The sequence below is a fragment of the Bos javanicus genome, chromosome X, assembly GCF_032452875.1.
Source record: "Bos javanicus breed banteng chromosome X, ARS-OSU_banteng_1.0, whole genome shotgun sequence".
NCBI lineage: Eukaryota > Metazoa > Chordata > Mammalia > Artiodactyla > Bovidae > Bos > Bos javanicus.
Genome location: NC_083897.1, coordinates 39,487,691 through 39,558,486, shown reverse-complemented (window position 1 = coordinate 39,558,486; position 70,796 = coordinate 39,487,691). Strand labels below are relative to the sequence as shown.

The window sequence follows — 70,796 nt, the reverse complement described above, 5'->3', positions numbered from 1 at the left end:
AACCCAGTGGTTGCTAGTTATTACACTGTTGCCCAGATCTCTACAGTGTGCTTCAGTTTAGTTCACTCAGTCGTGTCCAACTTTTTGGACCCTATGGACTGCAGCATGCCAGGCCTCCCTATCCATCACCAACTCCCAGACCTTGCTCAAATCCTTGTCCATCAAGTCGGTGATGCCATCCAACCATCTCATCCTCTGTCCTCTCCTTCTTTCCTGCCTTCAATCTTTCTCAGACTCAGGGTCTTTTCCAGTGAGTCAGTTCTTCACATCAGGTGGCCAAAGTTTTGGAGTTTCAGCTTCAAAATCAGTCCTTCCAATGAATATTCAGCATGCCAGGCCTCCCTATCCATCACCAACTCCCAGACCTTGCTCAAATCCTTGTCCATCAAGTCGGTGATGCTATCCAACCATCTCATCCTCTGTCCTCTCCTTCTTTTCCTGCCTTCAATCTTTCTCAGACTCAGGGTCTTTTCCAATGAGTCAGTTCTTCACATCAGGTGGCCAAAGTTTTGGAGTTTCAGCTTCAAAATCAGTCCTTCCAATGAATATTCAGGACTGACTTCCTTTACGATGGCTGGTTGGATCTCCTTGCAGTCCAAGGGACTCTCAAGAGTTTTCTCCAACACCACACTTCTAAAGCATCCATTCTCTGGCGCTCAGCTTTCTTTATGGTTAAACTCTCAGATCCATACATGACTAGTGGAAAAACCAACGTTTTGACTAGATGGACCTTTGTGAGAAAAGTAATGCATCTGCTTTTTAATACGCTATCTAGGCTGGTCATTTTTCATTTTTCTAGGTTGGTCACTTTTCTTCCAAGAAGCAAGTGTCTTTTAATTCCATGGCTGCGGTCACCATCTGCAGTGATTATGGAGCCCAAGAAAATAAAGTCTGTCACTGTTTCCATTGTTTCCCAATATATTTGCCATGAAGTCATGGGACCAGATGCCATGATCTTCATTTTTTGAATGTTGAGTTTTAAGCCAGCTTTTTCACTGTCCACTTTCACTTTGATCAAGAGGCTCTTCAGTTCCTCTTCATTCTCTGCCATAAGGGTGGTGTCATCTGTGTATCTGAAGTGATTGATATTTCTCCTGGCAATATTGATTCCAGCTTGTGCTTCATCCAGCCTGGCATTTCATATGATGTACTCTGCATCTAAGTTAAATAAGCAGGGCGACAGTATACAGCCTTGACATACTCCTTTCCCAATTTGGAACCAGTCCATTGTTCCATGTTCAGTTCTTACTGTTGCTTCTTGATTGACCTGCATACAGATTTCTCAGAAGGCAGGTAAAGTGGTCTGGTATTCCCATCTCTTGAAGAATTTTCCACTCTTTTTTGTGATTCACACAGTCAAAGGCTTTGGCATCGTCAATAAAACAGAAGTAAATGTTTTTCTGGAACTCTTGCTTTTTCTGTGATCCAACAGGTGTTGGCAATTTGATCTATGGTTCTATAAAAATGTCCAAATTAGTGATTAGCAGGAGTTTAGCTCTTCCCTGGAATGTTGCCCACACATCAGCCCTCCCTTCTCTGTCTGTCTCTCTGTTTTTTGCATTCTGACTTCAAGTGTCTGAAATGTAAAATTCTACAAGGCAACCCATTACACTTTTATCCATGTGAGTCAGGATTCTCTTAGCACTGCTCCTCCAAAACAAATAAAGGGACAAATTAAGTGTTGAGTCTCACTAAATCCAGAACCATCTGTGTGCATTAAAACAGCTTTATTCTTGTTTATTTGTAGAGCAGAAAATGTTGGTATTCCCTATGCCATATGATTACTGGGAGTGTCAGATGAAACAGTGAGGGTGAAATGTGTAGGCACAAATTACATGCAGAAAAAATGTTAGTTGCTAGTGACCCATTGCCTCATTAATCTTCTGAACACCATGGACACAAAACTATGAGACTGTCATCCAGCTATGTGGATAAAATATGTGGTACCCAACCAATTTGGGTTAATTTTCCCACCACTTTTCTTGTTATGTAAAGGTTGATTTCATGACCTTGGCCTCCTATGGACCTACTTTTTTTTTAATTTTTGTTTTATTGAAGGATAATTGCTTTACAGAATTTTTGTTTTCTGTCAAACCTCAGCATGAATCAGCCATAGGTATACATATATCCCATCCCCCTCCCCATCGCACCCCTCTAGGTTGATAGAGAGCCCCTGTTTGAGTTTCCTGAGCCATATAGCAAATTCCCTTTGGCTATTTTGCATATGGTAATGTAAGTTTCATGCTACTATTTCTATACATCTCACCTCTCCTCCACCCTCCCCATGTCCATAAGTCTATTCTCTATGTTTGTTTCTCCATTGTTTCCCTGTAAATAAATTCTTCAATACCATTTTTCTAGATTCTGTATATATGCATTAAAGTACAATATTTATCTTTCTCTTTCTGACTTACTTCACTCTGTATAATAGGTTCTAGGTTCATCCACCTCATTAGAACTGACTCATATGTGTTCCTTTTTATGGCAGAGTAATATTCCATTGTGTATATGTACCACGACTTCTTTATCCATTCATCTGTTGATGGATATCTAGGTTGCTTCCATGTTCTAGCTACTGTAAAAAGTGCTGCAATGAACAATGGGATACATGTGTCTTTTTCAATCTTTGTTTCCTCAGGGTATATGCCTAGGAGTGGGATTGTTGGGTCATATGGTGGTTTTACTCCTAATTTTTTAAGGAATCTCCATACTGTCTTCCATAGTGGCTGTATCAACTTACATTCCCACCAACAGTGCAAGAGCGTTCCCTTTTCTCCACATCCTCTCCAGCATTTATTCTTTGTAGACGTTTTGATAATGGCCATTCTGCCCAGTGTGAAGTGACATCTCATTGTAGTTTTGATTTGCATTTCTCTAATAATGAGCGATGTCGCACATCTTTTCATGTGTTTGTTAGCCATCTGCATGTCTTCTTTGGAGAAATGTCTGTTTATGTCTGTTTCCCACTTTTTGATTGGGTTGTTTGTTTTTCTGGTATTGAGTTGCATGAGCTGTTTGTGTATTTTGGAAATTACTCCTTTGGCAGTTGTTTCCTTTGTTATTATTTTCTGCCACTCTGAGGGTTGTCATTTCACCTTGTTTAGTGTTTCCTTTGCTGTGGAAAAGCTTTTAAGTTTAATCAGGCCCCACTTGTTTACTTTTGTTTTTATTTCCATTACTCTAAGTGGTAAGTGGTCGGTCATAGAGGATCTTGCTTTGATCTGTTTAGTTGTAATTTCTGTTGTAATCTCTCCTTTTTCACTTCTAATTTTGTTGATTTGATTCTTCTCTCTTTTTTTCTTGATGAGTCTGGCTAAAGGTTTTACAATTTTGTTTATCTTCTCAAAAAACAAGCTTTTAGTTGTATTAATTTTTATTATTGTTACTTTCATTTATTTTTCATTTATTTCCACTCAGATCTTTATGATTTCTTTGCTTCTACTAATTTTGGGGGTTTTGTTCTTCTTTTTCCAATTGTTTTAGGTGTAAAGTTAGGTTGTCTGTTCAATATTTTTCTTGTTTCTTGAGGTAGGATTGTATTGCTATAAACTTCCTCTTAGAACTGCTTTTCCTACATCCCATAGGTTTTGAGTTGTCATGTTTTCATTGTCATTTGTTTCTGGAAATTTTTTTATTTCTTCAGTAACCTGCTGGTTATTTAGAAACGTGTTGTTTAATTTCCATGTGTTTGTGTTGCTTACCGTTGGTTTTTTTGATATCTCGTCTCATAGCGTTGTAGTCAGAGAAGATGCTTGACACGATTTCAATTTTCTTCAATTTACTGAGGCTTGATTTGTGACCCAAGATGTTTTCTCTTCCTGGACAATGTTCCATGGCACTTGAGAAGAAGGTGTATTCCTCTGCATTTGGATGGAATGTCCTGAAGATATCAATGAGATCCATCTCACCTAAAGTATCACTTAAGACTTACGTTTCCTTATTAATTTTATATTTTGATGACCTGTCCATTGGTGTGAGTGGGGTGTTAAAGTCTTCAACTATTATTGAGTTATTGTCAACTTCTCCTTTTATCTCTGTTAGTGTTTGTCTTATGTATTGAGGTGCTCCTATGTTGATGCATAGATATTTACAATTGTTATGTCTTCCTCTTGGGTTGATCCCTTGATCATTATGTAGTTTCCTTCCTTATCTCTTGTCATCTTCTTTATTTTAAGGTCTATTTGTCTGATATGAAGATTGCTACTCCAGCTTTCTTTTGCTTCCCATTTGCATAGAATATATTTTTCCATCCTCTCACTTTCAGCCTATATGTGTCTTTAGGTCTGAAGTGGGTTTCTTGTAGACAGCATATATATGGGTCTTGTGTTTGTATCACTTCAGCCAGTCTGTGTCTTTTGGTTGGAGAATTTAATCCATTAACATTTAAAGTAATTATAGATATATATGTTCCTATTGCCATTTTCTTAATTGTTTGGGGTTGATTTTGTAGATCTTTTTTCTTCTCTTGTATTTCTTGACTATATAAGCCCCTTTAACATTTGTTGTAAAGCTGGTTTGGTGGTACTGAATTCTCTTAACTTTTGCTTGTCTGGAAACCTTTTTATTTCCCCACCAATTTTGAATGAGATCCTTGCTGTGTACAGTAATCTTGGTTGTAGATTTTTCCCTTTCAGTACTTTAAATATGTTCTGCCATCCCCTTCTGGCCTGCAGTTTCTGCTGAAAGATCAGATGTTAAGCATATGGGGTTTCCCTTGTATGTTACTTGTTGTTTCTCCCTTGCTGCTTTTAATATTCTTTCTTTGTGTTTAGTGTTTTTTAGTTTGATTAGTATGTGTCTTGGTGTGTTTCTCTTTGGGTTTATCCTGTATGGGACTGTTTGTGCCTCTAGGACTTGACTGACTATTTCCTTTTCCATGTTGGGGAAATTTTAACTGCAAGGAGAAAAGAGCTGTAGGAAAGGCACACAAAGGACTAAATGTAGAAAAATAAAATAGGTTTAAAAATTAAAAATATGAAAAAGAGTAGAGTAAAGAATGGAAGAAAGAACAAAGAAAAACAAAAAGGAAAGCTCCACAGAACTTCAAAAGCCCAACATAGAGGCAAAGTTTTATAACAACAATAAAAAGTATGACTGAATATACACATATACATATACACCCGTAAGTAGAATCAAAACAGTCCAACAAAAATAAAGTACTAACCCAGTACTTTAATAGACTGACCCAACAAACAAAGGAAACCAAGAATTATATCCTCCAGAACAAAACTAACTAAAGCACAAACTGGGAAACAAAACTAAAGCAAGGTGTCAATTTTGGAATTAAGCAATGAAAATGAAACAAATATGATGAGAAGAAAGGAGAGAAAGAAAGCAAAGAATAGATATCAAAATTAGATAGAGGTAAATAAAGAAGATTTATATACATTAAAGATTAACTGCAAGGGGAAAGAACATTAGGAAAAGCAAGCAAAAGAATAAATGTATAAAAAAAAATAATAGGTTTTTAAAAAGAAAAGAAAAAAAGGAAAACCCCACAGAACTGCAAAAGCCCAATGTAGAGGCAGAGATTTATAACAACTATAAAAAATGTGACTGAGGAAAACAACAAAGCTCAAAAGTTTCATTGGATTTCATAGTGCCAACAAAATCAACAACTACAACAGATGGGGAACAAAGAGAAAAAAAAAGAATCTACAGAACAAGTAAAAAATTAAGATTAAAAAATGTTTTTCTTGAGTGTCTGCTGTCAGAGTCCTTTCCCTTGCTGGGAGTCACAGTCCACTTTACCTACCTAGGATAACTGCCAACATTCTGCTGACCTCTGGACCTGCTGTAGGGGAAGCTCATATTCTAATCTGGTCCTCCTCTTGTGTGTTCTTGCCTCCAGTGTCCACAACTATCAGAACTAGTGTGTTTTCTCTTGTGGGAGCTCTCAATGACCTTTTATATATTCCATAGACCTAGAGTCTGCCTAGTTGATCATGCGGATTTAATCTGCCACTTGTACAGCTGGTGGCAAGATTTAGAGTCTTCTTCCTTAGCCACACTGCCCCTGGGTTTCAATTGTGGTTTTATTTCCACCTCTACATGTGGGTCATCCACTGGGTTTGCTCCTGAGGCTGCCCGGAAGACTTCAGTTTGCTCCTGTGAGGGCCAAGTGTGGAGGTGGTGGAGCTCTTTGGGTCGCAGCAGTTCTGATAGCACCAGGTACTCAGGGGAGTTGGTGGCTAGGGCAGCAGGAAATATAGTGCTCTAGATGGGTATGACAACCAGTATGGTCCAATACCCTCTAATATTCTTGCCTGGCAAACCCCCTCTCCCTGAAAGAGAAGCCTGGAAGGCCACAGTCTACAGGGTTGCAAAGAATCAGACATAACTGAAATGACCTTGCCTGCATAGATGCTAGGTTTTTTTTTGCCTGTGGCAGCTCTGCCCCAATAAGAGTTGAGCGTGACAGTAACGCAGCTCCCTGGCTTGAGGAGACCCTGGCAGCACCAAGTGTGCAGAGACACGGATTGCCTCCAGTGCAGAAGTTATGGCCCTAACTAGACACTTTTTTCGAGCCTCTGGTAGCTGGCGATCAGAAGGCCTCTCTAGCCAGTCTTTCTCCAAAGCTCCACCCGTTCAGGCACTTAGAGGGCTCCCTTGCCTGAGGTCCTTCTCTGTTGTTCAGTATATCAGGCACATGGGGCGGGGCTCCCTTGACTGTGGTCCTACTCTGTGGATCAGTACATAAGGCACTTAAAGGGGCACCCTGGGTGGGGTCCTACTCTGTAGATCAGCACATCAGGCACACAGAGGGAACCCCCTGGCTGGGGTCCTACTCTGTAGATTGGTGTGTCAGTCACTTAAAGGAGTGCCCTGGGTGTGGTCCTACACTGCAGTCCAGTGCATTAGGTGTTTGATGGGCCAGCCTCTCTTTTATTCAGCTGCTGATGCTGGTGTGTGGGGAGAGAGCAGATGTGGTGATGGCCCCACCCCCTATGCGTGACTCAGCAGTATCACCTTGTTTCCATGGCTGCCCGGTTTTTCTCCACCAGCATATCCCAACACCATCTCCTCCCTCACATGCCCTCAATCTGTCTCTCCACAGTAAACAGCAGGTCTTACCCTGAGATTGCTCCACAATCCCTAAACTCCAGCTCCCAGCTGCTGTGCCTTCCAAGGCACCAGTGTCCCTGTCTGAAGTATGTATGGCTACAGCAAGGACTGTCTGATTCTCATCCCATTTAGGCTGCCACAGATCAGCTGTTTCACTCTCAGCCTTAAATGTTTCTCCTCTAACTCAGACAGTTGCCCCAATGTGGGAATCGGACCCCTGCTTCAGTTCCCCCACCTGCCGAGGGCAGGTCCAGTCCTACTGACACTTCTGTTTTTCCCCCTAGTTCCTTTGTCCTACAGAGTTTTTCCTGGTTCTATACGCTCTTTTCCACTGGTCAGGTACTCCTGTCTACTCTCAGCTTGTGTTCTGCCTGCACTTCTGTGTCTGAAGGTACATTCCTGATGTATCCACAGAGAGAGATGTACTCCACATCCACCTACTCCTCTGCCATCTTGTCCCCATGAACCCACTTTTATCAACATACTGAGTTCACCAACCAACCAACAAACCAAGCAGAAAACAAAAATACTTCTCATTGTGAGGATCTTAACCTTATAGAAATTTATAGAAATGCAAAGTAGCAACTTTTCTTTCCCAATGCTGAGAAACATGTTTCAAATATAAACTATTATAATGGACATATTTGTTTTAAAATTTACTCTATGAGATACATTTTGGCCTGTAAAAGTTGAACTAGTGTATTGAACTTTGTGTTAGGGAAACTGGGTTAGCCTCTTTTATATGGTAAGATGTTCAGGCATAGGGGAAAGTGCTATAGCACAGTATAGACAGTAACAACATTATAAAACAAAGAAAAATGGCCAAGAGATGGAACTGACATTAAATACAGTGCAAGAATTTTTGAAGAAGGTAACCAGGACACTGTTTTTCTGCTGAATGTTTTTCAAGTGCCCATAGTAAATATACATACTCAGATTTACCATTTAGGCCCACATTTCGGCTGGATCATGGAAAAAGCAAGAGAGTCCAGAAAAACATCTATTTCTGCTTTATTGACTATGCCAAAGCCTTTGACTGTGTGGATCACAATAAACTGTGGGAAATTCTGAAAGAGATGGGAATACCAGACCACCTGACCTGCCTCTTGAGAAATTTGTATGCAGGTCAGGAAGCAACAGTTAGAACTGGACATGGAACAACAGACTGGTTCCAAATAGGAAAAGGAGTTCGTCAAGGCTGTATTTTGTCACCCTGTTTATTTAACTTATATGCAGAGTACATCATGAGAAACGCTGGGCTGGAAGAAGCACAAGCTGGAATCAAGATTGCCAGAAGAACTATCAATAACCTCAGATATGCAGACGACACCACCCTTATGGCAGAAAGTGAAGAGGAACTAAAAAGCCTCTTGATGAAAGTGAAAGTGGAGAGTGAAAAAGTTGGCTTAAAACTCAACATTCAGAAAACAAAGATCATGACATCCTGTCCCATCACTTCATGGGAAATAGATGGGGAAACAGTGGAAACAGTGTCAGACTTTATTTTTCTGGGCTCCAAAATCACTACAGATGGTGACTGCAGCCATGAAATTAAAAGACGCTTACTCCTTGGAAGGAAAGTTATGACCAACCTAGATAGCATATTTAAAAGCAGTGACATTACTTTGCCAACAAAGGTTCGTCTAGTCAAGGCTATGGTTTTTCCTGCAGTCATGTATGGATGTGAGAGTTGGACTGTGAAGAAGGCTGAGCACCAAAGAATTGATGCTTTTGAACTGTGATGTTGAAGAAGACTCTTGAGAGTCCCTTGGACTGCAAGGAGATCCAACCAGTCCATTCTGAAGGACATCAGCCCTGGGATTTCTTTGGAAGGAATGATGCTAAAGCTGAAACTCCAGTACTTTGGCCACCTCATGCGAAGAGTTGACTCATTGGAAAAGACTCTGATGCTGCGAGGGATTGGGGGCAGGAGGAGAAGGGGATGACAGAGGATGAGATGGCTAGATGGCATCACTGACTCGATGTACATGAGTCTCAGTGAACTCCAGGAGTTAGTGATGGACAGGGAGGCCTGGCGTGCTGCGATTCATGGGGTTGCAAAGAGTCAGACACGACTGAGTGACTGATCTGATCTGATCTGTTGCCCCTAAAAAGGCAGATATCACAAAAATGGTCACTGAAGCTACCTGAATTTCAGTTACAACAATTCTAAGATGGAAGAGTAAACAAAATAATAGAAATGAGGTTTGTACATAAAATTGCTAAACTTGGAGGACAGTTGATCCGGTGTTAAGCACCAAAATTGTAGAAATATCAGCAGGCTTGGCTTAATTTTTTTTTTAAACTTTGTTCTTGTTCCTTCATAGCTAAGTCATGTCTCAGTCTTTAGCTATATTTCCTGATGGGACATGGATGCAAACGGAAGTACAAAGTAACATCTATGATGTATTCTCACCGAAATGTCAAACCTGAGTCTGTTGAATCTCATAAGTTTACAGTAAATAACTGTGGCTAGAAGAACAGGTAAAGGAACACAAGAGGGATGCAACCAGCCAAACCCAGGATTTCTGAAATTTTAGGACACAAGGACTTCATTTCCTCAACAAATAAAATGCAAGGAAAAGCAAGAGGAGACATACTGATAGTAGATTTAAGAGACTAACAAGCATGACAGAGGCAGGGTGCAGACATTGGTTGAATCCTGACTTGAATAAGCTGAGAATTAAAAGACATTTATAGAATAATCTGGGAAATTTAAACACTGACCAGATATTAGATAATGTTAGGAATTATTGACAGTTCATCAAGCCTGTTGTTTTAAGAAATGGATATATGTATGCAAGGGCTGTGAATAAAAGGCTATCTAGGATTTGCTTTAAAATGGCTGAATGGGGGTGGGGTAGTGACAGAGCTCGAACAGCATATATGTGAAACAGAATGAGGTATAATTTAATGGATGAAGCTGGGTGGTGTATAGGTGGGGATCATTAGTGTTCTTTCTACCTTTATGCATGTTTGACAACTTTCAAAAAGCACGGCCAATTGCCACAGAAAACCTCTCAGTGCTTCTTGGCTCTTTTTGGCCATGTGGTGTGTGAATGGGGAATGTGTGGGCTTTGGACACAGATAAATGTAGACTCAACACTAGGTGATGTGGAGCACACGACTCAACTCTGTCTGTCCTCAGTGTCCCATTCTGTAAAATGAGATAACCCCCGTTGACCTTGCAGAATTGGTGTAAAGATCAGATATACAAACCACTTGTTCATGACAGTCATTATTAGCCTTTGTTTGGCTCCCAACCTAGTGTCTGGATCATGGTACGTGCTGAATAAATCTTAGTTTAGGGGTTAAATGAGTTCATTATGAATGAACTGTTAGCATATTTTACATTGACTTCACCCTTTATTGCCTTTAGTTTTATCTGCAATGGATTATGGCCAAATTTCTCAGTGTAGATGAAACTCAAGATTATCCATCAGTTTATGAATCCAGCACCTTCTCTTACTACTCTCCAAAAAGAATCTTCAACCCTATTCCCCCTCTTACTGTCTAAACTCATCCTCATCCTCACTTCCCTGTCTGCCTACCTTCCCAAAGGCCCTTAGAACCTGTTGATCCCCATACACAACAGAGAGTGTAGAAGAAAGTTGTCATAAAAAGTACCCAGTCAAAAGTGAAATGAAAGTTGCTCAGTCATGTCCGACTCATCACAACCCCATGGACTGTAGCCCTCCGGGCTTCTCTGTCCATGGAATTTTCCAAGCAAGAATACCAGAGTGGGTTGCCATTCCCTTCTCCAGGGGATCTTCCTGACCCAGGGATTGAACCTGGGTCTCCTGCATTGCAGGCACATTCTTTACATCTGAGCTACCAAAGAACCCAGTCAAAAAGAAGGTAGGAAAAGAGGAGGGAAGAACAGAGAACAGAAGAGACCATTAGAAAACAAAAACATCCCTTCCTTAAGGACTGGCTGATATGCTTCTTCCTTCATCCGAGATTCCCTTAGGGAGAAATGGAAGAACACCAAATGACAACCTGTCTCCAGTCATGATTTTCCATTCTCCAACTGTTTATACTGAGAATATGCTTTCTTGAAATGTTTACTTTTCACAGTTAATGCAGCCTGTGCAAATATAGAAGCTTTGTTTTGTACCACACATGCTCATTAGATCACTGGCCTCTCAAGCATGCAAATAGAAAAAGTACACAAGGATGGTGTTCATGAATTTGTAACAATGCTCTGTTTTGATGGTATAGTTCTTAAGAGTCAAATGGCTGTCTTGGGCCTCTGGAAGGACAACAAGGTGAGCATAGAAGGGCATTGGTGTGGAGGAACAAAGGCTCCAAGGGAAAGGATGGGGGCTAAGGAGTGGGTGTGTGTCCGGTCAGGACAAGGAAGGAGTCTTGCAGGGGAGGGGAGGATTCATTGGGAAAGAGGATGAAGAGCTTGGATGGGGTCATCTCACTATGAAAGTGCCTGTGCACCTGGGTTGACGGGGGAAGGGCTTTCTTTTCTTCCTCCCTTTGTTGCTTGGGGTCAGTTTTTCAGTCACTGTGGTTTCTGGGTCACCATGGCCATAGTCTCCTAGTGGCCTATCCCAGGCTCATGGCTTCCTTCACTGAAACTTACTGGGGTCCAGCCCCGGTTGGATCCAGGGATTCTCTCGGGAGGACAGCGCTGGCGAAGGGATAGATAAAAGGAGAAAGAGACAGAGGCTTGAACTAACTGGTTTACACAGAAAGAAAGCCAATAAAACCTGTGATATCAGGTTTTCACTGACCACGGAGGCCACAGGCACCCTCTCAAATCGCGGAAAGTGCCCCACCTTAGGCACCTTTTCGAGTGGGTCTTAGAAGCCCAGGCAAATAAGTGGTCTCAGAGGGCCCCCGCGCTCCAAATTAGTTATCCTGAAGGAAGAACAGAAAAGAAAAGGAGAGAAAAGGAAGCAAGAAAGAACGACATGGGGAGACCAAGCTTGATGAGCATGGCCCACAACGTTATTTTCCAAAGTAGCTTTTATACCTTGAGTTGTGTATAGAGGATAATAGGGGGTGTAGAGCCATGCAAGGTCAGCAGTCCTTGGCCCTTATCGAAGCCAGGCTTTCTTTCTGCAAACTTATCATATGCAAAGGCTTTAGGTGATTTACATCATCTTCTGGCCAGGAGGCCTGTTAACATTTTATGACCCTTTCTTCAGAAAACTTATTTTTCTCTAAAGGTGATTATTCTAAAGTCAGGTGCCACCCTCTGAAAGCATTAGATAAAGTTGCATTCCTATAGGGCAAAAGTGTGGTGGGTTATAACAAGAAAAGAATTAACTCAAGGGTCCAAGGTTACAAACATTAAAGATACTACTTACATTTCTATATACCAACTATATTAATCAATACACTCCCAGGGACACAGTAGGTAACGGATATGGAAACTTGGCAGCAAGCATTAGCTCAACAAAGAAATCCTCTACTAGTTCAATTCTAACAATTTTAACGCTCTGAGAAGCTCTGCATTGTTAGAATATCTTAAGCTTCCCATGCCTCTCGTGGTTGGGAGGCTGTGAACAATCACATGCGTAGCTGCAGGAGTCCGAACAAACCTGCCATGCAAGCTAGAAAGTCATCAGAGGGGTTTGAATTCAAACACTCCTATTATGCCCATGAGACTTATTAACTAGAGCTCTAAGTTGATTTTCTTCAGAGAAAGGTGGTCGGGGATAGACCCCCATTAATGTCAAAAGAGTTGGTGAAAGTCGTGAAATAGTAAAACAGACAGATTTTGGTTTGGGGGTAGATGCTCGGGCAGGTCCAGGGGGCCTCTCAAGTTCTGATTCGCCTTTGCATGTCAGATCCTCTCTTCATGACCTTTGTCATGGATGGGAACTCCCATGCTGGCTCCCGGCAGAAACTCTCCCCAGGGCAACAAGCATCCACACCTTTGGGCATTGATTGGTCATCAAGGCACCCTTCCAGCCAATGGTAGCCCTGGGTAGGTGCTTAAATGTCACCAAGTGTTAGTCGCTCAGTTGTGTCTGACTCTTTGCAACCCCATGCACTCTAGTCCACCAAGCTTCCCTGTCCATGGGATTCTCCAGGCAAGAATACTTGATTGGGTAACCATTCCCTCCTCCAAGGGATCTTCCCAACACAGGAACTGAACCCTTATGTCCAGCATTGCAGCAAGATTCTTTGCTGTCTGTGCCACAAGAGAAGCTCACACATCACCAAGCAATATTATTTACAGTATGAGGTGGGGGGCAGATGTTGGGTTTGCCACAATGCTCTGGTTCCAGAACACTGACATTTGTTAGCACTTCTAAGGGGTCCACCAAGCTTTGAGGCTTACTAGTACATTCATTGGGAAACAAGTGAGTATATAACTGCCCAGAGGTCATCTCAGGCTTGGTTAATGAGGTCAGAAGTCCTTGTGCCAGGCAGCACCAGGATGGCTGTGTTTCATTCCCAGGGTGCAAAGCACCTGACTGTTGGTACATCTGACAGCTATGGCTTCTGGCCTAGGGTGACAGCCTGAAGGTTGCTTGGATTGCAGGGACAGAGACAATCACTCCACACTGATAGGGGTGGATATAAGATTGGGGAATTGATCTTGAAAGCCCTTCCAGGGAAAAGGGGAGGCTCAGGATGGTTACAGTCCTGGGTCAGTGAACTTGGCAGATCATCGAGGGCATGGTGAGAGGCTCTGGGTGGGCTTGGGACTGAGGCATGATGCCTCAGTGTGCCTGAGGCACTGAGAGCCCTCCATGACTTGCAAGAGTCTCAGGGTGTACGTGGAATTAGTGAGGACGTGGAGGTGATGAAGAGTTGCAGAGAGTAGCTTACCTCCAGGTCAGACTGGGTCCCACTCTACTGGGGCAGAAGGGCAGGGGAGTGGGGTGTAGATTGAAAGCAGGCAAAGGATGAGGAGGTGTTGGACTGGATTGCACAGAATCTCAGGTCAACCTTGGGGCCCCAGATAGTAACTTTCTATTTGGAGCATGTGGCCCCTGGCTTCCCCAAGGCTGGGATGTGATGAATTGGCCTCAAAGGTTCCAGTCGTTGTCAGATTTGAACATGGATATAGAGACCTTAAATGCTGTCCATGCCTTCTCCATGCACCTTTGCCAACCAAATATTAGGGATAGAGCCTGATGTTCAGTCATCTGACTTGAGACCAGAGGAGAGGAGGCCTCCCTAATCCACTAGGTTAGGGTGGGTGAAAGGTCGGGCTTTCCCATAAGGTACATACACCCCTGATGGAGAACCAGCTTAGGGCAGACTTAGAGCTGCCTTAGCAAAGGTTTAGGTTGGAAAGGCTGAGTATACCCAACTAGCTACAAATCCAGTTCTACACACCACATGTTTAAGTCAAAAAGAAGAAATGTCTAAGGATGGGGCAGAGGTTGGCAGTAGATATGCCTTTTGTGAAAGCAGAAAGTGAAAGTCACTCAGTCGTGTCTGACACTTTGTGACCCTTTGGACAATACAGTCCATGGAATTCTCCAAGCTAGAATACTTGAGTGGGTAGCCTTTCCCTTGTCCAGGGGATCTTCCCAACCCAAGGATCAAACCCAGGTCTCCCGCATTGCATGCAGATTCCTTACCAGCTGAGCCACAAGGGATGTGAAAGCAGAAGGCTTAGCCAAAGAGAAGTGATGAGCAATAAAGCAAAGAAGTATAAAGGCCATGCATCCATGTGCCTATGGCGTAGGCACATGGCAGATACATGGGGAGAAATTGTCAATATTCCAGAGGCGTTTTATAAGCCCTTCAAACCCAATGCCTTGCCTTATTTGTTACTACTGTGCATTAAAGGGCAACCATGTGGGGAGGGAGTCTCATGACCAGGATTTCATTTGTGTCACTTGATAGCCTGTGCCTTCTGTACTCCTGCAGCTGATCCCAGGGCAACTCTTCACTTTTTCTTTGCTATGGAGCCAGTGCCCCCACTGCCTGTGCACCCAGGGGAGCCAGAGGTGATCACCAGCATACAGATATACTGGGTGTCAGGGCATTGCTTTGTTAAAGAGCATGAGCTTGAAATCCAGAGGTGCATAGAGAACTGATTCCAGATGAAATGTTTAGGAGAAGGGAAAAGGCTTACCCTGGGAGTGTGGATTGTGGCAGGTGTGGTTCTGGAGCTGGATCTGTCAATTCCCAGACTCGAACTGCATGTCTGGCAGACCCTTCACCCTGCTCAGTGCTTCTGAAGTGCACAGAGTTCTCTCAGGGGTCAAACAGCATCAGCTGTACAGACCCAGGACATGAGCACCTCCAAAGTGGATCTAGAAAATGCAAGAGAAGATAGGAAATTAAGCCACTGAACCAGGGATTAGTTTGTCATACTCCCTTCCCCAAGTCTGGAATGCATGCCACTCTAAAACAGAAAAGTTAGTTAAATCTCACTTATAATGTGGGGCTCATGTTTACTTCTCCCTTCTGTTGCATTTTGAAATAGTTCCATGGTAAGCTACTGACTTTCTGCTACTCCCTCCTGTCTCAGAGGAGTAGGGATGACCAGCTCCATGAGAGCCTTCATCTGCCATGCACACATATGTTTAGTAGGAGCAGCCACAAAAGACCCCAAATCGCCAAAGCAGCCTTGAGAAAGACGGATATAGCCTCAGGAATCAGGCTCCCTGATTTCAGATGACACTAGAAAGCTATGGTCATCAAACAGGTATGGTACTTGCATGAAAACAGACACACACACTAGTAGAAAAGAAGAGAGAGCCCAAAATATAGCCTGGGGCACTGTCAGGCCCCAGGCTATAGATGAATGGTCATAGATGAATGGTCAATTCATCTATGCCATAAAAGTCAATGGTATATGACAGGGAAAAGACAGCCTTTTCAACAGTGCTGTTGGAGAAACTGGAGAGCTACATGCAAAGAGATCAAACTGGACTCCTTTATCACCCCAAAATGGATTAAATGTAAGGCTTGAAACCATTAAACTCCTAGAATGAAACATCGGCCATAAGCACTTTGTCATTGGGATTGGAAGAGATGTCTCTGGATTGAGGCCAAAAGAACAAGCAATGAATCAAAAGTCCAAAGGATGTAATGTTAGGATAGGGAATACAGTCAATCATATTGTAATAACTCTGTATGGTGGCAGGAGGTAACTAGACTTGTCATGGGGATCATGGAGTAATGTATAAAAACACAGAATCACTAAATAGTGTACCTGAAAAAAATATAATACTGTGTGTCAGCTATAATTCAATAAAAGAGATTTAATAGAAGCAGCAGTGTGTGTGTGTACCAAACACAGGACCCATAATGTTTGTATGTTTCCTTGTGCTTCTGAACTAACCAAGTGGGATTTCACAGAGTCTGAAACGTGCAGAGAGATATATACAGGAGACCAGATGCTGTAGATGCTCACTCTCAATATGGTGGTATATGGGGTTCCCACACAGTTCCCCTGCATCCATATACACACACCTGCACATGTTAGCTGGGGCTACCTTTCTTCCCTCAAGAGCACACTTGATCACTGTTTCCTGTGAATGCCTACTTTTCATGCCATTTTGCCAACTCTCTTTACAACTCTGTTTATGGATGCTCTGATATTCAAAATTCTTGCTTACATAAATTTCAACTATTTAGCTGCGTGCAATGCAGAAGATGCAGTTGTTGTCTCAGTCCTTCTCTTCACATGCAGAAATACAGTTAGTAGGTCCTTCTTCTCTGTGCACATTGTACAAACATGTATTAACGTTCATCAGTAGCAAATGTTGTGTTCATGACAGGAGCTATCATTTCCCTAATAGAGCCACGTGTGTACAACTTTGTTCACACATAATACTCTTAGATCTAATATGAAGTAGATGATGGACACACAGATATACTTTGGGCATCACCAGCACAAACTTATTCCTGGTCAAGGTTTCAGGTCTTGTGCTCCAGGGAACTCTGTGTTCTGGCTCTCAGAGCACAGGTGTCATGTCATGACACAGAGCAAAAGGGAAAAGGAGAAACAGGTGACTAAGCCGCTGCAGTCTCCCTGCATCAGGACCTCACAGCTCATCACACAAACTCAGGGATGGCTGAGTCACCTCAGCCCCAACCAGTGAGCTCTCCATACCACAAGGCACACGTACATGCACCTGATGCTTGCAAAGAATGAAGACAAAAGGAGAAGAGGGTGGAAGAGAATGAGATGCTTAGATAGCACCATGACTCAAGGGGCATGAATGTGAGCAGCCTAAAGGACTTTGCAAAGGATAGAGAAGACTTGAAGGCTGCAGTCCACAGGGTCAGAAAGAGTCAAACACGACTTAGCAACTGAAGAACAGCAACAAAAATAGACAGGATAGATGGCCTCAAACCAAGGGCCTCATTGCCCTGAGGCCCCAGGAGGAGGCTATGGACATTACATTACATTACATCAGGGTTTGTGTCCCTCCTTTTCCTCCATGCTAAGAAGCAAATCCATGCTTCCCTGGTTGGGGAACTAAGATCCCACATGCTGAGCGGCAAGGCCAAACATTAAAAAAAATAATAAATAAAAATAAATTTAAAAAGTAAAAAGGACAAACAGAGAAATGGAGACAAGAGTGGCCCTCACCCAGTTTCCCCACTTACTAATATCTTACATTAATATGATACATTTATTACTGAGGAATTACTGAGGAAGTATTAATGAGGAAGTATTTATTATCAACTAAAGCCCATACTTTACTCAGATTTCTATAGGTTTTACCCACTCCAGGATCCTGGCCAGGAAACCAGCCTAACATTTAGTTGTAATGTCTCCTAGGCTTCCCCACAGCTTTAACATTTCTTTGTTTTGGATGATATTGACAGTTTTGAGGAGTACTCAGTAGATGTTTTGTACAATGTTCCTTGATTGGAATTTGTCTGATATTTTTTTTTCTAATTTTATTTTATTTTTAAACTTTACATAATTGTATTAGTTTTGCCAAATATCAAAATGAATCCACCACAGGTATACATGTGTTCCCCATCCCGAACCCTCCTCCCTCCTCCCTCCCCATACCATCCCTCTGGGTCGTCCCAGTGCACCAGCCCCAAGCATCCAGCATCGTGCATCGAACCTGGACTGGCAACTCGTTTCCTACATGATATTTTACATGTTTCATTGCCATTCTCCCAAATCTTCCCACCCTGTCCCTCTCCCACAGAGTCCATAAGACTGTTCTATACATCAGTGTCTCTTTTGCTGTCTCGTACACAGGGTTATTGTTAACATCTTTCTAAATTCCATATATATGCGTTAGTATACTGTATTTATGTTTTTCCTTCTGGCTTACTTCACTCTGTATAATAGGCTCCAGTTTCATCCACCTCATTAGAACTGATTCAAATGTATTCTTTTTAATGGCTGAGTAATACTCCATTGTGTATATGTACCACAGCTTTCTTATCCATTCATCTGCTGATGGGCATTTAGGTTGCTTCCATGTCCTGGCTATTATAAACAGTGCTGCGATGAACATTGGGGTACACATGTCTCTTTCCCTTCTGGTTTCCTCAGTGTGTATGTCCAGCAGTGGGATTGCTGGATCATAAGGCAGTTCTATTTCCAGTTTTTTAAGGAATCTCCACACTGTTCTCCATAGTGGCTGTACTAGTTTGCATTCCCACCAACAGTGTAAGAGGGTTCCCTTTTCTCCACACCCTCTCCAGCATTTATTATTTGTAGACTTTTGGATCCCAGCCATTCTGACTGGTGTGAAATGGTACCTCATAGTGGTTTTGATTTGCATTTCTCTGATAATGAGTGATGTTGAGCATCTTTTCATGTGTTTGTTAGCCATCTGTATGTCTTCTTTGGAGAAATGTCTATTTAGTTCTTTGGCCCATTTTTTGATTGGGTCGTTTATTTTTCTGGAGTTGAGCTGTAGGAGTTGCTTGTATATTTTTGAGATTAGTTGTTTGTCAGTTGCTTCATTTGCTATTATTTTCTCCCATTCTGAAGGCTGTCTTTTCACCTTGGTAATAGTTTCCTTTGATGTGCAGAAGCTTTTAAGGTTAATTAGGTCCCATTTGTTTATTTTTACTTTTATTTCCAATATTCTGGGAGGTGGGTCATAGAGGATCCTGCTGTGATGTATGTCGGAGAGTGTTTTGCCTATGTTCTCCTCTAGGAGTTTTATAGTTTCTGGTCTTACGTTTAGATCTTTCATCCATTTTGAGTTTATTTTTGTGTATGGTGTTAGAAAGTGGTCCAGTTTCATTCTTTTACAAGTGGTTGACCAGATTTCCCAGCACCACTTGTTAAAGAGATTGTCTTTAATCCATTGTATATTCTTGCCTCCTTTGTCAAAGATAAGGTGTCCATATGTGCGTGGATTTATCTCTGGGCTTTCTATTTTATTCCATTGATCAATATTTCTGTCTTTGTGCCAGTACCATACTGTCTTGATAACTGTGGCTTTGTAGTAGAGCCTGAAGTCAGGTAGGTTGATTCCTCCAGTTCCATTCTTCTTTCTCAAGATCGCTTTGGCTATTCGAGGTTTTTTGTATTTCCATACAAATTGTGAAATTATTTGTTCTAGCTCTGTGAAGAATACTGTTGGTAGCTTGATAGGGATTGCATTGAATCTATAAATTGCTTTGGGTAGTATACTCATTTTCACTATATTGATTCTTCCAATCCATGAACATGGTATATTTCTCCATCTATTAGTGTCCTCTTTGATTTCTTTCACCAGTGTTTTATAGTTTTCTATATATAGGTCTTTAGTTTCTTTAGGTAGATATATTCCTAAGTATTTTATTCTTTCCATTGCAATGGTGAATGGAATTGTTTCCTTAATTTCTCTTTCTGTTTTCTCATTATTAGTGTATAGGAATGCAAGGGATTTCTGTGTGTTGATTTTATATCCTGCAACTTTACTATAGTCATTGATTATTTCTAGTAATTTTCTGGTGGAATCTTTAGGGTTTTCTATGTAGAGGATCATGTCATCTGCAAATAGTGAGAGTTTTACTTCTTCTTTTCCAATTTGGATTCCTTTTATTTCTTTTTCTGCTCTGATTGCTGTGGCCAAAACTTCCAAAAGTATGTTGAATAGGAATGGTGAAAGTGGGCACCCTTGTCTTGTTCCTGACTTTAGAGGAAATGCTTTCAATTTTTCACCATTGAGGATAATGTTTGCTGTGGGTTTGTCATATATAGCTTTTATTATGTTGAGGTATGTTCCTTCTATTCCTGCTTTCTGGAGAGTTTTTATCATAAATGGATGTTGAATTCTGTCAAAGGCTTTCTCTGCATCTATTGAGATAATCATATGGTTTTTATTTTTCAATTTGTTAATGTGGTGTATTACATTGATTGATTTGCGGATATTGAAGAATCCTTGCATCCCTGGGATAAAGCCCACTTGATCATGGTGTATGATCTTTTTAATGTGTTGTTGGATTCTGATTGCTAGAATTTTGTTAAGGATTTTTGCATCTATGTTCATCAGTGATATTGGCCTGTAGTTTTCTTTTTTTGTGGCATCTTTGTCAGGTTTTGGTATTAGGGTGATGGTGGCCTCATAGAATGAGTTTGGAAGTTTACCTTCCTCTGCAATTTTCTGGAAGAGTTTGAGCAGGATAGGTGTTAGCTCTTCTCTAAATTTTTGGTAGAATTCAGCTGTGAAGCCGTCTGGACCGGGGCTTTTGTTTGCTGGAAGATTTTTGATTACAGTTTCAATTTCCATGCTTGTGATGGGTCTGTTAAGATTTTCTATTTCTTCCTGGTCCAGTTTTGGAAAGTTGTACTTTTCTAAGAATTTGTCCATTTCTTCCACGTTGTCCATTTTATTGGCATATAATTGTTGATAGTAGTCTCTTCTGATCCTTTGTATTTCTGTGTTGTCTGTTGTGATCTCTCCATTTTTGTTTCTAATTTTGTTGATTTGATTTTTCTCCCTTTGTTTCTTGATGAGTCTGGCTAATGGTTTGTCAATTTTATTTATCCTTTCAAAGAACCAGCTTTTGGTTTTGTTGATTTTTGCTATGGTCTCTTTTGTTTCTTTTGCATTTATTTCTGCTCTAATTTTTAAGATTTCTTTCCTTCTACTAACCCTGGGGTTCTTCATTTCTTCCTTTTCTAGTTGCTTTAGGTGTAGAGTTAGGTTATTTATTTGACTTTTTTCTTGTTTCTTGAGGTGTGCCTGTATTGCTATGAACTTTCCCCTTAGGACTGCTTTTACCGTGTCCCACAGGTTTTGGGTTGTTGTGTTTTCATTTTCATTCGTTTCTATGCAAATTTTGATTTCTTTTTTGATTTCTTCTGTGATTTGTTGGTTATTCAGCAGTGTGTTGTTCAGCCTCCATATGTTGGAATTTTTATTAGTTTTTCTCCTGTAATTGAGATCTAATCTTACTGCATTGTGGTCAGAAAAAATGCTTGGAATGATTTCTATTTTTTTGAATTTACCAAGGCTAGCTTTATGGCCCAGGATGTGATCTATCCTGGAGAAGGTTCCATGTGCACTTGAGAAAAAGGTGAAATTCATTGTTTTGGGATGAAATGTCCTATAGATACCAATTAGGTCTAACTGGTCTATTGTATCGTTTAAAGTTTGTGTTTCCTTGTTAATTTTCTGTTTAGTTGATCTATCCATAGGTGTAAGTGGGGTATTAAAGTCTCCCACTATTATTGTGTTATTGTTAATTTCTCCTTTCATACTTGTTAGCATTTGTCTTATGTACTGTGGTGTTCCCGTGTTGGGTGCATATATATTTATAATTGTTATATCTTCTTCTTGGATTGATCCTTTGATCATTATGTAGTGACCTTCTTTGTCTCTCTTCACTGCCTTTGTTTTAAAGTCTATTTTATCTGATATGAGTATTGCTACTCCTGCTTTCTTTTGGTCCCTATTTGCATGGAAAATCTTTTTCCAGCCCTTCACTTTCAGTCTGTATGTGTCCCCTGTTTTGAGGTGGGTCTCTTGTAGACAACATATGTAGGGGTCTTGTTTTTGTATCCATTCAGCCAGTCTTTGTCTTTTGGTTGGGGCATTCAACCCATTTACGTTTAAGGTAATTACTGATAAGTATGATCCCGTTGCCATTTACTTTATTGTTTTGCGTTCGAGTTTATACACCATTTTTGTGTTTCCTGTCTAGAGAATATCCTTTAGTATTTGTTGGAGAGCTGGTTTGGTGGTGCAGAATTCTCTCAGCTTTTGCTTGTCTGAAAAGCTTTTGATTTCTCCTTCATACTTGAATGAGATCCTTGCTGGGTACAATAATCTGGGCTGTAGGTTATTTTCTTTCATCATTTTAAGTATGTCTTGCCATTCCCTCCTGGCTTGAAGAGTTTCTATTGAAAGATCAGCTGTTATCCTTATGGGAATTCCCTTGTGTGTTATTTGTTGTTTTTCCCTTGCTGCTTTTAATATTTGTTCTTTGTGTTTGATCTTTGTTAATTTGATTAATATGTGTCTTGGGGTGTTTCTCCTTGGGTTTATCCTGTTTGGGACTCTCTGGGTTTCTTGTACTTGGGTGATTATTTCCTTCCCCATTTTAGGGAAGTTTTCCACTATTATCTCCTCAAGTATTTTCTCATGGTCTTTCTTTTTGTCTTCTTCTTCTGGAACCCCTATGATTCGAATGTTGTAGCGTTTAATATTGTCCTGGAGGTCTCTGAGATTGTCCTCATTTCTTTTAATTCGTTTTTCTTTTATCCTCACTGATTCATTTATTTCTACCATTCTATCTTCTAATTCACTAATCCTGTCTTCTGCCTCTGTTATTCTACTATTTGTTACCTCCAAAGTGTTTTTAATTTCACTTATTGCATTATCCATTATATATTGACTCTTTTTTATTTCTTCTAGGTCCTTGTTAAACCTTTCTTGCATCTTCTCAATCCTTGTCTCCAGGCTATTTATCTGTGATTCCATTTTAGTTTCAAGATTTTGGATCAATTTCACTATCATTATTCGGAATTCTTTATCAGGTAGATTCCCTATCTCTTCCTCTTTTGTTTGGTTTGGTGGGCATTTATCCTGTTCCTTTATCTGCTGAGTATTCCTCTGTCTCTTCATCTTGTTTAAATTGCTGAGTTTGGGGTGTCCTTTCTGTATTCTGGCAGTTTGTGGCATTCTCTTTATTGTGGCGTTTCCTCACTGTGTGTGGGTTTGTACAGGTGGCTTGTCAAGGTTTCCTGGTTAGGGAAGCTTGTGTCGGTGTTCTGGTGGGTGGAGCTGTATTTCTTCTCTCTCCTTTCGAAGAGTTGGGTTGCTTTTCTGGGTGCCTGATGTCCTCTGCCGGCATTCAGAAGTTGTTTTGTGGAATTTACTCGACGTTTAAATGCTCTTTTGATGAATTTGTGGGGGAGAAAGTGTTCTCCCCGTCCTACTCCTCCGCCATCTTGGCTCCTCCTGATTTGTCTGATATTTTACCCATACCTAGTCTTGGAGTACGGAGAAGGCAATGGCACCCCACTCCAGTACTCTTGCCTGGAAAATCCCATGGGCGGAGAAGCCTGGTAGGCTGCAGTCCATGGGGTCACTAAGAGTTGGGCACGACTGAGCGACTTCACTTTCACTTTTCACTTTCATGCATTGGAGAAGGAAATGGCAACCCACTCCAGTGTTCTTGCCTGGAGAATCCCAGGGACAGAGGAGCCTGGTGGGCTGCCGTCTATGGGGTCGCACAGAGTCAGACACGACTGAAGCGACAGCAGCAGCAACAGCAGCAGTCTTGGACTACGAGTTTGTGGGAGGAATATTACTGATAAAAATCCCATTCTCATCACATCATATCAAGTGTATATTCTATTAGCACAATTGATCACTGATGATGCTCTCATTGACCATCTGGCTGAGGTAGTGCTTGTCAGGGGTCTATGTGATAAAGTGATTGTTTTATGCCCCATTTCCATCCTGTCCTGTTTGGAAGAAAGTCATGATGGACGGTCCATGCTTCAGGGGTAGGGAGTTATGCCCCACTTTCTAGAAGTGGGAGTGTCTGCATAAACTGGAATTTTTCTTTGTGGGAGATTTGCCTATCCTTGTTTGTGTAATTAAGAAATCATTAATTTTTCTCAGTATGGACTCATGGTATTTATATTACACTTTGGGTTAAACTCCAATAAAAATTTATATATTTTCATTTTCAAATTGTTCTCAGATTGGCCATTGGGAGCTCTTCCTATATGGGCTTTAGTTAATAATAAATAATACATCAATACTTCCTCATTAATACTTCCTCAGTAATTTCTCAGTAATAAATGTGTCATATTAATGTAAGATATTAGTAATCAGGGAAACTTGGTGAGGGCATATGAGAAGTCCACGATTTTCACAAATATTGTTCAAATCTGAAAGGGTTACAATGGAACTATTGACAGTTTCAAAATAAAAAAAAAAAAAGACAAGGAAACTTTGGGGAAAAGATGCTGAGTAAGTTTAAAACGGAAATAGAAAGGAAACCAAACACAAGCACACAGAACCTGTAAATGTGAAACAACCCTTCCCAAATAATCTTAAGCTTTTCCTCTCCCTTAACCTCCAACCCCATATAATAAGTCTTTTTAATCAATAGGTTTCCCCTGCATCATCTTTTTTTCTTTGTTTTGCAAACAAACAAAAACAAAGAAAAGTGTTTGTTGTGAAAAAGAGCAAGTTTTGTATTTTTCAAGTTTTCCATAATATAGAATATGTTGAATGAAACAGTTTGATGTTATTTAACACGTTTCGCCCTTCAACAGTTCTTTAAATTGCTAGTTACAGGTAGAAGCTTGATTAACTTGCTTATTTACAAGACTGCTACCTAGGTGATGCCATGTACTTCCATTAAGAACATAATGTTTTCTTCTCCTTTGTGCTGAGTTGGCAGTCATTGATGATCCTCACCTTCATTTACCCATTGGGGGTTGCAGAGGGGTAATTTTCATTTTTTTTAATTTAAATTTATTTATTTTAATTGGAGGTTAATTACTTTACAGTATTGTATTGGTTTTGCCATACATCAACATGAATCTGCCACAGGTGTACACGTGCTCCCCATCTTGAACCCCCCTCCCACCTCCCTCCCCGTACCATCCCTCTGGGTCATCCTAGTGCACCAGCCCCAAGCATCCTGTATCCTGCATCAAACCTGGACTGGCGATTCATTTCTTATATGATATTATACATATTTCAATGCCTTTCTCCCAAATCATCCCACCCTCTCCCTCTCCCAAGAGTCCAAAAGACTGTTCTATACATCTGTGTCTCTTTTGCTGTCTTGCATACAGGGTTATCGTTCAGTTCAGTTCAGTTCAGTTCAATTCAGTCGCTCAGCCATGTCTGACTCTTTGTGACCCCATGAATCGCAGCACGCCAGCCCTCCCTGTCCATCACCAACTCCTGGAGTTCACTCACACTCACGTCCATCAAGTCAGTGATGCCATCCAGCCATCTCATCCTCTGTCATCCCCTTCTCCTCCTGCCCCCAATCCCTCCCAGCATCAGAGTCTTTTCCAATGAGCCAACTCTTCGCATGAGGTGGCCAAAGTACTGGAGTTTCAGCTATAGCATCATTCTTTCCAAAGAAATCCCAGGGCTGATCTTCAGAATGGACTGGTTGGATCTCCTTGCAGTCCAAGGGACTCTCAAGAGTCTTCTCCAACACCACAGTTCAAAAGCATCAATTCTTTGGCGCTCAGCCTTCTTCACAGTCCAACTCTCACATCCATACATGACCACAGGAAAAACCATAGCCTTGACTAGACAGACCTTCTAAATTCCATATGTATGCATTAGTATACTGTATTGGTGTTTTTCGTTCTGGCTTACTTCACTCTGTGTAATAGGCTCCAGTTTCATCCACCTCATTAGAACTTATTCAAATCAGTTCTAATGGCTGAGTAATACTGCATTGTGTATACATACCACAGCTTTCTTATCCACTCATCTGCTGATGGACATCTAGGTTGCTTCCATGTCCTGGCTATTATAAACAGTGCTATGATGAACATTGGGGTACACGTGTCTCTTTCAATTCTGGTTTCCTCAGTGTGTATGTCCAGCAGTGGGATTTCTGGGTCATAAGGGAGTTCTATTTCCAGGTTTTAAGGAATCTCCACACTGTTCTCCATAGTGGCTGTACTAGTTTGCATTCCCACCAACAGTGTAAGAGGGTTCCCTTTTCTCCACACCCTCTCCAGCATTTTTTGCTTGTAGACTTTTGGATCGCAGCTATTCTGACTGGTGTGAAATGGCACCTCATTGTGGTTTTGATTTGCACTTAATTTTCAAATCCTCTCATTCAGTTTTAGTTTATTACCTAAGGTACTTTCATATGGAGAAACGTTTCCTTGTCCACCATTTGCTTATCTTGAGGGAATCATATAACATATTTGCTGTGTTTTTACATCATTTAAATATGTTTGGCATCTATAGTTTATGCAGTTTTAATTTATATTGTTTACGTGTTATATTTTTTTCTTTAGTATCTGGTCATATTTTCAAAAAAAGCCTCTTTCATAAATATTTTCAAGTAATTGGCATTTGTTTTTTGGCCTTACTGCTTTCTAAGTCATTATTTCTACACTTATCTTCATTATTTCTTACCTTCTATTACTTAAGGTTTCCTATGATGTTCATTACCTAGCTTCTTGAATTCCTTGGGGGATTTAAATAGCTCTTCTTTTCTAACACATCTATTTCAGGATATATATTTCCCTTTGAGTACCATTTTGGCTCTTTCGCACAAGCCATGCTATTTAACTCTATGTATATTGCTTGAATTATTTTTATATGTTGACTAAATCACTCTGTTACTTATGCTATTAGAAATTTTCAATATATGCCCCCAAAACAGCGAGTGTAAAATGTAGTTTTGAGAAGGCTGTGAAGATGATGATGAAAGATGCATTATTTGTGGAAAGTTTCAGAGCCCAGGGGTATTTTGTTTTATTATTGTTTTTATTAATTACAGAAGAGACAAACATATTTAACTGCTGGTGACAGAGCTGGGTTTATGCCAGGAATGCAAAGGAGTTTACTAGAAGATCAGTCACTATAATTGGCTGCATGTAACAGTCAAGGATTGTCCAGGAAAATAAAAATAACTGTAAATACTTAACATGGAGAGAACATAATGCAAGGGGTTGGTTACAAAAGTGGTAGGAAGCCAAGCAGGAAAGAATTGGGGAACCCAATTAATAGCAACACGAGGAAATCACTCACCTCTAGGATGGAAGGACAAAGAAAGGAGACAGTGTTACTGGAACCTGGGTGTTGGATTCAACAGGATCCAGAGCCATGATGGGCCAATCTCATGGTTGAATGGCTGGAGCCATGAAGAATATGGAACCACTGAAGGACAAGCCACCTAATGCAGAGGAAGGAGAAAAATCTTTGACTGCTCTGGCTTCCAGGATTCTAATTTCTTGCTGGTGTTTCTGGTGAGCTGAACCAAAATGGCAGCCAACTGTCGGCTAGTTTGATTGCAGCCTGCTGGAGTCGGCCCCTGTATAATCTAGAACAGAGCAAGGAAGAATGAGGGATGGGTCTGGGAATGCATAAGCCCAGGATTGCCTCATTAAAATAACAGATTGAGTGAGAAAAATCAGACCTACATTGATACAGAAAAGTATTAATAAAAATCAACATCCAGTCGTCATAAAAAGAAGGGTTAGTCCAAAGTATTCAACTGGGGTAATGAGTTTTGGGGAGGAAGACCAGACAGACAAAGTGCCATTCTTATGACATCATGTCAAGGGTACATACTATCAGCATGATTTATCACCATTGATATTTACCTTGATCACCTAGCTGAAGTAGTATTTGTTATGTTTTCTCCTCGCTTGAGCTCAGGTGCAGAAATAAGGAAGAGAGGAAGATAGCACTTGGATCATGTCCTAAACAACCAGCCAGAAATCACTGCTATCTGTGGCTAACTTGTCACACAGATTCAGTTCAGTTCAGTCGCTCAAGTCATGTCCGACTCTTTGCGACCCCATGAATTGCAGCATGTCAGGCCTCTCTGTCCATCACCAGCTCCCGGAGTTCACCCAAACTCATGTGCATCGAGTCGGTGATGCCATCCAGCTATCTCATCCTCTGTGATCCCCTTCTCCTCCTGCCCCCAATCCCTCCCAGTGTCAGAGTCTTTTCCAATGAGTCAAGTCTTCACATGAGGTGGCCAAAGTATTGGAGTTTCAGCTTCAGCATCAGTCCTTCCAACGAACACCCAGGACTGATCTCCTTCTGGATGGACTTGTTGGACCTCCTTGCAGTCCAAGGGACTCTCAAGAGTCTTCTCCAACACCAAAGTTCAAAAGCATCAATTCTTCGGCGCTCAGCCTTCTTCACAGTCCAACTCTCACATCCATACATGACCACTGGAAAAACCATAGCCTTGACTAGACGGACCTTTGTTGGCAAAGTAATGTCTCTGCTTTTCAATATGCTATCTAGGTTGGTCATAACTTTTCTTCCAAGGAGTAAACGTCTTTCAATTTCATGGCCGCAGTCACCATCTGCAGTGATTTGGAAGCCCCCAAAAATAAAGTCTGACACTGTTGCCACTGTTTCCCCATCTATTTCCCATGAAGTGATGGGACCAGATGCCATGATCTTCGTTTTCTGAATGTTGAGTTTTAAGCCAACTTTTTCACTCGCCTCTTTCACCTTCATCAAGAGGCTTTTTAGTTCCTCTTCACGTTCTGCCATAAGGGTGGTGTCTTCTGCATATCTGAGGTTATTGATATTTGTCCCAGCAATCTTGATTCCCCTTGTGCTTCTTCCAGCCCAGCGTTTCTCATGATGTATTCTGCATGTAAGTTGAATAAGCAGGGTGACAATATACAGCCTTGATGTACTCCTTTTCCTATTTGGCACCAGTCTGTTGTTCCATGTCCAGTTCTAACTGTTGTTTCCTGACCTGCATACAAATTTCTCAAGAGGCAGGTCAGGTGGTCTGGTATTCCCATCTCTTTCAGGATTTTCCACAAGTCTATTGTGATCGACACAGTCAAAGGCTTTGGCATAGTCAATGAAGCAGAAATAGATGTTTTTTTCTGGAACTCTCTTGCTTTTTTGATGAGACAGCGGATGTTGCCCATTTGGTCTCTGGTTTCTCTGCCTTTTCTAAAACCAGCTTGAACATCTGGAAGTTCACGGTTCACGTCTTGCTGAAGCCTGGCTTGGAGAATTTTGAGCATTACTTTCCTAGCATGTGAAATGAGTGCAATTGTGTGGTAGTTTGAGCATTCTTTGGCATTGCATTTCTTTGGGATTGGAATGAAAACTGACCTTTTCCAGTCCTGTGGCCACTGCTGAGTTTTCCAAATTTGCTGGCATATTGAGTGCAGCACTTTCACAGCATCATCTTTCAGGATTTGAAATAGCTCCACTGGAATTCCATCACCTCCACTAGCTTTGTTCATAGAGATGCTTTCTAAGGCCCACTGGACTTCACATTCCAGGATGTCTGGCTCTAGGTGAGTGATCACATCATCGTGATTATCTGGGTCGTGAAGATCTTTTTTGTACAGTTCTTCTCTGTATTCTTGCCACCTCTTCTTAATATCTTCTGCTTCTGTTAGGTCCATACCATTTCTGTCCTTTATCGAGCCGATCTTTGCATGAAATGTTCCCTTGGTATTTCTAATTTTCTTGAAGAGATCTCTAGTCTTTCCCATTCTGTTGTTTTCCTCTATTTCTTTGCACTGATCGCTGAGGAAGGCTTTCTTATCTCTCCTTGCTATTCTTTGGAACTCCACATTCAGATGCTTATATCTTTCCTTTTCTCCTTTGCTTTTCGCTTCTCTTCTTTTCACAGCTATTTGTAAGGCCTCCCCAGACAGCCATTTTGCTTTTTGGCATTTCTTTTCCATGGGGATGGTCTTGATCCCTGTCTCCTGTACAATGTCACAAACCTCAGTCCATAGTTCATCAGGCACTCTATCTATCAGATCTAGTCCCTTAAATCTATTTTTCACTTCCACTGTATAATCATAAGGAATTTGATTTACGTCATACCTGAATGGCCTAGTGGTTTCCCCTACTTTCTTCATTTTCAGTCTGAATTTGGCAATAAGGAGTTCATGATCTGAGCCACAGTCAGCTCCTGGTCTTGTTTTTGTTGACTGTATAGAGCTTCTCCATCTTTGGCCGCAAAGAATATAATCAATCTGATTTCGGTGTTGACCATCTGGTGATGTCCATGTGTAGAGTCTTCTCTTGTGTTGTTGGAAGAGCAGATTACAACCCAACAAAAAATATTCAGCCCTATTTCCTGCAGTGAAACAGAAATCTTCCAACATGGAAAACAATAAATGAGATCATGGTGTAAATAGAGGATATATGGCAGTTTGTGTCCAACTTAGGGGGACCCTGAATGTCAGAGGAAGGGGTGTGGGCCTTATGTTACACACTAAGTTGCTTCAGTCGTGTCAGACTCTTTGCAACCCTATGGACTGTAGACCTCCAGGCTCCTCTGTCCATCGGATCCTCCAGGCAAGAATACTGGAGTGGGTTGCCATTTCCCTCTCCAGGAGATCTTCCCTACCCAGGGATCAAACCTGCATCTCTTATGTCTCCAGCATTGGCAGGCAGGTCCGTTTCCACTGGTGCCACCTGGGAAGCTTTTCTTTTATGGGTGGTAGATAATTAAGCAGCAGAGTAACATGATCACACCTGGGCTCCTCTCATCCTCCCCAGTTCCTTTTGGGTGTGGGATTTGGATCTGTTTTCTTACAAACATACTATCCTCACTGGGTATGAGGAAGGCTTAAATGTTCTCACTTTGTGATGTACTTATGAATATCTCAAAAGAAGGGCCCATTTAAACTCCCATCTAAGAACAATCCTTTGCTCATTTTGAGATTAAGGTGTTTCAATAAGTCACACATTCAGTTCACCTGTGTCCTCTTCTTTCAGGTCAAATTCCATCCAGTGACTGCTCAACATCATGGCCCCAAGCCCTGGAAAGCATGAAGTCTTGATGAGGAGCTGAAGACACCAGTTGAGCATCTTCATTCTTCATTGTGTATTATGGACTCCCTATCCTATGGTCATGCACACCATTGTATTTCCATCTGAATTCTGATCGTAGGCCGATTTCTGCGCTCAGGTATCTATCACCTTACTGTCTTGACCTCTCTGTTGCTAGAAGGGTGGATTTGCTAAACTAACACTGTCTCAGGTCCTTTTGACTTAAGCAAAAGTGAAACAGAATTACTAAATACTTGTTTCATACACTCACTTTTCTGTAATAGTGACAGGAAGGCCAGGCCTGGAATTTGGACTGTGAGGGCACTTGTTTCTTGTGTACTGACATTTAACACATACACTATCATGGAAGGGCCAGAATGTTTATCTTCTTAGAAGGGTCAAAGTTGTCTGTGTCTTGGATGTGCCAGAGGATATTTTAGGAAAGGACTGGGTTTTATACTTCTGGAAGTCATCAGAATATTGTACTCCTCCAAACCTAAATTGCCTTCCTATTGTGCCTGGTTGGTCATTTCCTCCTAAACGCCACTTTGGTTATCCCAGCACTTGGAGGACACGGGCTCAGCTTGTCATTCTATGAGGAGCTCTTTCTTGCCATCATTTTGTTCTTTCATGGCAGTGATCAGATTTTCATGAAAAATGGGATTTTTTAAAGCTACCTATGGCCTAAAATGGTTCTGTGTCTGTTGGTGATGTAAGTGTCAGGCACCTCTCCCACAGATGTTTGCAGAGGTGTGTTTGTGTCACTGCTCCTTGTTTGTGTTTATGGTTGTGTTGACCTGTTGCATGTGCTACTGCTAAGTCACTTCAGTTGTGTTCGACTCTGTGCAACCCCATAGACGGCAGCCCACCAGGCTCCCCCGTCCCTGGGATTCTCCAGGCAAGAACACTGGAGTGGGTTGCCATTTCCTTCTCCAATGCATGCAAATGAAAAGTGAAAGTGAAGTCGCTCAGTCGTGCCCAACTCTTAGCGACCCCATGGACTGCAGCCTACCAGGCTCCTCCGCCCATGGGATTTTCCAGGCAAGAGTACTGGAGTGGGCTGCCATTGCCTTCTCCGGTTGCATGTACTGGGGGCCAAATAAAGTTGATCCAACCAGACTGCAGAAGCCATGAGTAAGACATCATCTAGCAAACACTTTCTGATCGCCCACTGAGTGCCAAGGACCAGGGTGGACACCAAGACCACAGAGCATGACCAGTAACCCTTACCCAGAGGAGCTCACTGTCTTGATAGCTTAGTTGCTCCAAATTTTTGACTATTCTTCAGAGTTCTGATACAGTTTGTTCTTACAATTTCTGCTTGAGTTTTTGAAGTTTCTGAGGTTCTATGCATTTTCTTTTTAGAAAAATTTAAAATGTGATACCCACTCTCTAATAGTTGTAGTACACATCAGGAGTGAGGGGTAGTTTCTGGAATTTGAGGAACTGTACAATTCCATTTAAGTTCTTGAACTTATCTACTGTACATAGATTTGTTCTTAGTGTTTCCTTTTTATCTTTCCAACATCTTTAGTGTAGGGATTGTAGAATCGTAGTTATAGTCAGTATTTCATTTCTGATATTAGTCATTTGTCTTCTCTTTTTCGATTTTGTTTATCTGGCTAGAGTTTTATCAACTTTGTTGATCTTTCCAATGAACCAGTTTTTTCCCCATGATTTTTTTTCTTTATTTTTGATTTCTTTCTTTTTTTTTTTTTTTTTTTCCTGTTGTGTTTCTAGTTTGTTTTCAGATTGCTTTGGGTAAAGTTTTCTCTTCCTTTTCTAAGTTAAGGTAGGAGCACAGATTATTGCTTGAGGTCCTTCTTCTTTCTTAACCTAAACATTAAATGCTATAATTTTCCCTCTTAACACTGATTTAGCTGCATGCCATGAATTGTAATACATTGCACTTTCCTTTTAATTCATTCTATTGCAGTTTCTGCTTCCTTGAGACTCTCTTTGACCTATGGATGGTTGTTTAATTCCTAAGTGTTTTGAGATTTTCTTCTCCTTCCATATTGCTTGATTTCTATTTTCATTCCTTTCTTGTCAGAGAATATACTCTGCATCATTTACATTTTTTCAATGTCTTTTGAGGGTATAGGATTCTATCTTGGTGGATGTTTCCCATGTACTTGAAATAAATGTGCATTTTGCTGTGGTTGATGCAGTGATACTTAGATCCATAGTGTATGTGAATCATGCAGGGCCCAGCCTGCCCCTTGGGTAATGGTTCAGTTCTCCATGCTTTTGGTATTCTGCCTATGGTGAAATTCCTACATGCACAGCTCAGGTCGAACTCAGGAGTTCCTACAACATGCTGGAATCCCTTGCTCATATTTGCTCTTCTCCACTCTTTGCCCTCACTCTTTGGCTACCAGGAAGCTCTCCTTCTGGTCCTCTCACTCTGAGTGGTGGGTATTTAGTTTCCTTACTCTGTCTTGTACTTCCCTTGAATGGATTCACCTAGATCATCAAGCGGTGAGGTCATACGAAAATAGCACAACAGTCACTTCTCACAAAATTTTTTCTTTACAGAGAGAAAAAACACCCTCCCTCAAAATTTTATGTGTCTACCATGCTGTTAGTGAGTCTTCCACCACAGGGTTACAGATCTAGGCCTGGAGTTGTTGCTTCTACCCATGTTATAAATCCCTCAGTATGTTCATGATATTTTGCTTTACACCAGGGATCAGCAAACGTTCCTGGTAAATGGTTAAATTGTAAATATTTTTGTCCTTGTAGGCCATGCTTTCTCTGAGATAGACAGATTTTATATTTTATTTTTGTATTATATTCATAATAATTTTGTCTTTAATGTATTCATATTTAATGTTTATGATTAATTTGGTTACTTAATTGTCCATTTACTTAATGTTAAAGGTTTAATTTATTTAATATCTGAGTGTTCATTGGAAAGACTGATATTGAAGCAGAAACTCCAATATTTTGGCCACCTGATGCGAAGAGCTGACACATTTGAAAAGACCCTGATGTTGGGAAAGACTGAGGCAGCAGGAGAAGGGGACAACAGAGGATGAGATGGTTAGATGTCATCACCGACTCAATGGAAATGAGTTTGGGTAAACTCTGGGAGTTGGTGATGGACAGGGAGGCCTGGCGTACTGCAGTCCATGGGGTCGCAAAGAGTTGATAACGACGGAGCGAGTGAACTGAACTGAATAGTATCATAGCAATTAGCTTATATTATATTTTTATAGTTAGTCTTTAACTCATGTTCCTTTTTCCTTAGAGGATCATTTTACATCCAGCATACCACAGTCTATGTAGCTGTCATATTTCCTTAAATTTCTCGTTGCAGGACAGTTTCTCAGACTTTCTCTCTCTCTCTCTCTCTCTCTCTCTCTCTCTCTCTCTCTCTCTCTCTCATGACATTGACAGTTTTGAGGCATCCTGGTTAAGAATATTGTAGGGACTTCCCTCATGGTCCAGTGGTTAGGACTCTCTGCTTCCATTGCACGGGGTGCGGGTTTGACCCCTGGTTGGGGAACTAGGATCCCGCATGCTGAGTGGCCAACATAATTTAAAACATCAAACAAGGTTGTGGCAACCACGAGACCCTCTTTATCCCTCTGGACTTTACTCTTGAGCTCCACACACTGCAGGACACTCTGGCTGTCCACTGAGTTAAGTTCACAGCCATTTGAATATCATGGTACTTTTCTCACCTTAAGGGACAATTTCATGGACTCCTACAAGAAAGTGATGGAGTTCTAGGAAATAAATTACAGCCACTCTCAGTTCAGCATAGCTTCTGCAGATACTGGCGTTTACTCACCACAGGAGCAACTGCTAAAAGTCGTTGGGAGACATGGAGTTACCACGTTAGAGATCATTTCTCCAGTTCCCAGAGGGGGAAAAGGGTGTCCTCAAGATCTTACCCTGGAGAGCCAGCTCTCTGTGCAGCCCCTCTGAGCTGGCAGGGGTTGGCAAAAAGGGTTTTGTGGAGGGAGAGTGGGTAAGACCCAGATACAGATGGAACAGGGGTAGAGTGGCCCTTGTCCTGACCTCTATAAACCTGGACTTTGGGTTCAACCCTAGAGCTGGCGAAATGGCCTGGGAAGCCCATGGTCGGAGCAAAGTGACCTAGAACTGAGGATCCTCTACCTTAAGAATGAAGATCTCTGTTTATTATCTCTACAGATATTGCAACATATATGCTCATCTCTTTGGGAAAACTTCTGGATCCTGACCCCTGGGCAGGGAGGCCTTGGCTCTAATCCAGGGCAGGTGGGTCTCTCTCTGAAGCTCTTCATTCAGATAACTGGAACCAAGAGTAATTTATCACTTTGTGAAGGATTAATCAAATGTGTTTCAAGTTCACTTCAAAGGCAGTTCAATTGATGAAAATGTACAAGACACTTGAGGGCCATAGACCAGGTGCAAAATTTAGAAGAGGACTTTAGGAGAGCAGAACACTATGGAGATACTCTTAGACAGTCTTAACCTATGTCTTCTGCTCTGTTACATAGTCCGCTGTCATGTGGTGTTTACTACTCTTGACTGTGTGGTGGTTAACTGTCAAAGCTGGGAAATGCACTCACATTGTTCTCTGTTTGCATGTGGGGAGAGAGGTGATGCTTCCTGAGTAACAAATCTTTGAACCAGGAAAGCAACTCTTAACCAGCATGTGTCCTCCAGTCCCATTAGGTATTACTGATGTTCAGTCAGGGAAGGTAAGGGAATTTGAAATTTAAAAAGTCTGACAATGTACAGATGCCAACTTTAAAACACTAAAACAAGCAGAAACTGGGATGACCCAGAGGGATGGTATGGGGAGGGAGGTGGGAGGGGGTTAAGGATGGGGAACACGTGTATACCCGTGGTGGATTCATGTTGATGTATGGCAAAACCAATAGAATATTGTAAAGTAATTAGCCTCCAATTAAAATAACCTGTGGCGGATTCATTTTGATATTTGGCAAAACTAATACAATTATGTAAAGTTTAAAAATAAAATAAAATTAGAGAAAAAAAATTAAAAAAAAAAGAAACACAACAACAATCATGAATCACACATATATGAAAGAGTGAATTCCAATAAAACTTTATTTAAAAAAAATAATAATAATTTTATATTAAAAAAAAAAAAAGACAAGCAGAAAAGGATTCTAATCTGCAGATTGGTTTCCAGAGTGTTATATGGGATGCTGCACTGGAGCCAGAATTGACAGCATCTCCTAAGGGATGTTTAAAATTTCGCTCACACTAAGAACTGTTTGTTGCTCAAATCTGGAAGCATCACGTGGGTGAATGACACCACCATTGCAGTTAGCTTCAGTCCACTAGAAGAGAAGCCTCGCTAGCAAGGAGGGATGGAGTTCAAGCAAAAATCTTGACATGTTCATATGATACATTTATAAATGGTGGAATGATTACTGACAATATTAGTTACCACCTCCATCCTGTCACATTTCTTTTTTTGTGGTGAGAACGTAGAAGTTCTACTCTCCTAGCAACAGTCAAGTATTTGATACAGAATTGTGAACTATAAGCATCCTGCTGTACACTGGACTTCAAAACTTGTTAGTATTATAAGTGGGGGCTAGTACCCTGTGAACAATCTCTGCCTATTCCCCCATCCCCTAATTCTTGGTAAACACCACTCTTGTCTCCATTTCTCTGTTTGTCGTTTTTACTTTTTAAATTTATTTTTATTTATTATTATTTTTTTAATGTTTGGCCTTGCTGCTCAGCATGTGGGATCTTAGTTCCCCAACCAAGGATTAAATCCATGCTCCCTGCATTGGAAGCGCAGAGTCTTAGCCACCAGACTGCCAGGGAAATCCCGGTTTGTCCTTTTAGGATTCCTCATGTAAGTGACAACAACCAGTATTTATCTTTTTTCTGTCTCACTTATTTTACTTAGCATAACGCCCTCAAGCTCCTTCCAAGTTGTTGCAAATGGCATGATTTCCTTCTCTCACATGGCTGTATGTTGAATATGTCACATCTTTATCCATTCATCCACTGACAGACACTTAGGTTGTATCCACATTTTGGATATTGTGAACAATGATGCAATAAATGTAGGAGTGAAAATATCTTTCTGATATCCTATTTTCATTTTCTTTTGAAAATACACTCAGAAGTGGAATTGCTGTATCATATGGTAGCTTCCTTGATTGTGTTCTTTGATGCACAGACATTTTCTTTTTTTAATTTGATGAGGTCCAATTTATCTGTGTTTTTCCTTCTTTTTTTTTAAACCTCTGTTTTTGGTGTCATATCCATGAAATCATTACCATCTAAAATATTTCTAGATATATAAATAAACACAGGATAGGAAGTACACATATAATTCTTTGCTCTGTCAAAAAAGAGGTCCCCAGAACCAATGGCTCTTCAGTACCAATGAGCACAATTAGTATACAGATCTAGGTTTGTCAACACCATTCGATAATAAAAGGAACAAGGGCTCCATGGAAAAACTGATGATTCTAGAATTGGGTTAGGAAATATGGAAAACGAGCCCGGAGCACCTTTGTAGGTTGTGAGGAAAAACAAAAAAGTGCTCAAAAAAATTTAAAAAACAAAGCAACATTTCCAAGGCTATGACAAAGTTACTTACAAAGGGAACTGACAGGAAGAGCACCCAACGGCCAATGTGAGAACAATTTGAAAATGAAAATGTATAAATTGGTATTGGAGTTTAACCCAAAGTGTAATATAAATACCATGAGTCCATACTGAGAAAAATTAATGATTTCTTAATTACACAAACAAGGATAGGCAAATCTCCCACAGAGAAAAATTCCAGTTTATGCAGACACTCCCACTTCTAGAAAGTGGAGCATAACTCCCTACCCCTGAAGCATGGACAGTCCATCGTGACTTTCTTCCAAACAGGACAGGATGGAAATGGGGCATAAAACAATCACTTTATCACATAGACCCCTGACAAGCACTACCTCAGCCAGATGGTCAATGAGAGCATCATCAGTGATCAATTGTGCTAATAGAATATACACTTGATATGATGTGATGAGAATGGGATTTTTATCAGTAATATTCCTCCCGCAAACTCGTAATCCAAGACTGCTGCTGCTGCTGCTAAGTCACTTCAGTCGTGTCTGACTCTGTGCAACCCCATAGACGGCAGCCCACCAGGCTCCCCGTCCCTGGGATTCTCCAGGCAAGAACACTGGAGTGGGTTGCCATTTCCTTCTCCAATGCATGAAAGTGAAAAGTGAAAGTGAAGTCGCTCAGTCGTGCCCAACTCTTAGCGACCCCATGGACTGCAGCCTACCAGGCTCCTCCATCCATGGGATTTTCCAGGCAAGAGTACTGGAGTGGGGTGCCATTGCCTTCTCCGTACTCCAAGACTAGGTACGGGTAAAATATCAGACAAATCCCAATCAAGGGACATTGTACAAAACATCTACTGAGTACTCCTCAAAACTGTCAATATCATCCAAAACAAAGAAATGTTAAAGCTATGGGGAAGCCAAGGAGACATTACAACTAAATGTTAGGCTGGTTTCCTGGCCAGGATCCTGGAGTGGGTAAAACCTATAGAAATCTGAGTAAAGTATGGGCTTTAGTTGATAATAAATAATGCATCAATACTTCCTCATTAATACTTCCTCAGTAATTCCTCAGTAATAAATGTATCATATTAATGTAAGATATTAGTAAGCGGGGAAACTGGGTGAGGGCATATGAGAAGTCCACGATTTTCACAAATATTATTCAAATCTTAAAGGGTTACAATGGAAAAGCTCAAATTAAAGTCTATTGACAGTTTCAAAATAAAAAAAAAAAAAAGACAACGAAACTTTGGAGAAAAGATGCTGAGTATGTTTAAAAAAGGGCAAAACCAATACAATATTGTAAAGTAAAAAAGAAAAAAAAAGAAAAAGACACAATTAAAAAAAAAAAAAAAGGAAAAAGAAAGGAAACCAAATGCAAGCACACAGAACCTGTAAGTCTGAAACAACCCTTGCTAAATTATCTTCAGCTTTTCCTCTCCCTTAACCTCCAACCCCATAGAATATACTAACTGGGCCTCTTCCACCACAGAAACATCTCTGGATCCACTTTTTTATCAAGCCCCACAAACACTACCCTGATCCAACCTCATGATGTTTTGCCTGGATATGGGAAGAGCCACCACCTGGAGGCCAGGGGTAGACCTGGAACCCTGTATTGCCCAAAATCCACTTTAAGACGATTGCCAGTGTTATCTGCCACAGAAGAAGTCTGGCAAGTTCCAGCACGGGTCAGTGTCTTGCCAAAGATAAAAGAGTCCAGAGCAAACCTTTAGCTGTGCATACATGAGAGTGTGCTCAGTCGCACAGCCATATCCGACTCTTTGCGACCCCATGGAATGCAGTCCCCCGGGCTCCTCTGTCCGTGGGATTTCCCAGGCAAGAATACTTGAGTGGACTGCCATTTCCTCCTCTAGAGTACCTTCCCACCCAGGGATCAAACTTGCGTCTCCCACATTGCAGGCGGATTCTTTAACAGAGCCTCCAGGGAAGCCATGAGGAAACACAGGGCCTTCTCAGAAGAGCAGAACATTCACTGAGACTCCTTAAGCCAGGGGAGGCGCCTGTCCAATCGCTGATGCCCTGGGCAAGATCAGCTTGGGAACAGGGTGGTGTGTTTCCACACAGAGGCTGTTGCAGAAGATGCTGGATCCTGGAATTGACCTCCAGAAAAGTCGGTGGGGGACAGGGGGCAGTTTGGGCCTCCTAGCAGCCAAAGGCCTGAGGTTCTTATGTACCCAGAGCAAGAACCCAACCACACCTAACAGTCATATCCAATAAGGGGCATGAGGAGTACCTGTTATGAGAGCTGTCACGTATCCATCCTGGAGTGAAACCTGGGGCTGTGGTCCTGGCCTTGGCCCCAGAGCACGGATGTCCTCATGGAGGCCGGGGTGGCAGCTCACCTGCAGCAGCATCTGCTCCCCCTCCCTCTCCTGGCCAGTCCCGGGCAAGTCAGATGGGATCCCCAGGGCCTTGCTGCTTCCACCTCTCTGGGGCAGCCGACCCTCTGCACAGCCTGCACCCCTGGGAGGCCAGATTCCTCTCCTCCCTGGTTCCTTTCCAAATCCTCATTGGAGTCTGTGGCCTCTGGCACCTAGGAGAGCGTCCTGGGTACGATCCCTGCCATCTGCTAGAGCCTGTCCTCTGCTCAAACAGCCCGACTGGCTCCTAGCTGTCTCCACGGGTGGCTGACCAGACACCCCTCTGCCTCTCTTACTCAGGCTCAAAAGCCATGACCTAACAGTCACATTCAAAGACCCTGAGTTTACTCCAACACGTGGGATTCCACAGGGAATGGTCTGATACACCTCAGGATTATATAGATGTGCCCCGCACATCCATGGCAATGATTACTACTGACCCACCATGAGGAGACTCGCCCAGGGGCTGCGTCAAGTCCTGCGGGTTCGAGATGAAGCACCGTGGAAGGCGATGCTGCCCTGGGACTTCCAGATAAAGATACACACATGAGGTCATCAGGACCAGGGCCTAAGCCGTTCTCAGTGGGGGAGGGTGGGGGAGGGGGGCAGGCAGGACAAAACCCAAGGCCAGGTTCTGAGGGAGAGGGGGCACTGTGGGCAGCAGGGGTGGGAGGCCTCATGACTGGGGCCCATGGGGAGTATGCTCCCAACCCCAACAGAGACCTTTGGCAGCTGGCTGCTGTCCTCCTGATGGGAGACCGGGCAGAGCCCCGAAGGGGCTTTCAGTGCCTCTCACCGGGGGTGGTGGCAGGCTGTGGGTGGGGGTGGGTGGAATTCCTTCAGCCAGCTCCCTGTGGGCCAGCCTCTCTCAAGGATCAGAAGTGCAGGACTTTAGTCTCTGGGAGAGAAGCCTCACTCAGAGTTGTCTATGTCTGTGTGTTGTCCTGACTTGATGATTAACTCCCAGGCACCCGTGTCCCTTCAAAACAAATGGTCGTGACAAAAAAAAAAAAAAAATGCTTCTTTTCCAAATTCACTGGTCACGGGTCATCACATGACCCTTCCAAAGTGAAGAGGCCTTGGCAGGGCCGTGTCCCCATGTGTGCATGGAGAGAGGAAGACAAGAAGTGACTGAACACCTGCTGCTGCTGCTGCTGCTAAGTCGCTTCAGTCGTGTCCGACTCTGCGCCACCCCACAGACAGCAGCCCACCAGGCTCCCCCGTCCCTGGGATTCTCCAGGCAAGAACACTGGAGTGGGTTGCCATTTCCTTCTCCAATGCATGCAAGTGAAAAGTGAAAGTGAAGTTGCTCAGTCATGTCCGACTCGTAGCGACCCCATGGACTGCAGCCTACCAGGCTCCTCCATCCATGGGATTTTCCAGGCAAGAGTACTGGAGTGGGGTGCCATTGCCTTCCCCAACTGAATGCCTGACAGCTCTCCAATTCCACACTGCCTAGCAGATGCTCAACAAAGAGCAGCGGTTAGAACTTATAATGACACAATCTCCTTTGTTTTGGGGAAGAGAGTCTGAGCAGGTCACACGGGTCTTGAAATTCTCAACCATTTCCAAGTGTCCACTGACTATGTGGCAGATGCCACGTACGCGGCCAGAATCACATCTGTTCCCGTTGTTCTCTGGCACTCAGCAGGGAGAGCGGCCCCTTCAGCCCCCTGCACCCACCCGCACACCGCACTGCAGTAACCTCACCACCTCCTTAGGCCCGGAACTCGCTCCTGTCATTTGATGCCAGGCACAGCCTTAACCTGTTGAGTCTCTGCTGCCTCCACACTTCTGAACCTGCCTGAAGCCACGGACACTGGTGGATGTTGCATCTTTTCTGGCTAGTACGTATCTCTTTTGTCATTTGGATCTCAGACTCTGAGTCTAAGATAAATAAAAAAACCGTCAAAATCGCTGCTCTGTGTGTTTTCCTCTTAGGGGTTATATTATTCAACCTGGGTGTATGCATGTGTTTGAGGGGTGCGGAGCAGTGTCTTTCCCAGCTGGGAATCAAAGTTCCCAGGATCCAGTCACCCAGCAGGATTTCTCCACTTGGCAGCTTCTCTTCACTCATTTCATCCCTCTGAAATCTAGAGCATGTGCACAAGTGGCCAAAATAAAGTCCAGATGACCAAATAAATGGTCATTTCAATATACTTGGTAATCCGCTTTCCCAGGACAGAGAGTAGAGGGCCAGCCCAGGGACTGCTGGGCCATACTTCAAAGCAACATTTGCTCTTCTCCAGGATTCCAAGCAGATGGTGGGGCAGTGGTAGAAAACACGTCCTTTTCCCCTGTGGTCAACACCAATGCAACAACAGTCAGGACCCCTTCTTTCCTGCCCGAGAAAGAGATCTCTCTGTGTTTTATCCAAGATGCAAAAGGATACCTCACAGCAATGATCTGTTTCAGACTTTCCCGTCACCCCCAAGACACACTGCCTGCAAGTCTGAGGGATGCCACCACGCAGCCTCATCACGATCACCTCCCACAGAAGGAACCCAGCTTCCCAAAGCCCCCAGAACGCCCTGGCTCAGACACTGACATTCCAGCATTCCTCTAGGAGCCTGACCGCCCCGCCCTGTGTTGCCTGGTTTAGTGTGACTAGGGGACTTCTCTCCACCTTCTTCGTGTGACTACGGCTCCTAGATCATCGCTCATGGTGTGGGGGGTGTCCGGCTTCTCCTAGTGTCCCCACTGCTAACCCAGCCTTTCATGGAGCAGTGGCTCCATAAAGGTCTTCAGAATACACAAGCCAGTGAGCGGGGGGCTCAATTCATTATCTGCTGATTCCTTAAATAACCCAGGCAAATCCAAATGAACAAGAGATTATTTAGTTTTTGAAAATGACACACAAGAAGGACAGAACCATGAATTCACTACAATTACTTTTATCATCTCTTCCATCATCAATATTACTGCTAAGCAAGCTCACTTTTCCACAACAGTTCTAATTCCAATTCCATTGCATCCTGTTCAGGACCACAAAATACAATGGAAGAGTTTCCGATCTCTTTTACGAAACAGCAAAACTCTTGCTCACGAACTGGGTAAGCACAAACGCACTGTGATCAGCATCATTCATGAAGCTAAGACACTGAAGTTTATTTAGCCTTCTATGAAAACAATCAAAGTTTGAAAATTTTCTAAGGAGAACTGGTGAATCTCCACGTCATCGTACAGAACAGGAATGCAAAGAAGCTGATACACTGGTTCCCCAAACTGCCCCAGGCCCTCACTTCTGAGAAGGCTGACCGCTCCCTCTTCAATCTCAGAGCCAAGGATCACCTGGATGCTGCTCTGGCTCAGGCCACCTCATCCTCCTCCCTTGCAGCCTCTGCAGACTGCAGTGGGAAGGTCCTCAAAGCCCTTTGTTTGACCCTGAGCAGAAATGCCATGACTTCCCACTTGCTGGTCTCCGCATAAGCCCGGGGACCCCACAGGAACTCATAGCGAGCAGGGTGGCTGTAAGGCACCTGCCGGTACTCCAGGTACCCCTCCTGCACCCACGCGTGGGTCAGAAGCGCCCTGGGCTCCCCAAAGATGCAGTGCACACTCCCGACACACACACCCAATCTGCTGAGTGCTCCCCAGACCTTCTCCTCAGGGGCACGGTCTCCATTCCGCATGATCAGGTTAAGGACCAGCACCAGGAGGCCAGCCTTGGGGATGCTCTGCCCACTGTTCAGCATTGCGTTGCAGGTGAGGCCCAGGATGGGGACCATGATGTAGATGTGCTCCCTGGGGTCCACCTCCTTCACTTCCACGCCAAAGACCAGCTGCAGGCACTGCGAGGCTTGGTTGAAGACCACCGGGAAGTATTCCTGGTTATCCCTGAGGACCTTATTCAGCATTTCCGCCTGGGAGGTCAGCTCCTTGGCTCGATACTTGAGGAGCAGGAACTTCATTAGGCTAGCTATCATCTCGTTCAGCGCTTCCTGGGGCAAGGACTCCCCAGTGCCTAAGGAGGACACTGTGGGGGAGGAGGCCGAGGCGGATGCAGCCACCCCTGCCTCAGCCCCCAAGAGCTGCACATTCACCGGGCCCTGGGCCTCGCCAGGGTCCTGAAAATCTTCCTCGGGCTTGCTCAGTTCACTCATCTCGACCACGAGCGCGATACCTGGGATCAAACCACAGACAGGAGTCAGCCAGGGTGACAGATGGGGACCACAGGCCAGGCTGGGGGAGACAGGGGCTGTGAATGGCCTCAGCTGAGCACCACACCCTGGGCGGACTGACACAGGCAACCTACAGGTCTCCTCTTGAGGGGTGGGTGCTCTCAGACCTCACAGGGGCAAGCCTCCAGGGCAGCCAGTCCCCTGGCTACCGGAAGGAGGAAGTGAGGTGGCTCCGCAGGGTGCAGTCAGCACAGTCCAAGATTTCCAAGGCTGACAAGGTGGGGGATTAGGCCCTTGTGGGGTCCCTTCTGTTCTGGGGTGGGGAGCCCCTGGTGCACACTCAGGGTACCCTCCTCACCTTGACCCCTGGTACTGCCTGGACCTCCTCTGCCCTCTGACCTCAGGACACCAGCTGCAGCCCTCTGCCTTCGCCTCCTGGTTCCTGCAGCTCCTGTGAGAAAAGGGAGGGGGCAGCTCGGGGGTATCCTGTGGCACTGCCCTGAGCCTTCTGTGACAGTACGAGGGGTGGACTCTGTGAGGTCCCCCCAGTTGTGTGGCGGGAGGTCCCCTCAGGGCTCCCTTGTAGTGCTCACCTTGCCCCTGGCACGACCTGGTCCCTCCCCTCTGGGGACCTGCATGGAAATTCAGAACAAGATCCCAGCCTCCACAGAAAGCGCTGAGGGGCTCCACACGCTGCCGAACCTGCCCAGGGCTTCCTGTGGGTCCTAGGCTGGGGAGATGCTCGGTCATCAGCTCCTCCTCACGTCCTGCCTGGCCTCCCAGCACTGACCACAGGGGTGGGGGTCTGCTTAGTCCTCCCTCGGGTTTGGGGAGTTCAGCCTCTGCCGACCTGAAGCCTCTGCCCTCCGCCCAGAAAAACCTCACCTCCCGAGGTCCCTAAGCCAGAAGTCAAGAAACTGCTCACCCCACTCTAGGGCCTCCAAGAGTCCCCACAAGGGCTAGGATCCCTGCCTCCCTGTTGGGGTCTTTCCGCCTCAGTCCATCCTTGCATGCAGCCTGGCCCTCAGGCAGGACCGGAGACTGTCCCGTCCGCCATTTTGAGACCCCTCCGCTTTCACAAGATCCCCAGTCTCTCTGAGACCAGCATGTGAGAAAGGCAGACAGACAGAATGTGCTCCCAGGGCCGACTACAGGGGCGGGGATCTGTGGGGTTCCGTCGGTCCTCATGCAGGGTCCCCTCAGTCCTCCTTCAGGCACCTCACCTGCCTCCGGCCGGGACCTGGGATTCTCGCCTCTCCCCAGCTGAAGCCCCGCCCCTTATACCAGGGCCCCAGTCTCTCCAAGACCCGGATGTCAGGAAGTCAGACCATGCCTGCTGCGCTCATCCTACCCCCACAGTTGCCCTGGACTGACGGCAGAGATGAGCTTCTCTGAGGTGTCCTCTGATTGGAGTTCAGGGTCCTCTAGTTCCTCCTCAGGGTCCTCAACCTGACCCCCCACCAGACCTGGGAATTGGACCACCTAAGGCTCCGCCCCATATGCAAGGTCCCCAGTCTGAGATCCGGACGTCAGGAAGTCAGGCCGCCTAACCAGGTCTCCAGTCTGAGATCAGGATATGAGGAAGTGAAACCCCGCACATTGGGCTCATCCTACCCCAGGGCCGCCAAGGACCGGCAGCAGCTACAAGCTTCTCTGAGGTCTCCTCCGATTGGGGTCCAGAGCCCGCTCAGTCCTCCCTCAGGGTCCTCAACTTGAAACTCTGGAGGAGCCGGGCTTCTTCCCTCTGCTCACCTGAGGCCACGCCCCCTTTCCCAGGTCCCCAGTTTCTCTGAGACCTGGATGTCAGGAAATGCAACATGTGCTCATCCACCCTCTGTGCTCCCTGAGCCTTGATGTGAGGGTCCCGCCTCTGGTCAACACAAAGGGCATCCCCAGATCTGTCAGGGCTCAAGATGTGGTCCCTGAGGGATGATGAAAGGCAACCCCACTGATCCCTGCCCCTGCTGTCAGCCCTGGGCCACCCTGGTGGTGGGATGAGCACTTGGCAGCCTGTTCTGACTTGCGCATCTGCGTCTCAGAGACATTAGGCAACTGTTAGAAGGGGCAGGGCCTCAGATGGGCAGGCGGGAAGATCTTAGTTATTTTGAGGGTCAAGGTGAGGACACTGAGGGAGGACTCAGGGGCTGCTGGACCGCAGAGCAGAGTGGGCCCTGGGAGGACACAGGGCAGACGAACCATGCTGTGTTTCCTGACATCCGGGTGTCAGAGAGACTGGGGACCTGGTATAGGGGGCTGACTTCCTGACATCCAGGTCTCAGAGAAACTGGGGTCCTGACATAAGGGATGGGGCATGAGTGGGGAGAGGAGAGAATCCAAAGTCCTACACAGAGACAAGTTGAGGTCCCTGAGGGACGACTGAAGGGACCCCAAGTGAAGACTCTAGGGACCCCAAGGTAAGACTGATGGAACCCCACAGATCTCAGCCCCTGTTATCGGCCCTGGGAGCCCTCGGGGTGAGAAGAGCACACTCGGTCTGTCCTGTCTTCCTGAGACCCGGGTCTGTGAGAGTAGGGACCTGGTGTGAGGAGCAGGGACCTCTTCCCACCTTTCCTGGTGGGGAGAGGACAGAGCCTAGGTCCACCAGAAGTCAAGGTGAACACCCTGAGTGAGGACTGAGGGTAGTCAGATCTCAGACCAGAGGGAACCCTGGTAGTCCCCAGGCAGGACGACCTCGTGCCGCATTGCCTGACATCCCTGTCAGAGAGACAGGTGAAAGCAGCAGAGCCTCCAGATTGCAGACAGGACACTTGCAGGTCTTGCCTGGAGTACAGGCTCCATGCGAGGAGGGACAGAGGCAGTTAGACCCCAACAGGGAGGGATCTTGGCCCTTGCAGGAGGGTCTTGGAGGGCCCAGAGCAGGGTGAGCAGGGTGAGCAGTTTCTTGACATCTGGCCTAGGGACCTCGTGAGATGAGGTTTTTCGGGTGGAGTGCGGGTGGCTTCAGGTTAGCAGAGGCTGGACACACCAACCCTGATGGAGGACTAAGCAGACCCCCGCCCCTGTGGTCAGTGCTGGGAGGCCAGGCAGGACGTGAGGAGGAGTTGAGGACCGAGCATCTCCCCAGCCTAGGACCCGCGGGATTCCCTGGGCAGGTGCAGCCTCATGTGGGGCCCCTCAGCACTTTTTGTTCAGGCTAGGGTCTTGTTCTGAGTTTCCTCGCAGGTCCCCAGAGGGTAGGGACCAGATTGTACCAGGGGAAAGGTGAGCACTGCAAGAGAGCCCTGAGGGGACCTCCCACCACACTAAACTGAGGGGACCTCACAGAGTCCACTGCTCGTACCGTCAGAGAAGGCTCAGGGCTGTGCCACAGGATACCCCCAGCTGCCTCCTCCCTTTCTCTCACAGGAGCTCCAGGAACCAGGAGGCAAAAGCAGAGGTCTGAGGGCCATGTCCTGAAGTCAGAGAGCAGAGGTGGTCCAGGCAGTACCAGGAGTCAAGATGAGGAGGGTGCCCTGAGTGTGCACCAGGGGCTCCCCATCCCAGAACAGAGGGGACCCCACAAGGGCCTAATCCCACTACCTTGTCAGTTGTGGAAATCTTGGACTGTGCTGACTGCACCCTGGGGAGACACCTCACTTCCTTCTTCAGGTAGCCAGGGGACTGGATGCCCTGGAGGCTTGCCCCTGTGAAGTCTGAGAGCACCTTTCAAGAGGAGATGTGTAAGTGGCCTGTGGCCGTCCAGGCTGTGGTTTTCAGCTGAGGCTGTTCACAGCCCCTCTCTCCACCATCCAGGCCCGTGGTCCCCATATGTGCCCATCTCCCCCCACCCCCGCCTCACTCCTGCCTCAGGCTGTGGTTTGATCCCAGGCATCGCCCTCATGGTCGAGATGAGTGAGCTGAGCAAGCCCGAGGAAGAACTTAGGACCCAGGCCCAGGGCCCAGTGGAGGCTCAGCTCTTGGGGCCTGAGGCAGGGGAGACTGCATCTGCCCCCCCACCAGTCTCTGCCCTTGCCCCCGGTAGCTCTGAATGAGATGGTGGCCAACCTGATTAAGTTCCTGCTGCTCAAGTATCCAGCCAAGGAGCTGACCTCCCAGGTGAAAATGCTAAAGAAGGCCCTCAGGGATAACCAGGAGCACTTTCCGGCAGTCTTCAGCCAAGCCTCACAGTGCCTGCAGCTGGTCTGTGGTGTGGAGGTGAAGAAGGTGGAACCCAGGGAGCACATCTACATCATGGTCCCCACCATGGGCCTCACCTATGATGTGATGCTGAACAGTGGGCAGGGCCTGCCCAGGGCCAGCCTCCTGGTGCTGGTCCTCAGCCTCATCATGTGGAATGCAGACCACGCCCCTGAGGAGAAGGTCTGGGGAGCACTCAGCAGGATGGGTGTGTGTGTCAAGAGTGAGCACTGCAACTTTGGGGAGCCCAGGGAGCTGCTTACCCACACGTGGGTGCAGGAGGGGTACCTGGCATACCGGCAGGTGCCTGACAGCCACCCTGCCCGCTCTGAGTTCCTGTGGGTTCCCCAGGCCTATGCGGAGACCAGCAAGTGGGAAGTCGTGGCATTTCTGCTCAGGGTCAAACAAAGGGCTTTGAGGGCCTTCCCACCCCTGTCTACAGAGGCTGCAAGGGAGGAGGACGAGGCGGCCTGAGCCAGAGCAGCATCCAGGTGATCCTTCCCTCTGTGATTGAAGAGGGAGAGATCAGCCTTCTCAGAAGTGCTGGCCCAGGCCAGTTGGGGAAACTGGTGTATAGCATCTTTGGGTTCCTGTTCTCTATGATGACATGGGGATTCATCTGTTTTCTTTAGAGAACTTTCAAACTTTGATTATTTTCGTAGAAGGCTAAATAGACTTCAGTGTCTTAACTTAGTGAATGATGTTGATCACAGTGTGTTTGTACTTACCCAGTTCAAGAACAAGAGCTTCACTGTTTTGTAAAAGAGACTGGAGACTCTTCCATTGTGTTTTGTGGTCCTGAACAGGATGCAATGGAATTGGAATTGGAACTGTTGTGGAAAAGTGAGCCTACTTAGCAGTAATATTGATGCAGGAAGAATTAGATGATAAAAGTAATTGTAGTGAATTCACGGTTCTGTCCTTCTTGTGTGTCATTTTCTAAAACTAAATTATCTCTCTCTATTTGGATTTGCCTGGGTTATTTTAGGAAGTAGCAGATAATTAATTGAGCCCCCTGCTCACTGGCTCGTGTATTCCAAAGACCTTTATGGAGCCTCTGCTCTGTGAAATGCTGTGTTAGCAGTGGGGACACTAGGAGAAGCAGGACACCCCCACACCTAGAGTGACGGTCTAGGAGCTGCAGTCACATGAGGAAGGTGGAAAGACATCCCCTAGTCGCAATGAACAATGCAACCCAGGGCAGGGTGGTGGGGTTACAGGAGGAGTGTTGGGCTGTTGGCGCCTGAGCCAGGGTGGTTTGGAGCTTGGGAAAGCTGGGTTCCTTCTGTGGGAGGTGATTGTGATGAGGCTGGGTGGTGGCAGCCCTCAGACTTGCAGACAGTGTGTCTGGGGGGTGACGGGAAATTCTGAAATGGATCATTGCTGTGAGGTGTCCTTTTGCATCTTGGATAAAGTCCAGAGAGATCTCTTTCTTGGGCAGGAAGGAAGGGGCCCTGGCTCTTGTCACATTGCTGTTGATCACAGGGGCAAATGAGGTGTTTTCATACCCCATGCTGCTGCTAAGTCACCTCAGTCGTGTCCGACTCTGTGCGACCCCATAGACGGCAGCCCACCAGGCTCCCCCGTCCCTGGGATTCTCCAGGCAAGAACACTGGAGTGGGTTGCCATTTCCTTCTCCAATGCATGAAAGTGAAAAGTGAAAGTGAAGTCGCTCAGTCGTGCCCAACTCTTAGTGACCCCATGGACTGCAGCCTACCAGGCTCCTCCATCCATGGGATTTTCCAGGCAAGAGTACTGGAGTGGGGTGCCATTGCCTTCTCCGTACTCCAAGACTAGGTACGGGTAAAATATCAGACAAATCCCAATCAAGGGACATTGTACAAAACATCTACTGAGTACTCCTCAAAACTGTCAATATCATCCAAAACAAAGAAATGTTAAAGCTATGGGGAAGCCAAGGAGACATTACAACTAAATGTTAGGCTGGTTTCCTGGCCAGGATCCTGGAGTGGGTAAAACCTATAGAAATCTGAGTAAAGTATGGGCTTTAGTTGATAATAAATAATGCATCAATACTTCCTCATTAATACTTCCTCAGTAATTCCTCAGTAATAAATGTATCATATTAATGTAAGATATTAGTAAGCGGGGAAACTGGGTGAGGGCATATGAGAAGCCCACGATTTTCACAAATATTATTCAAATCTTAAAGGGTTACAATGGAAAAGCTCAAATTAAAGTCTATTGACAGTTTCAAAATAAAAAAAAAGAGAGACAACGAAACTTTGGAGAAAAGATGCTGAGTATGTTTAAAAAAGGGCAAAACCAATACAATATTGTAAAGTAAAAAAGAAAAAAAAAGAAAAAGACACAATTAAAAAAAAAAAAAAAGGAAAAAGAAAGGAAACCAAATGCAAGCACACAGAACCTGTAAGTCTGAAACAACCCTTGCTAAATTATCTTCAGCTTTTCCTCTCCCTTAACCTCCAACCCCATAGAATATACTAACTGGGCCTCTTCCACCACAGAAACATCTCTGGATCCACTTTTTTATCAAGCCCCACAAACACTACCCTGATCCAACCTCATGATGTTTTGCCTGGATATGGGAAGAGCCACCACCTGGAGGCCAGGGGTAGACCTGGAACCCTGTATTGCCCAAAATCCACTTTAAGACGATTGCCAGTGTTATCTGCCACAGAAGAAGTCTGGCAAGTTCCAGCACGGGTCAGTGTCTTGCCAAAGATAAAAGAGTCCAGAGCAAACCTTTAGCTGTGCATACATGAGAGTGTGCTCAGTCGCACAGCCATATCCGACTCTTTGCGACCCCATGGAATGCAGTCCCCCGGGCTCCTCTGTCCGTGGGATTTCCCAGGCAAGAATACTTGAGTGGACTGCCATTTCCTCCTCTAGAGTACCTTCCCACCCAGGGATCAAACTTGCGTCTCCCACATTGCAGGCGGATTCTTTAACAGAGCCTCCAGGGAAGCCATGAGGAAACACAGGGCCTTCTCAGAAGAGCAGAACATTCACTGAGACTCCTTAAGCCAGGGGAGGCGCCTGTCCAATCGCTGATGCCCTGGGCAAGATCAGCTTGGGAACAGGGTGGTGTGTTTCCACACAGAGGCTGTTGCAGAAGATGCTGGATCCTGGAATTGACCTCCAGAAAAGTCGGTGGGGGACAGGGGGCAGTTTGGGCCTCCTAGCAGCCAAAGGCCTGAGGTTCTTATGTACCCAGAGCAAGAACCCAACCACACCTAACAGTCATATCCAATAAGGGGCATGAGGAGTACCTGTTATGAGAGCTGTCACGTATCCATCCTGGAGTGAAACCTGGGGCTGTGGTCCTGGCCTTGGCCCCAGAGCACGGATGTCCTCATGGAGGCTGGGGTGGCAGCTCACCTGCAGCAGCATCTGCTCCCCCTCCCTCTCCTGGCCAGTCCCGGGCAAGTCAGATGGGATCCCCAGGGCCTTGCTGCTTCCACCTCTCTGGGGCAGCCGACCCTCTGCACAGCCTGCACCCCTGGGAGGCCAGATTCCTCTCCTCCCTGGTTCCTTTCCAAATCCTCATTGGAGTCTGTGGCCTCTGGCACCTAGGAGAGCGTCCTGGGTACGATCCCTGCCATCTGCTAGAGCCTGTCCTCTGCTCAAACAGCCCGACTGGCTCCTAGCTGTCTCCACGGGTGGCTGACCAGACACCCCTCTGCCTCTCTTACTCAGGCTCAAAAGCCATGACCTAACAGTCACATTCAAAGACCCTGAGTTTACTCCAACACGTGGGATTCCACAGGGAATGGTCTGATACACCTCAGGATTATATAGATGTGCCCCGCACATCCATGGCAATGATTACTACTGACCCACCATGAGGAGACTCGCCCAGGGGCTGCGTCAAGTCCTGCGGGTTCGAGATGAAGCACCGTGGAAGGCGATGCTGCCCTGGGACTTCCAGATAAAGATACACACATGAGGTCATCAGGACCAGGGCCTAAGCCGTTCTCAGTGGGGGAGGGTGGGGGAGGGGGGCAGGCAGGACAAAACCCAAGGCCAGGTTCTGAGGGAGAGGGGGCACTGTGGGCAGCAGGGGTGGGAGGCCTCATGACTGGGGCCCATGGGGAGTATGCTCCCAACCCCAACAGAGACCTTTGGCAGCTGGCTGCTGTCCTCCTGATGGGAGACCGGGCAGAGCCCCGAAGGGGCTTTCAGTGCCTCTCACCGGGGGTGGTGGCAGGCTGTGGGTGGGGGTGGGTGGAATTCCTTCAGCCAGCTCCCTGTGGGCCAGCCTCTCTCAAGGATCAGAAGTGCAGGACTTTAGTCTCTGGGAGAGAAGCCTCACTCAGAGTTGTCTATGTCTGTGTGTTGTCCTGACTTGATGATTAACTCCCAGGCACCCGTGTCCCTTCAAAACAAATGGTCGTGACAAAAAAAAAAAAAAATGCTTCTTTTCCAAATTCACTGGTCACGGGTCATCACATGACCCTTCCAAAGTGAAGAGGCCTTGGCAGGGCCGTGTCCCCATGTGTGCATGGAGAGAGGAAGACAAGAAGTGACTGAACACCTGCTGCTGCTGCTGCTGCTAAGTCGCTTCAGTCGTGTCCGACTCTGCGCCACCCCACAGACAGCAGCCCACCAGGCTCCCCGTCCCTGGGATTCTCCAGGCAAGAACACTGGAGTGGGTTGCCATTTCCTTCTCCAATGCATGCAAGTGAAAAGTGAAAGTGAAGTTGCTCAGTCATGTCCGACTCGTAGCGACCCCATGGACTGCAGCCTACCAGGCTCCTCCATCCATGGGATTTTCCAGGCAAGAGTACTGGAGTGGGGTGCCATTGCCTTCCCCAACTGAATGCCTGACAGCTCTCCAATTCCACACTGCCTAGCAGATGCTCAACAAAGAGCAGCGGTTAGAACTTATAATGACACAATCTCCTTTGTTTTGGGGAAGAGAGTCTGAGCAGGTCACACGGGTCTTGAAATTCTCAACCATTTCCAAGTGTCCACTGACTATGTGGCAGATGCCACGTACGCGGCCAGAATCACATCTGTTCCCGTTGTTCTCTGGCACTCAGCAGGGAGAGCGGCCCCTTCAGCCCCCTGCACCCACCCGCACACCGCACTGCAGTAACCTCACCACCTCCTTAGGCCCGGAACTCGCTCCTGTCATTTGATGCCAGGCACAGCCTTAACCTGTTGAGTCTCTGCTGCCTCCACACTTCTGAACCTGCCTGAAGCCACGGACACTGGTGGATGTTGCATCTTTTCTGGCTAGTACGTATCTCTTTTGTCATTTGGATCTCAGACTCTGAGTCTAAGATAAATAAAAAAACCGTCAAAATCGCTGCTCTGTGTGTTTTCCTCTTAGGGGTTATATTATTCAACCTGGGTGTATGCATGTGTTTGAGGGGTGCGGAGCAGTGTCTTTCCCAGCTGGGAATCAAAGTTCCCAGGATCCAGTCACCCAGCAGGATTTCTCCACTTGGCAGCTTCTCTTCACTCATTTCATCCCTCTGAAATCTAGAGCATGTGCACAAGTGGCCAAAATAAAGTCCAGATGACCAAATAAATGGTCATTTCAATATACTTGGTAATCCGCTTTCCCAGGACAGAGAGTAGAGGGCCAGCCCAGGGACTGCTGGGCCATACTTCAAAGCAACATTTGCTCTTCTCCAGGATTCCAAGCAGATGGTGGGGCAGTGGTAGAAAACACGTCCTTTTCCCCTGTGGTCAACACCAATGCAACAACAGTCAGGACCCCTTCTTTCCTGCCCGAGAAAGAGATCTCTCTGTGTTTTATCCAAGATGCAAAAGGATACCTCACAGCAATGATCTGTTTCAGACTTTCCCGTCACCCCCAAGACACACTGCCTGCAAGTCTGAGGGATGCCACCACGCAGCCTCTTCACGATCACCTCCCACAGAAGGAACCCAGCTTCCCAAAGCCCCCAGAACGCCCTGGCTCAGACACTGACATTCCAGCATTCCTCTAGGAGCCTGACCGCCCCGCCCTGTGTTGCCTGGTTTAGTGTGACTAGGGGACTTCTCTCCACCTTCTTCGTGTGACTACGGCTCCTAGATCATCGCTCATGGTGTGGGGGGTGTCCGGCTTCTCCTAGTGTCCCCACTGCTAACCCAGCCTTTCATGGAGCAGTGGCTCCATAAAGGTCTTCAGAATACACAAGCCAGTGAGCGGGGGGCTCAATTCATTATCTGCTGATTCCTTAAATAACCCAGGCAAATCCAAATGAACAAGAGATTATTTAGTTTTTGAAAATGACACACAAGAAGGACAGAACCATGAATTCACTACAATTACTTTTATCATCTCTTCCATCATCAATATTACTGCTAAGCAAGCTCACTTTTCCACAACAGTTCTAATTCCAATTCCATTGCATCCTGTTCAGGACCACAAAATACAATGGAAGAGTTTCCGATCTCTTTTACGAAACAGCAAAACTCTTGCTCACGAACTGGGTAAGCACAAACGCACTGTGATCAGCATCATTCATGAAGCTAAGACACTGAAGTTTATTTAGCCTTCTATGAAAACAATCAAAGTTTGAAAATTTTCTAAGGAGAACTGGTGAATCTCCACGTCATCGTACAGAACAGGAATGCAAAGAAGCTGATACACTGGTTCCCCAAACTGCCCCAGGCCCTCACTTCTGAGAAGGCTGACCGCTCCCTCTTCAATCTCAGAGCCAAGGATCACCTGGATGCTGCTCTGGCTCAGGCCACCTCATCCTCCTCCCTTGCAGCCTCTGCAGACTGCAGTGGGAAGGTCCTCAAAGCCCTTTGTTTGACCCTGAGCAGAAATGCCATGACTTCCCACTTGCTGGTCTCCGCATAAGCCCGGGGACCCCACAGGAACTCATAGCGAGCAGGGTGGCTGTAAGGCACCTGCCGGTACTCCAGGTACCCCTCCTGCACCCACGCGTGGGTCAGAAGCGCCCTGGGCTCCCCAAAGATGCAGTGCACACTCCCGACACACACACCCAATCTGCTGAGTGCTCCCCAGACCTTCTCCTCAGGGGCACGGTCTCCATTCCGCATGATCAGGTTAAGGACCAGCACCAGGAGGCCAGCCTTGGGGATGCTCTGCCCACTGTTCAGCATTGCGTTGCAGGTGAGGCCCAGGATGGGGACCATGATGTAGATGTGCTCCCTGGGGTCCACCTCCTTCACTTCCACGCCAAAGACCAGCTGCAGGCACTGCGAGGCTTGGTTGAAGACCACCGGGAAGTATTCCTGGTTATCCCTGAGGACCTTATTCAGCATTTCCGCCTGGGAGGTCAGCTCCTTGGCTCGATACTTGAGGAGCAGGAACTTCATTAGGCTAGCTATCATCTCGTTCAGCGCTTCCTGGGGCAAGGACTCCCCAGTGCCTAAGGAGGACACTGTGGGGGAGGAGGCCGAGGCGGATGCAGCCACCCCTGCCTCAGCCCCCAAGAGCTGCACATTCACCGGGCCCTGGGCCTCGCCAGGGTCCTGAAAATCTTCCTCGGGCTTGCTCAGTTCACTCATCTCGACCACGAGCGCGATACCTGGGATCAAACCACAGACAGGAGTCAGCCAGGGTGACAGATGGGGACCACAGGCCAGGCTGGGGGAGACAGGGGCTGTGAATGGCCTCAGCTGAGCACCACACCCTGGGCGGACTGACACAGGCAACCTACAGGTCTCCTCTTGAGGGGTGGGTGCTCTCAGACCTCACAGGGGCAAGCCTCCAGGGCAGCCAGTCCCCTGGCTACCGGAAGGAGGAAGTGAGGTGGCTCCGCAGGGTGCAGTCAGCACAGTCCAAGATTTCCAAGGCTGACAAGGTGGGGGATTAGGCCCTTGTGGGGTCCCTTCTGTTCTGGGGTGGGGAGCCCCTGGTGCACACTCAGGGTACCCTCCTCACCTTGACCCCTGGTACTGCCTGGACCTCCTCTGCCCTCTGACCTCAGGACACCAGCTGCAGCCCTCTGCCTTCGCCTCCTGGTTCCTGCAGCTCCTGTGAGAAAAAGGGAGGGGGCAGCTCGGGGGTATCCTGTGGCACTGCCCTGAGCCTTCTGTGACAGTACGAGGGGTGGACTCTGTGAGGTCCCCCCAGTTGTGTGGCGGGAGGTCCCCTCAGGGCTCCCTTGTAGTGCTCACCTTGCCCCTGGCACGACCTGGTCCCTCCCCTCTGGGGACCTGCATGGAAATTCAGAACAAGATCCCAGCCTCCACAGAAAGCGCTGAGGGGCTCCACACGCTGCCGAACCTGCCCAGGGCTTCCTGTGGGTCCTAGGCTGGGGAGATGCTCGGTCATCAGCTCCTCCTCACGTCCTGCCTGGCCTCCCAGCACTGACCACAGGGGTGGGGGGTCTGCTTAGTCCTCCCTCGGGTTTGGGGAGTTCAGCCTCTGCCGACCTGAAGCCTCTGCCCTCCGCCCAGAAAAAACCTCACCTCCCGAGGTCCCTAAGCCAGAAGTCAAGAAACTGCTCACCCCACTCTAGGGCCTCCAAGAGTCCCCACAAGGGCTAGGATCCCTGCCTCCCTGTTGGGGTCTTTCCGCCTCAGTCCATCCTTGCATGCAGCCTGGCCCTCAGGCAGGACCGGAGACTGTCCCGTCCGCCATTTTGAGACCCCTCCGCTTTCACAAGATCCCCAGTCTCTCTGAGACCAGCATGTGAGAAAGGCAGACAGACAGAATGTGCTCCCAGGGCCGACTACAGGGGCGGGGATCTGTGGGGTTCCGTCGGTCCTCATGCAGGGTCCCCTCAGTCCTCCTTCAGGCACCTCACCTGCCTCCGGCCGGGACCTGGGATTCTCGCCTCTCCCCAGCTGAAGCCCCGCCCCTTATACCAGGGCCCCAGTCTCTCCAAGACCCGGATGTCAGGAAGTCAGACCATGCCTGCTGCGCTCATCCTACCCCCACAGTTGCCCTGGACTGACGGCAGAGATGAGCTTCTCTGAGGTGTCCTCTGATTGGAGTTCAGGGTCCTCTAGTTCCTCCTCAGGGTCCTCAACCTGACCCCCCACCAGACCTGGGAATTGGACCACCTAAGGCTCCGCCCCATATGCAAGGTCCCCAGTCTGAGATCCGGACGTCAGGAAGTCAGGCCGCCTAACCAGGTCTCCAGTCTGAGATCAGGATATGAGGAAGTGAAACCCCGCACATTGGGCTCATCCTACCCCAGGGCCGCCAAGGACCGGCAGCAGCTACAAGCTTCTCTGAGGTCTCCTCCGATTGGGGTCCAGAGCCCGCTCAGTCCTCCCTCAGGGTCCTCAACTTGAAACTCTGGAGGAGCCGGGCTTCTTCCCTCTGCTCACCTGAGGCCACGCCCCCTTTCCCAGGTCCCCAGTTTCTCTGAGACCTGGATGTCAGGAAATGCAACATGTGCTCATCCACCCTCTGTGCTCCCTGAGCCTTGATGTGAGGGTCCCGCCTCTGGTCAACACAAAGGGCATCCCCAGATCTGTCAGGGCTCAAGATGTGGTCCCTGAGGGATGATGAAAGGCAACCCCACTGATCCCTGCCCCTGCTGTCAGCCCTGGGCCACCCTGGTGGTGGGATGAGCACTTGGCAGCCTGTTCTGACTTGCGCATCTGCGTCTCAGAGACATTAGGCAACTGTTAGAAGGGGCAGGGCCTCAGATGGGCAGGCGGGAAGATCTTAGTTATTTTGAGGGTCAAGGTGAGGACACTGAGGGAGGACTCAGGGGCTGCTGGACCGCAGAGCAGAGTGGGCCCTGGGAGGACACAGGGCAGACGAACCATGCTGTGTTTCCTGACATCCGGGTGTCAGAGAGACTGGGGACCTGGTATAGGGGGCTGACTTCCTGACATCCAGGTCTCAGAGAAACTGGGGTCCTGACATAAGGGATGGGGCATGAGTGGGGAGAGGAGAGAATCCAAAGTCCTACACAGAGACAAGTTGAGGTCCCTGAGGGACGACTGAAGGGACCCCAAGTGAAGACTCTAGGGACCCCAAGGTAAGACTGATGGAACCCCACAGATCTCAGCCCCTGTTATCGGCCCTGGGAGCCCTCGGGGTGAGAAGAGCACACTCGGTCTGTCCTGTCTTCCTGAGACCCGGGTCTGTGAGAGTAGGGACCTGGTGTGAGGAGCAGGGACCTCTTCCCACCTTTCCTGGTGGGGAGAGGACAGAGCCTAGGTCCACCAGAAGTCAAGGTGAACACCCTGAGTGAGGACTGAGGGTAGTCAGATCTCAGACCAGAGGGAACCCTGGTAGTCCCCAGGCAGGACGACCTCGTGCCGCATTGCCTGACATCCCTGTCAGAGAGACAGGTGAAAGCAGCAGAGCCTCCAGATTGCAGACAGGACACTTGCAGGTCTTGCCTGGAGTACAGGCTCCATGCGAGGAGGGACAGAGGCAGTTAGACCCCAACAGGGAGGGATCTTGGCCCTTGCAGGAGGGTCTTGGAGGGCCCAGAGCAGGGTGAGCAGGGTGAGCAGTTTCTTGACATCTGGCCTAGGGACCTCGTGAGATGAGGTTTTTCGGGTGGAGTGCAGATGGCTTCAGGTTAGCAGAGGCTGGACACACCAACCCTGATGGAGGACTAAGCAGACCCCCGCCCCTGTGGTCAGTGCTGGGAGGCCAGGCAGGACGTGAGGAGGAGTTGAGGACCGAGCATCTCCCCAGCCTAGGACCCGCGGGATTCCCTGGGCAGGTGCAGCCTCATGTGGGGCCCCTCAGCACTTTTTGTTCAGGCTAGGGTCTTGTTCTGAGTTTCCTCGCAGGTCCCCAGAGGGTAGGGACCAGATTGTACCAGGGGAAAGGTGAGCACTGCAAGAGAGCCCTGAGGGGACCTCCCACCACACTAAACTGAGGGGACCTCACAGAGTCCACTGCTCGTACCGTCAGAGAAGGCTCAGGGCTGTGCCACAGGATACCCCCAGCTGCCTCCTCCCTTTCTCTCACAGGAGCTCCAGGAACCAGGAGGCAAAAGCAGAGGTCTGAGGGCCATGTCCTGAAGTCAGAGAGCAGAGGTGGTCCAGGCAGTACCAGGAGTCAAGATGAGGAGGGTGCCCTGAGTGTGCACCAGGGGCTCCCCATCCCAGAACAGAGGGGACCCCACAAGGGCCTAATCCCACTACCTTGTCAGTTGTGGAAATCTTGGACTGTGCTGACTGCACCCTGGGGAGACACCTCACTTCCTTCTTCAGGTAGCCAGGGGACTGGATGCCCTGGAGGCTTGCCCCTGTGAAGTCTGAGAGCACCTTTCAAGAGGAGATGTGTAAGTGGCCTGTGGCCGTCCAGGCTGTGGTTTTCAGCTGAGGCTGTTCACAGCCCCTCTCTCCACCATCCAGGCCCGTGGTCCCCATATGTGCCCATCTCCCCCCCACCCCCGCCTCACTCCTGCCTCAGGCTGTGGTTTGATCCCAGGCATCGCCCTCATGGTCGAGATGAGTGAGCTGAGCAAGCCCGAGGAAGAACTTAGGACCCAGGCCCAGGGCCCAGTGGAGGCTCAGCTCTTGGGGCCTGAGGCAGGGGAGACTGCATCTGCCCCCCCACCAGTCTCTGCCCTTGCCCCCGGTAGCTCTGAATGAGATGGTGGCCAACCTGATTAAGTTCCTGCTGCTCAAGTATCCAGCCAAGGAGCTGACCTCCCAGGTGAAAATGCTAAAGAAGGCCCTCAGGGATAACCAGGAGCACTTTCCGGCAGTCTTCAGCCAAGCCTCACAGTGCCTGCAGCTGGTCTGTGGTGTGGAGGTGAAGAAGGTGGAACCCAGGGAGCACATCTACATCATGGTCCCCACCATGGGCCTCACCTATGATGTGATGCTGAACAGTGGGCAGGGCCTGCCCAGGGCCAGCCTCCTGGTGCTGGTCCTCAGCCTCATCATGTGGAATGCAGACCACGCCCCTGAGGAGAAGGTCTGGGGAGCACTCAGCAGGATGGGTGTGTGTGTCAAGAGTGAGCACTGCAACTTTGGGGAGCCCAGGGAGCTGCTTACCCACACGTGGGTGCAGGAGGGGTACCTGGCATACCGGCAGGTGCCTGACAGCCACCCTGCCCGCTCTGAGTTCCTGTGGGTTCCCCAGGCCTATGCGGAGACCAGCAAGTGGGAAGTCGTGGCATTTCTGCTCAGGGTCAAACAAAGGGCTTTGAGGGCCTTCCCACCCCTGTCTACAGAGGCTGCAAGGGAGGAGGACGAGGCGGCCTGAGCCAGAGCAGCATCCAGGTGATCCTTCCCTCTGTGATTGAAGAGGGAGAGATCAGCCTTCTCAGAAGTGCTGGCCCAGGCCAGTTGGGGAAACTGGTGTATAGCATCTTTGGGTTCCTGTTCTCTATGATGACATGGGGATTCATCTGTTTTCTTTAGAGAACTTTCAAACTTTGATTATTTTCGTAGAAGGCTAAATAGACTTCAGTGTCTTAACTTAGTGAATGATGTTGATCACAGTGTGTTTGTACTTACCCAGTTCAAGAACAAGAGCTTCACTGTTTTGTAAAAGAGACTGGAGACTCTTCCATTGTGTTTTGTGGTCCTGAACAGGATGCAATGGAATTGGAATTGGAACTGTTGTGGAAAAGTGAGCCTACTTAGCAGTAATATTGATGCAGGAAGAATTAGATGATAAAAGTAATTGTAGTGAATTCACGGTTCTGTCCTTCTTGTGTGTCATTTTCTAAAACTAAATTATCTCTCTCTATTTGGATTTGCCTGGGTTATTTTAGGAAGTAGCAGATAATTAATTGAGCCCCCTGCTCACTGGCTCGTGTATTCCAAAGACCTTTATGGAGCCTCTGCTCTGTGAAATGCTGTGTTAGCAGTGGGGACACTAGGAGAAGCAGGACACCCCCACACCTAGAGTGACGGTCTAGGAGCTGCAGTCACATGAGGAAGGTGGAAAGACATCCCCTAGTCGCAATGAACAATGCAACCCAGGGCAGGGTGGTGGGGTTACAGGAGGAGTGTTGGGCTGTTGGCGCCTGAGCCAGGGTGGTTTGGAGCTTGGGAAAGCTGGGTTCCTTCTGTGGGAGGTGATTGTGATGAGGCTGGGTGGTGGCAGCCCTCAGACTTGCAGACAGTGTGTCTGGGGGGTGACGGGAAATTCTGAAATGGATCATTGCTGTGAGGTGTCCTTTTGCATCTTGGATAAAGTCCAGAGAGATCTCTTTCTTGGGCAGGAAGGAAGGGGCCCTGGCTCTTGTCACATTGCTGTTGATCACAGGGGCAAATGAGGTGTTTTCATACCCCATGCTGCTGCTAAGTCACCTCAGTCGTGTCCGACTCTGTGCGACCCCATAGACGGCAGCCCACCAGGCTCCCCCGTCCCTGGGATTCTCCAGGCAAGAACACTGGAGTGGGTTGCCATTTCCTTCTCCAATGCATGAAAGTGAAAAGTGAAAGTGAAGTCGCTCAGTCGTGCCCAACTCTTAGTGACCCCATGGACTGCAGCCTACCAGGCTCCTCCATCCATGGGATTTTCCAGGCAAGAGTACTGGAGTGGGGTGCCATTGCCTTCTCCGTACTCCAAGACTAGGTACGGGTAAAATATCAGACAAATCCCAATCAAGGGACATTGTACAAAACATCTACTGAGTACTCCTCAAAACTGTCAATATCATCCAAAACAAAGAAATGTTAAAGCTATGGGGAAGCCAAGGAGACATTACAACTAAATGTTAGGCTGGTTTCCTGGCCAGGATCCTGGAGTGGGTAAAACCTATAGAAATCTGAGTAAAGTATGGGCTTTAGTTGATAATAAATAATGCATCAATACTTCCTCATTAATACTTCCTCAGTAATTCCTCAGTAATAAATGTATCATATTAATGTAAGATATTAGTAAGCGGGGAAACTGGGTGAGGGCATATGAGAAGCCCACGATTTTCACAAATATTATTCAAATCTTAAAGGGTTACAATGGAAAAGCTCAAATTAAAGTCTATTGACAGTTTCAAAATAAAAAAAAAGAGAGACAACGAAACTTTGGAGAAAAGATGCTGAGTATGTTTAAAAAAGGGCAAAACCAATACAATATTGTAAAGTAAAAAAGAAAAAAAAAGAAAAAGACACAATTAAAAAAAAAAAAAAAGGAAAAAGAAAGGAAACCAAATGCAAGCACACAGAACCTGTAAGTCTGAAACAACCCTTGCTAAATTATCTTCAGCTTTTCCTCTCCCTTAACCTCCAACCCCATAGAATATACTAACTGGGCCTCTTCCACCACAGAAACATCTCTGGATCCACTTTTTTATCAAGCCCCACAAACACTACCCTGATCCAACCTCATGATGTTTTGCCTGGATATGGGAAGAGCCACCACCTGGAGGCCAGGGGTAGACCTGGAACCCTGTATTGCCCAAAATCCACTTTAAGACGATTGCCAGTGTTATCTGCCACAGAAGAAGTCTGGCAAGTTCCAGCACGGGTCAGTGTCTTGCCAAAGATAAAAGAGTCCAGAGCAAACCTTTAGCTGTGCATACATGAGAGTGTGCTCAGTCGCACAGCCATATCCGACTCTTTGCGACCCCATGGAATGCAGTCCCCCGGGCTCCTCTGTCCGTGGGATTTCCCAGGCAAGAATACTTGAGTGGACTGCCATTTCCTCCTCTAGAGTACCTTCCCACCCAGGGATCAAACTTGCGTCTCCCACATTGCAGGCGGATTCTTTAACAGAGCCTCCAGGGAAGCCATGAGGAAACACAGGGCCTTCTCAGAAGAGCAGAACATTCACTGAGACTCCTTAAGCCAGGGGAGGCGCCTGTCCAATCGCTGATGCCCTGGGCAAGATCAGCTTGGGAACAGGGTGGTGTGTTTCCACACAGAGGCTGTTGCAGAAGATGCTGGATCCTGGAATTGACCTCCAGAAAAGTCGGTGGGGGACAGGGGGCAGTTTGGGCCTCCTAGCAGCCAAAGGCCTGAGGTTCTTATGTACCCAGAGCAAGAACCCAACCACACCTAACAGTCATATCCAATAAGGGGCATGAGGAGTACCTGTTATGAGAGCTGTCACGTATCCATCCTGGAGTGAAACCTGGGGCTGTGGTCCTGGCCTTGGCCCCAGAGCACGGATGTCCTCATGGAGGCTGGGGTGGCAGCTCACCTGCAGCAGCATCTGCTCCCCCTCCCTCTCCTGGCCAGTCCCGGGCAAGTCAGATGGGATCCCCAGGGCCTTGCTGCTTCCACCTCTCTGGGGCAGCCGACCCTCTGCACAGCCTGCACCCCTGGGAGGCCAGATTCCTCTCCTCCCTGGTTCCTTTCCAAATCCTCATTGGAGTCTGTGGCCTCTGGCACCTAGGAGAGCGTCCTGGGTACGATCCCTGCCATCTGCTAGAGCCTGTCCTCTGCTCAAACAGCCCGACTGGCTCCTAGCTGTCTCCACGGGTGGCTGACCAGACACCCCTCTGCCTCTCTTACTCAGGCTCAAAAGCCATGACCTAACAGTCACATTCAAAGACCCTGAGTTTACTCCAACACGTGGGATTCCACAGGGAATGGTCTGATACACCTCAGGATTATATAGATGTGCCCCGCACATCCATGGCAATGATTACTACTGACCCACCATGAGGAGACTCGCCCAGGGGCTGCGTCAAGTCCTGCGGGTTCGAGATGAAGCACCGTGGAAGGCGATGCTGCCCTGGGACTTCCAGATAAAGATACACACATGAGGTCATCAGGACCAGGGCCTAAGCCGTTCTCAGTGGGGGAGGGTGGGGGAGGGGGGCAGGCAGGACAAAACCCAAGGCCAGGTTCTGAGGGAGAGGGGGCACTGTGGGCAGCAGGGGTGGGAGGCCTCATGACTGGGGCCCATGGGGAGTATGCTCCCAACCCCAACAGAGACCTTTGGCAGCTGGCTGCTGTCCTCCTGATGGGAGACCGGGCAGAGCCCCGAAGGGGCTTTCAGTGCCTCTCACCGGGGGTGGTGGCAGGCTGTGGGTGGGGGTGGGTGGAATTCCTTCAGCCAGCTCCCTGTGGGCCAGCCTCTCTCAAGGATCAGAAGTGCAGGACTTTAGTCTCTGGGAGAGAAGCCTCACTCAGAGTTGTCTATGTCTGTGTGTTGTCCTGACTTGATGATTAACTCCCAGGCACCCGTGTCCCTTCAAAACAAATGGTCGTGACAAAAAAAAAAAAAAAAATGCTTCTTTTCCAAATTCACTGGTCACGGGTCATCACATGACCCTTCCAAAGTGAAGAGGCCTTGGCAGGGCCGTGTCCCCATGTGTGCATGGAGAGAGGAAGACAAGAAGTGACTGAACACCTGCTGCTGCTGCTGCTGCTAAGTCGCTTCAGTCGTGTCCGACTCTGCGCCACCCCACAGACAGCAGCCCACCAGGCTCCCCCGTCCCTGGGATTCTCCAGGCAAGAACACTGGAGTGGGTTGCCATTTCCTTCTCCAATGCATGCAAGTGAAAAGTGAAAGTGAAGTTGCTCAGTCATGTCCGACTCGTAGCGACCCCATGGACTGCAGCCTACCAGGCTCCTCCATCCATGGGATTTTCCAGGCAAGAGTACTGGAGTGGGGTGCCATTGCCTTCCCCAACTGAATGCCTGACAGCTCTCCAATTCCACACTGCCTAGCAGATGCTCAACAAAGAGCAGCGGTTAGAACTTATAATGACACAATCTCCTTTGTTTTGGGGAAGAGAGTCTGAGCAGGTCACACGGGTCTTGAAATTCTCAACCATTTCCAAGTGTCCACTGACTATGTGGCAGATGCCACGTACGCGGCCAGAATCACATCTGTTCCCGTTGTTCTCTGGCACTCAGCAGGGAGAGCGGCCCCTTCAGCCCCCTGCACCCACCCGCACACCGCACTGCAGTAACCTCACCACCTCCTTAGGCCCGGAACTCGCTCCTGTCATTTGATGCCAGGCACAGCCTTAACCTGTTGAGTCTCTGCTGCCTCCACACTTCTGAACCTGCCTGAAGCCACGGACACTGGTGGATGTTGCATCTTTTCTGGCTAGTACGTATCTCTTTTGTCATTTGGATCTCAGACTCTGAGTCTAAGATAAATAAAAAAACCGTCAAAATCGCTGCTCTGTGTGTTTTCCTCTTAGGGGTTATATTATTCAACCTGGGTGTATGCATGTGTTTGAGGGGTGCGGAGCAGTGTCTTTCCCAGCTGGGAATCAAAGTTCCCAGGATCCAGTCACCCAGCAGGATTTCTCCACTTGGCAGCTTCTCTTCACTCATTTCATCCCTCTGAAATCTAGAGCATGTGCACAAGTGGCCAAAATAAAGTCCAGATGACCAAATAAATGGTCATTTCAATATACTTGGTAATCCGCTTTCCCAGGACAGAGAGTAGAGGGCCAGCCCAGGGACTGCTGGGCCATACTTCAAAGCAACATTTGCTCTTCTCCAGGATTCCAAGCAGATGGTGGGGCAGTGGTAGAAAACACGTCCTTTTCCCCTGTGGTCAACACCAATGCAACAACAGTCAGGACCCCTTCTTTCCTGCCCGAGAAAGAGATCTCTCTGTGTTTTATCCAAGATGCAAAAGGATACCTCACAGCAATGATCTGTTTCAGACTTTCCCGTCACCCCCAAGACACACTGCCTGCAAGTCTGAGGGATGCCACCACGCAGCCTCTTCACGATCACCTCCCACAGAAGGAACCCAGCTTCCCAAAGCCCCCAGAACGCCCTGGCTCAGACACTGACATTCCAGCATTCCTCTAGGAGCCTGACCGCCCCGCCCTGTGTTGCCTGGTTTAGTGTGACTAGGGGACTTCTCTCCACCTTCTTCGTGTGACTACGGCTCCTAGATCATCGCTCATGGTGTGGGGGGTGTCCGGCTTCTCCTAGTGTCCCCACTGCTAACCCAGCCTTTCATGGAGCAGTGGCTCCATAAAGGTCTTCAGAATACACAAGCCAGTGAGCGGGGGGCTCAATTCATTATCTGCTGATTCCTTAAATAACCCAGGCAAATCCAAATGAACAAGAGATTATTTAGTTTTTGAAAATGACACACAAGAAGGACAGAACCATGAATTCACTACAATTACTTTTATCATCTCTTCCATCATCAATATTACTGCTAAGCAAGCTCACTTTTCCACAACAGTTCTAATTCCAATTCCATTGCATCCTGTTCAGGACCACAAAATACAATGGAAGAGTTTCCGATCTCTTTTACGAAACAGCAAAACTCTTGCTCACGAACTGGGTAAGCACAAACGCACTGTGATCAGCATCATTCATGAAGCTAAGACACTGAAGTTTATTTAGCCTTCTATGAAAACAATCAAAGTTTGAAAATTTTCTAAGGAGAACTGGTGAATCTCCACGTCATCGTACAGAACAGGAATGCAAAGAAGCTGATACACTGGTTCCCCAAACTGCCCCAGGCCCTCACTTCTGAGAAGGCTGACCGCTCCCTCTTCAATCTCAGAGCCAAGGATCACCTGGATGCTGCTCTGGCTCAGGCCACCTCATCCTCCTCCCTTGCAGCCTCTGCAGACTGCAGTGGGAAGGTCCTCAAAGCCCTTTGTTTGACCCTGAGCAGAAATGCCATGACTTCCCACTTGCTGGTCTCCGCATAAGCCCGGGGACCCCACAGGAACTCATAGCGAGCAGGGTGGCTGTAAGGCACCTGCCGGTACTCCAGGTACCCCTCCTGCACCCACGCGTGGGTCAGAAGCGCCCTGGGCTCCCCAAAGATGCAGTGCACACTCCCGACACACACACCCAATCTGCTGAGTGCTCCCCAGACCTTCTCCTCAGGGGCACGGTCTCCATTCCGCATGATCAGGTTAAGGACCAGCACCAGGAGGCCAGCCTTGGGGATGCTCTGCCCACTGTTCAGCATTGCGTTGCAGGTGAGGCCCAGGATGGGGACCATGATGTAGATGTGCTCCCTGGGGTCCACCTCCTTCACTTCCACGCCAAAGACCAGCTGCAGGCACTGCGAGGCTTGGTTGAAGACCACCGGGAAGTATTCCTGGTTATCCCTGAGGACCTTATTCAGCATTTCCGCCTGGGAGGTCAGCTCCTTGGCTCGATACTTGAGGAGCAGGAACTTCATTAGGCTAGCTATCATCTCGTTCAGCGCTTCCTGGGGCAAGGACTCCCCAGTGCCTAAGGAGGACACTGTGGGGGAGGAGGCCGAGGCGGATGCAGCCACCCCTGCCTCAGCCCCCAAGAGCTGCACATTCACCGGGCCCTGGGCCTCGCCAGGGTCCTGAAAATCTTCCTCGGGCTTGCTCAGTTCACTCATCTCGACCACGAGCGCGATACCTGGGATCAAACCACAGACAGGAGTCAGCCAGGGTGACAGATGGGGACCACAGGCCAGGCTGGGGGAGACAGGGGCTGTGAATGGCCTCAGCTGAGCACCACACCCTGGGCGGACTGACACAGGCAACCTACAGGTCTCCTCTTGAGGGGTGGGTGCTCTCAGACCTCACAGGGGCAAGCCTCCAGGGCAGCCAGTCCCCTGGCTACCGGAAGGAGGAAGTGAGGTGGCTCCGCAGGGTGCAGTCAGCACAGTCCAAGATTTCCAAGGCTGACAAGGTGGGGGATTAGGCCCTTGTGGGGTCCCTTCTGTTCTGGGGTGGGGAGCCCCTGGTGCACACTCAGGGTACCCTCCTCACCTTGACCCCTGGTACTGCCTGGACCTCCTCTGCCCTCTGACCTCAGGACACCAGCTGCAGCCCTCTGCCTTCGCCTCCTGGTTCCTGCAGCTCCTGTGAGAAAAGGGAGGGGGCAGCTCGGGGGTATCCTGTGGCACTGCCCTGAGCCTTCTGTGACAGTACGAGGGGTGGACTCTGTGAGGTCCCCCCAGTTGTGTGGCGGGAGGTCCCCTCAGGGCTCCCTTGTAGTGCTCACCTTGCCCCTGGCACGACCTGGTCCCTCCCCTCTGGGGACCTGCATGGAAATTCAGAACAAGATCCCAGCCTCCACAGAAAGCGCTGAGGGGCTCCACACGCTGCCGAACCTGCCCAGGGCTTCCTGTGGGTCCTAGGCTGGGGAGATGCTCGGTCATCAGCTCCTCCTCACGTCCTGCCTGGCCTCCCAGCACTGACCACAGGGGTGGGGGGTCTGCTTAGTCCTCCCTCGGGTTTGGGGAGTTCAGCCTCTGCCGACCTGAAGCCTCTGCCCTCCGCCCAGAAAAACCTCACCTCCCGAGGTCCCTAAGCCAGAAGTCAAGAAACTGCTCACCCCACTCTAGGGCCTCCAAGAGTCCCCACAAGGGCTAGGATCCCTGCCTCCCTGTTGGGGTCTTTCCGCCTCAGTCCATCCTTGCATGCAGCCTGGCCCTCAGGCAGGACCGGAGACTGTCCCGTCCGCCATTTTGAGACCCCTCCGCTTTCACAAGATCCCCAGTCTCTCTGAGACCAGCATGTGAGAAAGGCAGACAGACAGAATGTGCTCCCAGGGCCGACTACAGGGGCGGGGATCTGTGGGGTTCCGTCGGTCCTCATGCAGGGTCCCCTCAGTCCTCCTTCAGGCACCTCACCTGCCTCCGGCCGGGACCTGGGATTCTCGCCTCTCCCCAGCTGAAGCCCCGCCCCTTATACCAGGGCCCCAGTCTCTCCAAGACCCGGATGTCAGGAAGTCAGACCATGCCTGCTGCGCTCATCCTACCCCCACAGTTGCCCTGGACTGACGGCAGAGATGAGCTTCTCTGAGGTGTCCTCTGATTGGAGTTCAGGGTCCTCTAGTTCCTCCTCAGGGTCCTCAACCTGACCCCCCACCAGACCTGGGAATTGGACCACCTAAGGCTCCGCCCCATATGCAAGGTCCCCAGTCTGAGATCCGGACGTCAGGAAGTCAGGCCGCCTAACCAGGTCTCCAGTCTGAGATCAGGATATGAGGAAGTGAAACCCCGCACATTGGGCTCATCCTACCCCAGGGCCGCCAAGGACCGGCAGCAGCTACAAGCTTCTCTGAGGTCTCCTCCGATTGGGGTCCAGAGCCCGCTCAGTCCTCCCTCAGGGTCCTCAACTTGAAACTCTGGAGGAGCCGGGCTTCTTCCCTCTGCTCACCTGAGGCCACGCCCCCTTTCCCAGGTCCCCAGTTTCTCTGAGACCTGGATGTCAGGAAATGCAACATGTGCTCATCCACCCTCTGTGCTCCCTGAGCCTTGATGTGAGGGTCCCGCCTCTGGTCAACACAAAGGGCATCCCCAGATCTGTCAGGGCTCAAGATGTGGTCCCTGAGGGATGATGAAAGGCAACCCCACTGATCCCTGCCCCTGCTGTCAGCCCTGGGCCACCCTGGTGGTGGGATGAGCACTTGGCAGCCTGTTCTGACTTGCGCATCTGCGTCTCAGAGACATTAGGCAACTGTTAGAAGGGGCAGGGCCTCAGATGGGCAGGCGGGAAGATCTTAGTTATTTTGAGGGTCAAGGTGAGGACACTGAGGGAGGACTCAGGGGCTGCTGGACCGCAGAGCAGAGTGGGCCCTGGGAGGACACAGGGCAGACGAACCATGCTGTGTTTCCTGACATCCGGGTGTCAGAGAGACTGGGGACCTGGTATAGGGGGCTGACTTCCTGACATCCAGGTCTCAGAGAAACTGGGGTCCTGACATAAGGGATGGGGCATGAGTGGGGAGAGGAGAGAATCCAAAGTCCTACACAGAGACAAGTTGAGGTCCCTGAGGGACGACTGAAGGGACCCCAAGTGAAGACTCTAGGGACCCCAAGGTAAGACTGATGGAACCCCACAGATCTCAGCCCCTGTTATCGGCCCTGGGAGCCCTCGGGGTGAGAAGAGCACACTCGGTCTGTCCTGTCTTCCTGAGACCCGGGTCTGTGAGAGTAGGGACCTGGTGTGAGGAGCAGGGACCTCTTCCCACCTTTCCTGGTGGGGAGAGGACAGAGCCTAGGTCCACCAGAAGTCAAGGTGAACACCCTGAGTGAGGACTGAGGGTAGTCAGATCTCAGACCAGAGGGAACCCTGGTAGTCCCCAGGCAGGACGACCTCGTGCCGCATTGCCTGACATCCCTGTCAGAGAGACAGGTGAAAGCAGCAGAGCCTCCAGATTGCAGACAGGACACTTGCAGGTCTTGCCTGGAGTACAGGCTCCATGCGAGGAGGGACAGAGGCAGTTACACCCCAACAGGGAGGGATCTTGGCCCTTGCAGGAGGGTCTTGGAGGGCCCAGAGCAGGGTGAGCAGTTTCTTGACATCTGGCCTAGGGACCTCGTGAGATGAGGTTTTTCGGGTGGAGTGCAGATGGCTTCAGGTTAGCAGAGGCTGGACACACCAACCCTGATGGAGGACTAAGCAGACCCCCGCCCCTGTGGTCAGTGCTGGGAGGCCAGGCAGGACGTGAGGAGGAGTTGAGGACCGAGCATCTCCCCAGCCTAGGACCCGCGGGATTCCCTGGGCAGGTGCAGCCTCATGTGGGGCCCCTCAGCACTTTTTGTTCAGGCTAGGGTCTTGTTCTGAGTTTCCTCGCAGGTCCCCAGAGGGTAGGGACCAGATTGTACCAGGGGAAAGGTGAGCACTGCAAGAGAGCCCTGAGGGGACCTCCCACCACACTAAACTGAGGGGACCTCACAGAGTCCACTGCTCGTACCGTCAGAGAAGGCTCAGGGCTGTGCCACAGGATACCCCCAGCTGCCTCCTCCCTTTCTCTCACAGGAGCTCCAGGAACCAGGAGGCAAAAGCAGAGGTCTGAGGGCCATGTCCTGAAGTCAGAGAGCAGAGGTGGTCCAGGCAGTACCAGGAGTCAAGATGAGGAGGGTGCCCTGAGTGTGCACCAGGGGCTCCCCATCCCAGAACAGAGGGGACCCCACAAGGGCCTAATCCCACTACC

The 70,796-nt window shown here is 47.4% G+C and overlaps 3 protein-coding genes and 2 pseudogenes across 3 annotated transcripts; 2 read left to right on the top strand and 3 right to left on the bottom strand.

The window, feature by feature from the left end:
• Positions 1-40,911: 40,911 nt before the first annotated feature.
• On the bottom strand, positions 40,912-46,262 carry LOC133242849 (melanoma-associated antigen 10-like). The gene is made up of 3 exons (XM_061409077.1): positions 45,206-46,262; positions 44,341-44,433; positions 40,912-43,984 (listed from the first exon to the last, which is right to left on the bottom strand). Exon 3 carries the CDS (start codon positions 43,962-43,964, stop codon positions 43,170-43,172), a length of 795 nt encoding a protein of 264 aa, XP_061265061.1. The 5' UTR covers positions 43,965-43,984; positions 44,341-44,433; positions 45,206-46,262; the 3' UTR covers positions 40,912-43,169.
• Positions 46,263-47,782: 1,520 nt separating this feature from the next.
• On the top strand, positions 47,783-49,296 carry LOC133242850 (melanoma-associated antigen 10-like; annotated as a pseudogene).
• A 4,686-nt stretch (positions 49,297-53,982) lies between these two features.
• Positions 53,983-56,915, bottom strand: LOC133242848 (melanoma-associated antigen 10-like). The gene is made up of 3 exons (XM_061409076.1): positions 56,846-56,915; positions 55,978-56,070; positions 53,983-55,621 (listed from the first exon to the last, which is right to left on the bottom strand). The coding sequence occupies exon 3, from the start codon at positions 55,599-55,601 to the stop codon at positions 54,807-54,809; it is 795 nt and encodes a 264-aa protein (XP_061265060.1). The 5' UTR covers positions 55,602-55,621; positions 55,978-56,070; positions 56,846-56,915; the 3' UTR covers positions 53,983-54,806.
• Positions 56,916-57,899: 984 nt separating this feature from the next.
• Positions 57,900-60,937, top strand: LOC133242847 (melanoma-associated antigen 10-like; annotated as a pseudogene).
• Positions 60,938-65,651: 4,714 nt separating this feature from the next.
• On the bottom strand, positions 65,652-69,544 carry LOC133242846 (melanoma-associated antigen 10-like). The gene is made up of 3 exons (XM_061409075.1): positions 68,488-69,544; positions 67,622-67,714; positions 65,652-67,265 (listed from the first exon to the last, which is right to left on the bottom strand). The coding sequence occupies exon 3, from the start codon at positions 67,243-67,245 to the stop codon at positions 66,451-66,453; it is 795 nt and encodes a 264-aa protein (XP_061265059.1). The 5' UTR covers positions 67,246-67,265; positions 67,622-67,714; positions 68,488-69,544; the 3' UTR covers positions 65,652-66,450.
• Positions 69,545-70,796: the final 1,252 nt, after the last annotated feature.

Bases quoted from the DNA above. Each gene is read 5' to 3' on its own strand.
- LOC133242849 (XM_061409077.1), bottom strand. From the start codon at position 43,964: ATGAGTGAACTGAGCAAGCCCGAGGAAGATTTTCAGGACCCTGGCGAG.
- LOC133242848 (XM_061409076.1), bottom strand. From the start codon at position 55,601: ATGAGTGAACTGAGCAAGCCCGAGGAAGATTTTCAGGACCCTGGCGAG.
- LOC133242846 (XM_061409075.1), bottom strand. From the start codon at position 67,245: ATGAGTGAACTGAGCAAGCCCGAGGAAGATTTTCAGGACCCTGGCGAG.